This window comes from Seriola aureovittata, chromosome 18, assembly GCF_021018895.1.
Source record: "Seriola aureovittata isolate HTS-2021-v1 ecotype China chromosome 18, ASM2101889v1, whole genome shotgun sequence".
NCBI lineage: Eukaryota > Metazoa > Chordata > Actinopteri > Carangiformes > Carangidae > Seriola > Seriola aureovittata.
In genome coordinates, this window is record NC_079381.1 from 24,013,425 (window position 1) to 24,077,500 (window position 64,076).

General features: G+C 43.1%; 6 protein-coding genes and 1 long non-coding RNA gene across 8 annotated transcripts in view; 5 read left to right on the forward strand and 2 right to left on the reverse strand.

The window, feature by feature from the left end:
- Positions 1-9,512: 9,512 nt before the first annotated feature.
- On the reverse strand, positions 9,513-14,253 carry LOC130186865 (cytochrome c oxidase subunit 5B, mitochondrial). The gene is made up of 4 exons (XM_056404173.1): positions 14,096-14,253; positions 12,405-12,475; positions 11,050-11,149; positions 9,513-10,043 (listed from the first exon to the last, which is right to left on the reverse strand). The coding sequence occupies exons 1-4, from the start codon at positions 14,199-14,201 to the stop codon at positions 9,931-9,933; spliced, it is 390 nt and encodes a 129-aa protein (XP_056260148.1). The 5' UTR covers positions 14,202-14,253; the 3' UTR covers positions 9,513-9,930.
- An 83-nt stretch (positions 14,254-14,336) lies between these two features.
- LOC130186866 (uncharacterized) lies at positions 14,337-15,832 on the forward strand. The gene is made up of 2 exons (XR_008830354.1): positions 14,337-14,837; positions 15,452-15,832. It is a non-coding gene; the product is annotated as an uncharacterized LOC130186866 (long non-coding RNA).
- A 141-nt stretch (positions 15,833-15,973) lies between these two features.
- Positions 15,974-21,392, reverse strand: dbnla (drebrin-like a). Of its 2 annotated transcripts, none has more exons than XM_056404172.1 (15): positions 21,015-21,392; positions 20,853-20,908; positions 19,965-20,077; positions 19,804-19,878; positions 19,379-19,519; positions 19,211-19,288; positions 18,987-19,138; positions 18,158-18,212; positions 17,939-18,004; positions 17,743-17,854; positions 17,398-17,658; positions 17,108-17,161; positions 16,821-16,912; positions 16,646-16,715; positions 15,974-16,507 (listed from the first exon to the last, which is right to left on the reverse strand). In XM_056404172.1, the coding sequence occupies exons 1-15, from the start codon at positions 21,095-21,097 to the stop codon at positions 16,371-16,373; spliced, it is 1,545 nt and encodes a 514-aa protein (XP_056260147.1). In that variant the 5' UTR covers positions 21,098-21,392; the 3' UTR covers positions 15,974-16,370. The 2 variants fall into 2 exon arrangements, with proteins under 2 accessions (XP_056260147.1, XP_056260146.1); XM_056404171.1 differs by having other exon boundaries at positions 16,821-16,915.
- A 10,111-nt stretch (positions 21,393-31,503) lies between these two features.
- LOC130186841 (transcription factor 7-like 1-B) lies at positions 31,504-47,127 on the forward strand. The gene is made up of 12 exons (XM_056404139.1): positions 31,504-32,398; positions 32,569-32,638; positions 33,985-34,121; positions 42,205-42,282; positions 44,090-44,207; positions 44,324-44,405; positions 44,535-44,591; positions 45,081-45,197; positions 45,302-45,467; positions 45,560-45,667; positions 45,802-45,850; positions 46,193-47,127. The coding sequence occupies exons 1-12, from the start codon at positions 32,222-32,224 to the stop codon at positions 46,795-46,797; spliced, it is 1,764 nt and encodes a 587-aa protein (XP_056260114.1). The 5' UTR covers positions 31,504-32,221; the 3' UTR covers positions 46,798-47,127.
- A 397-nt stretch (positions 47,128-47,524) lies between these two features.
- LOC130186842 (caspase-3-like) lies at positions 47,525-52,905 on the forward strand. Its single transcript, XM_056404140.1, has 4 exons — positions 47,525-48,885; positions 50,783-50,946; positions 51,099-51,228; positions 52,339-52,905. The coding sequence occupies exons 1-4, from the start codon at positions 48,690-48,692 to the stop codon at positions 52,650-52,652; spliced, it is 804 nt and encodes a 267-aa protein (XP_056260115.1). The 5' UTR covers positions 47,525-48,689; the 3' UTR covers positions 52,653-52,905.
- A 1,333-nt stretch (positions 52,906-54,238) lies between these two features.
- dusp11 (dual specificity phosphatase 11 (RNA/RNP complex 1-interacting)) lies at positions 54,239-60,742 on the forward strand. Its single transcript, XM_056404101.1, has 9 exons — positions 54,239-54,551; positions 55,498-55,573; positions 55,668-55,799; positions 55,886-56,009; positions 56,203-56,263; positions 56,343-56,389; positions 56,476-56,551; positions 57,511-57,642; positions 57,796-60,742. The coding sequence occupies exons 1-9, from the start codon at positions 54,514-54,516 to the stop codon at positions 58,190-58,192; spliced, it is 1,083 nt and encodes a 360-aa protein (XP_056260076.1). The 5' UTR covers positions 54,239-54,513; the 3' UTR covers positions 58,193-60,742.
- Positions 60,743-61,214: 472 nt separating this feature from the next.
- Positions 61,215-64,076, forward strand: part of atp6v1b2 (ATPase H+ transporting V1 subunit B2) — a 14,385-nt gene continuing 11,523 nt past the window's right edge. The window contains exons 1-3 of the mRNA XM_056404100.1: positions 61,215-61,485; positions 63,025-63,080; positions 63,913-64,011. Coding sequence (XP_056260075.1) covers positions 61,236-61,485; positions 63,025-63,080; positions 63,913-64,011 — 405 coding nt within the window. The 5' untranslated portion in view covers positions 61,215-61,235. The remainder of the gene's footprint in view (positions 61,486-63,024; positions 63,081-63,912; positions 64,012-64,076) is intronic.

Consider the following 64,076-nt stretch of genomic DNA (forward strand, 5'->3'; position numbering starts at 1 on the left):
AACGTTGGAAAAAATGAAATATTCAAAGAGAAACCAACCAGTTTGAATTCAAGATCCACAGTCTAAGTGCAACAGAGCATTTGAAGTAGTTTGCCTTGTGATCCAGCAGAGAGAGCTCTTAAAATTTACTGGTATGTTGTTAAAAAAAACCCTCATACTACCACAGCAGTAATCCTTACATCTCCATGCTTTACACACAGCATGTGAGCTAAAGGGAAGTAAAGCCAACTTGACTTCCTGTCGTTCACTGTCAAATATCATAAACCAGGCAGCAGACGCTGCTTCTGGTGACATTAAATTATATATATATATATATATATATATGTATATATACATATATTCATTGGTAAAATAAGTGATGCAGCCTGTGAGAGAACAAATAACTTCTTCTTTTGTATTATAACTTTTTAAACTCACGGCTGCAGCTCCTTCCCTGAATGTCTTTACGTCTGAACAAAGCCATAAGGAATATTAGTGTGACAGTCGGCAATGATACATATGCATTTCTGGAAAGGACTTTATAATCCTCTATGTGTCTGTTTCCCCTCCGTCTGTGTCCTCTCCTGCAGTAGAGGATGATTTGTATGTAAATTATAGGTTTCTTCCTGCTCTAGGTTTCCTTATAATCTGCCTGCTCTGTGTTGGTTGAATGGCAGTCAGGGATATTTACCTCTTGACCTTATAGAAATTTTATTGAGAGAACAGATTGTCCTTGACTCAAGTCCCACGACTTTATTTTAACAGGGTCTTTCACAGCGATTGGTTTTAAAGACCAAATCCAGAGTTTCACCTTGTTAATGTCCAGATGATGTTTTTATATAATACAGACACATGATGATGAAATAATCATCAACTCCATGTTTCCACCTTGAACTGCAGTGAACCAGTGACAGTCTCATAAACACAGATTCAGGGTTTTATACATCACAGACCTCAGGAACCAATCCTGTCAACTTGTAGGGACGGGGGGCGGGGCTAAATACACCTGAAACCTTGTCAGTACAGAGAGAAAGAGTTAGCATTAGTACAGATGCTAACACTGTGTCAGCCAGTTACAAGCTAACAAAAACATAAACAAATAAAAGATGCTAACTACAAAAGACTCACGTAGCCATAAAAACCATAAAATGTCGGTATTAGTGTCAAACGTCATTGTAAAGCTATATGTAAGTTTTGCTATTGCTACATAGCTAACATTAGCATTAGCAGCTGTTGACTTACCAGTCTCGAGGAAACGCTGTGAGTTCAGCATCAAACTTCATTCTTTTACTCGCCAACATCTGTCTCCTGAGGTGGAAACAAACATTAATGTTAACTCTTGTCTTGCTTGTATTTCTATCACTTTTTTTCTTCTACTGAAGTTAGCATGCTAACCAGCTAGTACTGTCTCATCACTTTCTGATACCGAGTCACCGTAGCGTCCAGTCTGCCCTGAGGACGTGTTATAACGACTTATTGAAAACTGAAGCTGTTGCTAAGACTGGTTGGTACAACAGTTGTTGTTGATGCTAATGTTAGCTGTGTAGCAATAACAACACTTAATTACCTCCTGAAGCAACCACTTGAAGGAGACACCATACGTGTTAAACCTGTGAAATGATTAAATTCACACGCTCTCCTTGTAATGGGACACGAACACAGAGGAAGTCGACATGTGCTGAACACCTCTGACAGCAGGGTGACGGAGGGGGCAGCCACGCCAGCCCCCGGAGCGCCGCGGTGCCACGACCCAGAAGAGACTCCGTCTGACCGGTCGGGCTCGATGGCAGCGTCTCCAGACGGCGACTCACAGTCAGCTGTCCCCGCCTGGAGGCACGAGAGCTCACACTCCATTAAAGAGACAAGAGAGAGACAGGAGTAAAGGCTGATGGGAGACGAGGGGAGCAAGAGTCAAGAGGTGGAGCTGGTTAAAGATTTAGTTTGTGTAACGCCTCTGCCTTCATGTGTCATCCGTCTCTTTGCTGCTGTTTAAAGAAGAAATATCTGAGTGTTTTAGTTTGAAACATTCGGCGACGTGAGACTCATTAAAGAGAAACTGGAGCTGCTCATTATCTCCAGCCCAGAGACAAGAAAACACTTGGCCCCCTCCCCCACTCTCAGCACACACCGGTCTTATCTGTTGCTCAGGGTTCACAGGGACTGAAAAACGAATTGCACTTTATGCTTCTCTTATTAAATGTTCAGAGCGGTGGGTGTGAGGAAGCGTCAGAGCTTCACGGTGAGGCCTGCAGCTCGGCGCCGCCTCGGACGCCGTAATTACGTCTTTAAATGAGCGGGACTTTACCCCAGCTCCAGGTCAGCTGCGCTAGTGAGAACACACTCCGGATATTTACTAATGAGAAAAAGTTTCATTTCTCTCAAAGGTGCAAAGAGCAGTTTCTGATTGGTCGGGGAGAAACACGAGACGAACGGCGCATGTGAAGAAATGAAGTCAGAGGGTTTTTTTATTTCTCTTTGATAAACTCGGGGGTGCAGTCTGCCAAGGCCTCTGTTAATCCTGCTCTCTGTGATGAATGTTGGTACCTTGGTCTGACAGCAGCGTAAATTGGGTGTAACAGGAGGCTGTGGAGCTCCTCAGGGCCGTCAGCGGGGGGGGGGGGGGGGGGGGGGGGGGGGGGCTGTCTGTGTGGGCTCTAATGTTAACTGACCTGCACTGATTTGAAACAACTCAAAAGAAGGTAAAGCCAGCGTGTTGTAGGTGTCTTATCTCTACAGCACCATATTTTCCTTGGGCTCATCACACTGATGCTGGTGAATTGTGAATTAGTTTCTCCTCCTCTCTGCAAGCAGCCGCACACATCAATTACTCAGTTCGCTATCGGCATCCAGGAGCAGCAGTTTGGTTGTGGGGTGGTTTGAATATAAAACTGAACCAGAGTGACGGACAGTGAATAAACACTGACGCACATGAAGCTTAAAAGGAGGAAAACTTCAGATGTGTGAGGAGCGATGAGGATGAGGCCGGAACCTTCCTCACATTCATACATGAAATGACATCATGTTTCCCGCCATATTAAAGCTACCGCTAACACACTGTGAAAAGACCTAAAAGTAAAAGTTCTCATTACACGGTAAAATGAAATGAATGAAAGTGTTGAACCTCAGAGAGTGTAAAACGTCTGGAGAGAAACTGTGATATAAAAGCAGGATTTCACGTTGGTGGTTGGTTGAGGTGGAACTGTTTCATTCATCGTCTGATTATTCTCTCCATTAGTTAATTGATTGTTTGGTTTGTTAACGTATCGGGAAATTTCTCTTTCTGTCACAATCATCCATTAAATGAAATAACACACGTTACACGTCATGTCACATTCCAGAAGCTGGAACCTTGAAACGTTTGAAAAATTACAGTTTCTCAACTGATTTACTGTCAATCGAAGTATTGATTAATCAATGAATAGTTTCTTCTCTAATTGTAAAGACGTGAGGTTTTGATGTGTGCCGGTTTGGATCACTCTTCGTAAAAGAAACGGCGGGATGGAGACGGATTCACACTTCCTGTCTCTAAGTCACTTGTCGATAAACTAACCAATCAGAGGCGAGGAGGACTTAGACTAAAGTCACTAAATCTGTAGAAGTTGTAAAGTAACACACTTCAAATATATTATTAGTAAATTAATTCAAAGGTACAGTATGAATTAACACCTAAACTTAAGCTTTTCATATGTTTTGTGTGTGAAATCTTAATTTGTAAAGTCGTAACGTTTCTCTGAACGTGGCATGAAAAGAAAATACTCAGGAACAATTATAAAGCATGCAGGTGTTCACAGCTACAGGTGAGTGTGCAGTTACTGCTGATGCTTTAACATGAAGCTGATGATACCTGCGAGGACGTCTTCCACCTGCGGAGACGAGCAGGTGAAGAAGCGTCGTCCTGTGTGGATGGTGCTTGCAGGAAGGAGCCTGAATTGAAACTCGAGGCTTTTACTGAGACGACGGATCTTCAGCCTCTTCACTGTAGCATCTCTAACGACTTCCTGTGACCCAGCGATGAGCTGCTGGAACTTAAAAGCTTTCTGAAACACTATAATCCCTTGTCAGACAGTGTTTCTATGACGACCAAAAGGACAGTGATGCTCAATTACCCGTGTCACCCACACCTCCCCCCCCTGCTCCCCACCCCCCCTACGCACGAGTCTCAGTGTCTTATCGTTTTCTTGTGAAAGCACATGTTATGTTTAACTACCCAGAATGCCTCGTCTGGTTCAGTGTGTTACAGCTCATCCCCCGTCCATTAACGAAGCGAGGGACGGAGACGAGAGCAAAGAGGAGGCGGACGGAAAAGGTTAAAAGGAGCTGGAGCTTCTGGAGGAAGTTCACATCAGCACGTCGCACGCCGCCTCCTGCACATACTGTCAGTGCAGCGACCATCAGCTTTAACTCTCTGCACGTCTTCACCCGAGATATCCTGTTGAAAAATGAACTGCTCTGCACTTACGCATCACTTCTCTCGTCTTACACACCATTCAGAGCGCTTCACAATACCTGCCACAGTCACCCATTCACTCCGTCGCTCACTGAGACAGCAGCAGCGTCTTGTCCAAGGACACGTGGACACGCAGAGCCACCGACCTGCTTTGTCTGGTAGAAGAAAAGTCTTTAGAAGTGTTTCTATTTGAGTGTTTTCAGAATGAGTTTTAGTTTCAGATGCTGCAGAGACTCTGGTGACCGTTACTTTCAAAAACACATGGTCTACTCAAACACAATGGACTTCTAATATCACAGTAACGTGATGGTGAAAACATCTTCTGATTGGAAACTGTGTCACTGTGATTAATCTGATGATTTATATTGTTGTACGTTTGTTAAAATGACTTTGTCTTACTGTATAACTATAATCCACTGACCAACTTCAGCTGGTTCATGTTATTAAATGTTTCCTGACTTTAAAAAGAATGAAGTAGTCACATGTTGAAGGAACAAGGACGGTGCCTGGATGCGTTTGGTTCCACGTGTTTGTTCCTTTTATAATGAATTATATTTCATAATTTAATAAAGCTGCTTGTCGTGTCTTGGCAGCTCAGAGTCTCTGTGTCCTTCACACGTCCAGGTGTCCAGGTGTCCAGGTGTCCAGGTGAGCCTGCTGTTCTCTCAGTCTCTCAGTGACGTTTCAAGGTCACGGCTCATTCGTCTCATTCACTGTCTGCAGGAGCAACAGCTGATTTTCACACGTCATGTGACTGTTTTCATCATTTACCAACTCGCACCATTTGATTTAAACAGACACCTGACCGATAATCCAGCTCATGAATAAATATTTCCAGTGGCAGCAGTAGTTGACAAACAGCGGCCTGTGGACCAAATGTGGCCCCCCGGCAAAAATATTCGGCCCCTGACAAAACTATCTGTTTTTGGATTAGCTGGGAGTTGGGGGCGGAGTCAGATACTGCCAAGATGGTGACGGTGGAGCAGCTCACTCTGAGCTTCAAAACTGCTCTTCAGAAACATGTGTGTGACGTCACAGAGGCGACGTCCACGTCAAAACGCCTCTGTAGCCAACCAGGAGAGAGCGGACGTAAACACTGGCCTTAATACTCCCCACCCACACCGTGTCTCTCACCAATCCACAGCTGTGTCCTCATGCTGCACAGCTGTCACAGCTGTAACACAGTGATCCGCAGTGAAGAGGCTTTGACTGACAGCGGAGATGACAGCGCCGCTGCAGAGGAAACAGAAGAAGAAGAAGACGCGCAGTGTGAGGTGGGACGAGCACAGCCCATTAGATGAAGCGAAAGAGGCTGAGAGTCAGTTTAATAAGTCAAGTGACTCTAATGAGAAGCTGCAGAGGTGAGTGACAGAGAGAATCAGTCACTGTCACCGCAGACGCTGCTCTCACACAGTCATCAATTACACTGTTACTGAATCTAAATGTCACCGACGCCTAATATTAATGTTGACATCTTGTTCCCAGAGAGCAGCCATGTTCCTCAGCCAGGTTCCATGTATATATCTGACTCTGAAAACGTTGCCTTCACTTAACCCAAGGATTTCGTTTACAACATTTAACAGTCACATTTTGACTCACGTTAAAGGACAAAGAGAAGAGGAAGAGTTAACTTCATAAATGTGCTTCGTGTGCAAACATCCTTTATACACCTGGCCCCAGGTGAGTGAAAGTAAAGTAAATTTATGAGCCATCGCTACAGAAATTGCCCCCAACTTCTTCTTCTTTTTTTAATTGGCAGAAGGCAAACGATGAATTAGCACATTACCTCCACCGGCTGGTCTGGACTGTGGCTTGCGTAACGTTCTGCTCTCAAACTTGTCTAAATGCAGGACGGGTTTCTCAGGAGACACCGAGTCAGAACTGGCTCCTCACTGGTCCCGAGGGAGAAGACACATCAGTGAGTCCTTCAGACACAGGTCAGGTTCTCACTGAAAGTTTATTTTAAGAAGCAAAAAGAAAACTTAACGCTGAGGGTCCATTTAGGGTCAACGTTAACTGACAAGGTGCAATTAGCCTGTTTCATTATGCAGCTGAAGACAAAGACCTGACAGAGAGTGTCTGCTCCAGCATCCAGGATCAGCCCAGAACCCAGACTGTGAGGACAGAAAGTTTCTTTACTGAGCATCCGGACAGGAAAGAGGGAGTGGAAACTGGTTAGTTTTGTGTTGAAAAGCTGAAGAAAATGAACATTTAAACCGTTTTATTATTGTTAATACTTTGTGAATCGTGGCCATTTAAACTGAGCAGATATCAAAGGATTATGGGTATTTCTGAAGTGAGTGGATTACCTGTGTCCACTGTCCATGAGGGTGTTGACACAGAACAATGAGCTGCTGCTGTTCACGTCAGTCAGTGTGTGAAGGTCACAGGGATCAGTGGTCTGAGGTCAGTGTTGTTGTTCCCTCCAGACTCCACAGATCTTCACACTGATCTGAGGTCTGTCTGTGTACGGCAGCACATAGCAGCAATAATCTTTCAGCTGTGGATACATATTTATCCTTATTATTGGACATTAACTTGAAAAATCCCAGGAGCCACTTGAAAATTCAAAATGGCCGCCATTTCTGGCACAGGACCCATATTTTATTAACACATATTTTACCACAGAATTAATAGAGTTTACATTTGAATCCTACGTTTCAGGCTATGCATAAAACACAATGTAATTGGAAACCATTTATTATGAATGATGAAGCAAAAGTTCTGTAAGAGTCGCTGTCTACTTGTTTACTTGCCTTAACGTTAGCTCGCTAGGCTAACTCGCTAGCACTAGTCTAGTTAGCATTTTTTTTTGCTGAAATATACTTTCTTTTTTTCTTTTTTACAGTGTGCTAGTATTTTGACTTCTACATTGTTAAAATGCTTAATTTGACAACCAGATTATTCATATGAGAAAAACAGTGGATGAAAAAATAACGTTTACTCACCAGAAATGGCGGCCATCTTAAATCTTCATGTTTTGTCAAAAGAATAATACCCAAGGAGCAAGTTTAGCGCTTCTATCCACATTGGAAAGATTTCCTTGAGATGATTCGTTATCTGCTGCACTAATGAGGCGTGATCGGTACATGGCTCTGGGGACGGTGACGTTGGTCCGCCCACCACTCTGGTAAAGACTGGATGGTGGTTGGGCCCCTGTTTCTCCAGACACCCAGAACTACTATCACTCGGTCCTCTGAGCAGAGATTAGTTCATTAATTGATTAGTTCACGGACAGAAAATGAATTGGCAACAATTAATTATGTTAATTATTGTTTGTCAGAAGATAAGTGGTCAGACAGTCTGTTGGAATTAAAGAGATAAAAAGACAAAGAGTCCTGCTCGAGGGTTTTCCACAACCTGGAAACACAAAAGTTGTTGTTGTTATTAATTAAATAATCTATAAAGCATCAGTAAATTATTCATTAACCATCAATAAAACCATTCATTATAAAAACTTTATAAAAGGTTCTGTCAAAACTGACCTCTATGGGGGAATGTGTAAACTCCACACACAGAAGGACTGAAAATCAAACACACCTTGTAGCTGTAGGTTGACTCTTAACCATTAAGCTGCTGCCGCTCAGATCACGTCACCTCGTCAATACCTGCTCCACCAGGGTCGTTTAAATGAACCGTGTTGATGAACTGACGTTGGGAGCTTCAACATCATGAGCAGAAAGTGTTTGTGACTGGCGCCCTCTGCTGGTCAGCTGTCACACACTGGTTCACACATGAAGCCAAAGACGCCTGTCACATGAACTCAGTGGTGAAACGTACCTAAGAACATTTAACATGTACTGTGCTTATGTACAAACTGTAGGTACTTGTACTGTCAGTATTTTCTTTTAATGCTACTTTATACATTTCGGTTTCAGAGGAAAATATTTTTCCTCGACTACATTTATCTGACAGCTTTAGTTACTCAACAAAACATATGAATTGCTTATAAAATTAGACGCTGTATAATAAATCAAACACTCTCCAGGATATAGAGCAGAAACCAGTGACTGACAACTACTCATTTGACTTTTCCAGCTTCTTCAATGTTTACACATTTGCTGCTATTATTTTTAAATAATAATAAATCTGTGGTTTGGATGTCTCACTGGCTGTTGATTAATCCGCCGCTGAAAATAGTCCCCAACAAACACGACATTTCCTCGTGTTTGTTGGATTAAAAACTACAATGAGCAGCTGAGTATTTCTGAAAAATCTAACGATATATTTGTGAGGTCATTTAAAAGATTGACGTCTTCAGTAGGAACCAATGAGCTCACAGCTGAGAACAGCAGACAGAGGAGGAATTATTGATACGGACCAATACACTGATTTATTGATAATAATAAACATATAGACTAATACAGACTCAGGGTTCCCACAACCTTTTAAACATCATGTTCAAGGACTTATCAAGCCCAAAGGAGCCATTACGGCAGTTTGAGATACAGATCGAGGTTAATTAACTGCTGTTAGAAGTATTGATTTCTTATCGATACGCTTTGTATGAGATCATTTTTTTTAATTGTATTATTCCATCTCATTTTACATTAATGGTTTTAATGTTGTCATCAGTGTTTTTAACATGTTTCATGTTCATTTTGTCTTTTAATGTGAAGCACTTGGTGCCACATAAATAAAGTTTATTATTGGTATTACTCATTAATGTTACAACACTAAGAATTTTTATAATGAGCTGATGAACTAGCAGCTTTAGAGAAGCTCAGACAACTTGAATTTGTGATCACTTCTCAACTGTGTTGTTAGTGATGCGGACTGTGTGGTCTCTGCAGACAGCAGCACGGCACGTATTACTAATGTTAAGGGAAAAAAATATTTAAAAAAACCTCCCATTTTTGCACAAAATATATAAATTCAAGCACTTTCAAAGATCTATTTACATCTATTTTCAAATGCCATGCAGGCCCTCTTTTCCCCTAAAATTTAGAAACTTTCGAGAATATCAAGCAGACCCTGCAGACAGCAGCTCAGTGTGCTGATCACTGATCTGAGGTCAGCCATGTTCTTCACTTCAATCTTCTCCAATCAGAAAAATGCGAACAACAAACTCCAATTGAGAGCAGGATAATTTAAGTTCAAGACTTTATTGGTTCAATAAAAGGAGTAAGTGGACCGAGTGTAACATACAGTACATATGTTAATGTAAACTGCAGCTGAATGGAAATGTTTGCAAAGAAACTGTTGTGTCCCAAACCACATCTGATCCCTGTGTAAAGGTCACATGTAAAAGCAAAGACTGATGAGGTTAGAAAGTGGATCAAGTACTGAGACAGAACGAGCTGAAGACCAATCAGAACAGGACACGTACGCTAAGACCAGGAAGTAGACAGAGCCACGAATGTTCCTGGAGATTGAAGTAGGGAATCGTCTCCGTCTGATTCTTCTTCGCCTCGTTCTGAAGGAATATTTCACAGAGAAGCTAACGAGGCTGCGCACATACAGCTGTGATAAACACGCCTATAATAACAGAGCTCTGGTATAAGTTAGTGGGGGAGGTCGTAGTGGACCAGTTTGTAGTAGGAGCCGCAGGATGGGCAGCGCTGGGCCTCGCCCTCATGGATCCAGAACCAGACCACAGCTGTGTTGTCTTCTTCACCTGCAAACAGGAAGTGGGACGACGTCAGAGACACAAACAGGAAGTAAAAGTCATTGAACATTTAACATTTGATTTGAATGGAACCAAGATGATGAACACTAACCCCCAACCTTCTGGGACATGGGCTGATACAGACTGATGCATTATGGGAGCATTAAAACTACTTCTTGACAGATTAGTTTCCATTTTAGAGTGAATTATTTTCCTGTTGATTTTATCACCATTATTTTGTTTCGGATTTATGATTTATTTATGATTATGTTGATTATATAAACTTTTCAATTACAGTTATAGTGGATTTTATAACACAGGACAAAACACATTTTAATTTCTTCATCTGTGCACATGAAGGGCGCCATATTTCCATTTCTAAAACAGGATATGGGGGCATAGCAAAGAAATAATATGACTGCATCACTTCTTTAATATTTCACCTTCAGTACACACAACACAACAAAACACAGGATGTAGTTGAGACCACAAACTGCACAGGTTCTGCTGATGTGTTGTTGTGTGGTAAAATGTTTTATTCTGTGTGTGAAACTGCACAACATGAGACTTGACACGAGTCTTTGTAATAATCCCTGTTTGGTAATTTCATCAAATCCTGTCTGGTCTCAGACCTCCATCTGTGTCCACATCTCCATCTCTCTGAAACTCCATGTTCAAAATCAATACTGACAAGATTAAAATTATTATTAAGTCAAATATTCAGTTGAAATAGAGACAGACACTGGTTTTATTGTCAGTCTAATGCTGCAAACCTGCAGCTCCAACCTGGTAAGAAACCATGATGTCTGCTGAGTTTACTGTTGTTTGTGATCAAAACACTGGAGGTTCTGATTGAGAGCTACAACACTGATCATCCTAAAACACTGATGTTATTAATGAAAGTTTAACTGAGAAATTCTACTGAAACTGACGTGATCAGAGACTCAGACTCTTGGTTTGTTAAAGTGTCACTGATCTAAACCAGATATAATGGTCAAGACTTAAAGAAACTTACAGACACATCCCACAATCCTCTTGTTTGTGATGGAGGGAACGATGTTGGGGTCGTCCTTGGTGCCGCTGTAGGCCTTTGGCTTCATCATGTTGTAGGGATCCTGAAACAGACGGAGAGATCACAATCAGCTCAATCTGAAAATCTGTGTGTGACCAGGATCAATTACTGTGATTAATTAAACGCTGCACTTAAAGAAAGGTCCAGACTCCACACACTGAACAATGTGACATCACTCCCTGAGCTCCAGACACCCCAGCAGAGAAAACACTGACAACAAGTAAAATCGCTCACGTCTGAGATAAGTGAACTTCATGTCCCAGACTGTCCCGTCACACAGCTGCTGGTCTCAGATAACTCGCTACAGACTCACGATTAACAAGCTTATTTCTTATCTCCTAAAAGACTAATTATTTAAAACTGGAGCAGCTTGTTTGAAGTGTCTCAGCTGCAGGATAAGAGATTCTGATCGATACGCCGCCTCCGCAGGCGACTGTGTGGACGACCTCATATCCATTCTCTGCAGCTTATCCAGGTCGAGGCTGTGGACGTATTGATTAGTCCACCTGCTGTCATCTTTATCCTCCAATGAGCTCTCACTGTTTACAGCTGAACTCAGACTCTTTATCTGTTTGTGTGTTCACCATGAAAAGGGTGAAAATCCAAATCACAGAAGTTCATCTGATCACCTCATTAATATTCAAACAGCTAATGATCTGAAGTGTAAAGGGTGTTTTCTGGCTGTATCGTCACTGATGACTAAACCTGAATTTTAATTAGAATGTTTTATCGCCATTATTTTCTTCAATCATTTATTTTACAACTAAAACAATTAGTCACTTAATCAATCAACAGAATAATATCAGCTATTGTAATAATGATCCTTCGAGTCATTTTCTCCAGCGAAACTGCTGAAACATTTGTTGTTTCAGTCTCACACATGTAAAGTTTTATCTCAGTGTGACCTGAAGCTCTTTGGGTTCTGGACCGTTGGTTTAATAACATGAGATTTCTGAAGACGTCATCTTGGACTCTGAGAAAGTGACGGCCATTTTAAAGTTTAAATGATTAATCGATTAATATAGAAAATAACTGGCAAGTTAATTGATAAGAGTAATCAGCTTTTATTTATTTTATTTATGTTTTACAGCGTTTTTATTTCCTCTATTTTATTTTTTATTGTCATTTGTCTCTTTTACTGTTAATATATTCAATTTTATTGGTTTTTATTTTTCTTTGTCTTCCCCGTTTACTTGTTCTGTCTTATTATCACTATGAATGGCATTAATCTGTACGACAGGTGCAACACTAATAGAGCTTGTTTAACTGACAGACAGAAACCAGACCCGTGATCTTACCTTTCCCTCCTTCATGTTCTCCATGATGATCCTCTCCAGTCCAGTGGCCTGCTCCTCATCAGTGGGAATCCCTGCAAATAAATGAAAACATGTCTGAGGAATAGGCGAAGGCGACAGGTGAGACGTCATATTCAATAACCGCCCTTTCACATACAGTGTTATTTTTATCCCGCTAAATTGTTTGAGCTAACAAGCAGATGACAAGACAGCCTTGGTGAGGGTGAAACATGTCGGTGGGTTTCCAACAAATAGCAGAGTTAGCAGCAGAATCCGGCTGATGATCTGTTGACTTTTTCTTGATTTTAGAAGGTAAAAGACGTGAATTCAATCCCTGCAGCAAGCAGCCATTAAAATGGACTTTTCTTCAAATGTTATTGAACTGTTACTTCTTATTTCATCAACTTAAAACACGATAAATGTGCAAAATTTCGACACCCTACTTGTTCTGTAGCAGCTATGGCCCCTTTCAGACCTCAGGTGATCTGATCAAACGTGTCCTGGGCCACACTGACAGACCGACTACTCTAGTGACGTCCTCTGCCCTCTGTCACAGTCTGATTAGTCCTGACAGTTTCATGATGACTAAAAAATAGTTTTTACACTTGTGACTGATGCATTTTCAGCCTCTTCCTGCAGATCACTTCAGGCTCTGAGATATATTTCAGTCTGCCCTGCTCACACAGCAGATTTAACTACCACCCAGTGATGTTCAGGTCAGGGGAGGGAGGAGGGGTGCTGTGGGCGCCAGTCCAAAAGCTTCAGCTTAGTTCATGGTGGATTTTGAGGTCTGCTTTGGATCATGGTCCTGTTGAGGGAAGCAGCCTCATCTTACTTTCTTTTTCCTGACTGACTGCAGGACATCTGCCTCCAGAATCTGCTGAGATTTAGTGGAATTTATTCTTCCCTCTATCTGTGTATGTTACTGGCTGTAACACGACCTCAAAGTAACACTGTTCACCAGCTAGCAAACAAGGTGTTAATAAGTACTGATTAAACAACACATGCTGCAATTACAGATTACATAGTTCTGTATTTTAAGTTGTTGAAATAAAAAGTAACAGCGCATTAACATTCAGAAATAATGCTCATTTTAATCCGTTTGCTGCAGGAGTTGGGTTCACGTCTTTTACCTTCAAAAATATGAAACGTTAGCAGACAACTTTTAATCCTACTTCTTCCATTATTTTGTTCCTTTCAGAACCTTTGTGTCCTGTGAATTTACAGTACAGTTAATGACCTTGTTGTCTGAAGGTCCTTTACAATTACACCGGTATGATCTAACTTGATTTAGTCCATAAACCTAATAAACAGAAACCTTAACAGCTTCACTTTCTATATCTGAAGTCACGTTATCTTCTTTAACACCATGGTTAGCACGGTTTAGCTAACGTTAGCTGAGCGGGTTTTCGTTAATATAAATAAAGTTAACGCTGTTTTGGACCCGGTAAACATCCGACCACAAAAACAAAACACATTTGAATGTTTGTAGAAGCCGCTGAATCTGTTATTAAAAGGTATTTGTTAAATAAATCACGTTTGACCTTTTCGCTAAGGCTGCTGACGTTGCTAATGCTAGCCGGCCAGCGGGCGGATGTCTTCCGCCTCTACTCGCCGCGGACAAACCGCTGTTTTAAAGTCAGATTTCACCGCTCTTTCATGTTTCGGTGTCTCGGTGCCGGTTTCGTCCTCACCTCCAGTCGCCATACTGCGGGTCAGGGCGGGGGCCGGGGCAGCCCGGGCAACCCGGCAGGCTGTAGCAGCTCTGAAAGTCGAGCGGAGCAGTAACCTTGCAGCCATTTTTCCTTCTTCACTGACAGTACACTCTTGTCGCCCTGTGATGACGTATGGAATTTATTTCACCGTCGCTTGGTTCAGACGTCATACTTAACGCTGATAACGGGTCTAAACATTACTGGGTAAATACTAATATTAGTCCGTGCATGAAGTATAATTTTTGTGCAGTTGTATGTTGTTGTATGTTGTACGCTGTTAACTCTTTGTGTGTGATAATGTCCCATTAAATGAAGACGTGCAATTCAATTAAGCGCATCAAAGCATGAGTTTGTTCCATTATCCAACTTGTACCATAAAAATTGAACAAGGATGTCGAGAACCGGAAACAGAAACAGCTCGCCTTCAAAGCATATACTATATATAAAAATGGAGGTCGACTCTGGGTCTGGAAAATAAAGCCAACGCGGAAGTGCTAATATTCTATAGAAGCAGAGTGTTTTTTGGGCGTGGCTACTGCGTGATTGATAGATAACACAGGGGGACCTGCCTGTTAATCCGGATATGACGTCAGAGCGATGTGTTGTTGTGTTTTCAGTTGATCAAAGTTAGCTCCAACATGTTGTTTACCTGAAAATGTCTTGTTCAGCGTTCAGTTGTTGTCAAAGAAACTCAGAGGAGTCGAAGGTTCATATTTTTCCAGTAAGTACATTTTGTTTAAAGTCTATTTTTTAAGTTAGCATCCCTATATCACAGTATCACAGTTCAGCTGAAGATGCACCTTGCTAAGCAAGCTAGCCAGCTAGTGCTAGCGTTAGCTGATAACCTGTGTCAACCTGGGTTAGCCCGTGGAGGTGTTCAGTCAAAGCCCAATAAAAAGGTGAATTTAATCGACGTTAATCTAACAACTTTTGGTTTGTGTTTCTCCACGTGACCCAGTTTAATTGATCTGCGTTAGTGTAATGCGCAGTGTTAATGTTGGTTAATACATTGTCCATCAAGACGTCGTGATAGTTCAAGTTAAGATAAAGTGACGTTTACAAAATGTGTAGAGAAAATATTTGTCATATAGAAGATTGTTCATTTAATACTCAAACCAGTCCTCAACTGAAGCAGACATTCATGCACACATAGTCACACTGTGACTATTGGTGGAAAGACTGTGGAGGAGTGGAGGGAAAACGTTTTCTATCTTCATTTATAACTTTTAATTGACGTTATTTATAATTATTATATTTGATGTGTTGCAGTCGGAGTGGTGTTTGTGTCAGCTGATGTCTCATGATGATGTCAGTCCAGTGTTCCCTCTCTTTTAGCTCTGTGTTTGGTCTCCACCAGCTCCTGAGGGAAATCTGTGTCTTTAGCTTCTTAATGCTGCACTATGTTCAGCAGCTGCTCTCGGACCGAGTCTCTGCTGTTTGCTGCTGAGGAGGTCGAGGACAGAGGCTACGGCCCAAGAAGTTTATATATTCAAAGATGACAAAGACTTTTACTGAACTGTTCTTTTTTCTTTTCTGTTAATTTTATTCTTAAATTGCATTCACCATGTCCTTAAGAAGGTCTGAAAAGCTCTTCAACACCAAGAGAGAGAGTTAAAATGAGCGCAGTGCAAAGACTGGACACTGACTGTTTTAATGTGTTTTATTAAGAGTTGCTGTATATTGGGTAAACTTTAAATAAAGGGCTGATTTGTTTTAGCATTTGTAAGTGTCCTTGATTTTTAGTTTTAATTCATCTATGTGTATCAGCTGAACCTGGATGAAACTGATGCAGTATAATGGAACAGGCCTGCAGTAAATCCTCCTCATATATAATGTTCAGTATTTACTGAATCTGTTTGAGAGGTGTTCCTAATATTTTGTCAAATCTAATTCCTATAAATGGGATGGACAAAATATTAGGAACACCTCTCAGTACAGAGTTAGTTTATACACAGTGGTGTCAAAGTGTGAGACACTTTCCCATGAAGCCTCACATGTTGCTCCACAGCAGCTGTAGTGTCGCTCAGTTTCATTTACACAGGAAAATAAATAATGGATTTAATAATGTGTGGTACAAACACACTTATACTATAAGAACAGCTTTTATTGTGAGTCTGAATCCAGTGATGTTTGAACAGAGACTTCGCAAACGAGTTTATTTCGTCACTTCCTGTCTGTCAGCTGATTGGTTCTCAGCTTCATACCAATGTTTGCACCTGAACTTTGTGATTTACATGAAGGACGGTGAAGAAAGTCAGAGAAGCTCCACGTAATTGGCGGGAAACATGCCGTAGTGTCCGTCAGGTCCGTAACCCCTCCACCAGCCCTCGTCCAACATCTCTATCCCGGTGATGATGTCATCGGGGTCAAAGGTGATCTCAGTGTCGTCCGCTGTGGAAGACAGAAAAGAACAATGAATATTTACAGTAACAGTAAAATATACATCAGCTTAAGGAGCTGTGTGTGTGTGTGTGTGTGTGTGTGTGTGTGTGTGTACGTGCGTGCGTGCGTGCGTGCGTGTGTACATACCAGCCTGGTAGTCATATATCGCTCTGGCACAGATGTTCTCTCCGTTGGTTTCTGCCTCCTGTTCTTCAGCCTGATGTTTAAGACAAGTTCAAATGTTTCAGATCATTCTTATAATAATTGATTATTGATAATTGAAGCATTAAATCAGGTGACGGTGAAGAGAACTCAGACTCACTGTGTCCTGTTGCTCGTGGACGTTTTCATACAGGTCGTCCTCTGCTGCCGCCGGCTGCTCCGCTCTGTACAGATCCCCGTGAGAGCGATACTCTGCTGTGGAGGAAGAGCAGGTGAGTTACTGACGTCAGTGACCCTGAATCTGTGAGACGTTTGTCTTTTATCAGTTATAAAATCAGCACCTCACATTTATAATCGGGTTCAGTACTTGATTAAATAACTTCATTACTGTTGGGGTTAGTTACGTGAGGTCATTGATATCATTCTCTGACGGATCAGGTGTCGTACCTGTCGTCACTTCCTCTGCGTCGTCATCAAACTCATCAGACCACTCGTCCTCGTCTGTGGAAGTCACACACAAGTCACTGTTAAGATCTACCTGTCATTCTCAAATCAAAGCCAGTTCTTGATTCAGTAAAAAGAAAAGGAGTCTGAGTGTCAGGTTCAGGTGAGTGTGAAATATGGAACAGGTGAGTAGGTTCAGAACATTTAAACCCAAAAGGAACTTTAACTCATGAATGTGTTCATCATCCCAAACAGGCGGCGCAGAGCGAGAGAGGATTTGTGGTGTGTCTGACCTGCAGGCTGAACAGGTGAGCCTGTGGTCTCTGGGGGGGGCACAGCTGCAGCAGGTGAGCGAGACAGCACAGGTGAGACAGGTGTGACAGGAGATGGGAAGGTCACAGCTGCAGCAGGTGAGCGAGACAGCACAGGTGAGACAGGTGTGACAGGTGTGACAGGAGATGGGGGGGTCACAGCTGCAGCAGGTGGATGCTGAGGCTGCACCGGGGTTTCTCTGTCGAAGGCATTCTGAGATACAAACGGACTCCGCAGCCTCCCTGAGGGACACCGTGAAAACATCAGAAAGGTTAATCACTGCCTGTTTCACCAGGTGTTATTTACACCAGGTGGTTGTTGTTTACCTGGTCTGGGCGCAGCAGGAGACGCTCTGCCGCCGGCCTCAAAGCTCTGCTCCCTCTGCTTGAAGATGTCTCTGGGGTTAAACGATCTCTGAGAGATCAGTGATCTGGCTTCCTGTCAACGACACACACATTCAAACCAGGAAGCGACATGACTCTTCTCTCACAGGTAAACGTTTGCTGCTCTGTTTGTCCTCACGTTAGCTTTCTGCACCGACGCTGCAGAGTTGATGCCCGACTTCCTGGTTTCTTTTTCCGGCTGGTTCTAAAACACACACATGATGTTTGTATTAAACAGCCTGAAGGATTCACGCTGTTACAGATTTGTTGAAGCAGGAGGAGTTAGGACATTTGTTGGGGACTATTTTCAGTGGCGGATTAATCCACATTTCATTCTGTCTTGATAAATTTTTCTCACCCGTCTCTGCTGCTCCCTCTCTCGTTCTTCTTCTTCTCTCTGCTTCTGATGAATCCTGACACACACACACACACACATACACACACACACACACACACACACCACACACACACACACACACACACACACACACACACACACACACACACACACACACACACACACACACACACACACACACACACACACACACACACACACATTAACCTCCTGAGGGCTGAGAGGCTCCAGAGCAGAAACTTGTTGCTAGGCTACAGTTGACCCCCATTATACAGTTCATCATTTTCCCCAAGTGATGAACATTTTCTCTAGAGCTTAAATGAGGGAATGAATTGATCAGTGGAGTGACAGAAAGTTGATTGGCAACAGCTTTGATGACTAATTAATTGTTTAAGTCGTTTTTTTTTTTTTTTTTTATAAAAATGCAGAAAAATCAAAATAATTCACAGAAAGCAGCTTCTGAAATCTGAACATTTGCTAGTTTTCATCATTATAAACATTAACACAGGCTTCAGAGAGTGATGAGCTCTTCCTACAATCAGGTGATGATTACAGGAAGTAACTGTCTGATGATAATGATGATGATGATGATGATGATGATGGAGTAAAACAGCCTGACTGTTGGTTGTTGTGTTGAACACAAACAGAAGCTATTTGACGAAACATTTCCCAACAAATGAGCAACAAATATAAAATAAAAAACAATGAAAGTCTGGAGTCAGAGAGCAGGACCAGCAGATGGAGGATGAGGAGGCGTCAGAGCTGATTTTCTCTGTTGGGGATGAAAACATGTTCGTGGGGCGTTTGAGGCCCCAGGTGTCAGACTCACCTCTCCTGTTCCATCTGCTGCGCTCTCTCCCTCTCCTTCCTCTCCCTCTCCTTCCTCTGCCTCTCGTCCAGCTCCCTCCTCTCCCCCTCCAGCCTCTGTCTCTCCCGCTCTGCTCGCGTCTGCTCCTCCTGTCGACGAAGCCGTTCGTCCCTCTGACGAGGAAAAGTCCTGTTATTGAACTACAGACGCTCAGCGCTTCGCATGTGATGAATATGAAGAGAAACCTGAGTTTGGTCCCAGAAGTCGTCCTTCCTGGTTTGCTGAATCTCCTCCACAGCGTTGACTTTGCGATAAACTGAACCCTGAGGAAGCAGCAGAGGATGAGAGGGGAAATTATCAGTCTTACTTAATTAAACAGGGTTGTGCTGCACAGGACGCTGATGTCTCCTCACCACGGGTCCTCGCGGGGCGTCTCTGTGATCTGTCTCTTTGTAGAAATTAAAGTTTGCTCCAGACGCTTTGGACACTTTGGTCAGGATGGTCTCCGGCTCCACGTCCTCCTCCCCCCGGGCGTTTATGGTCACATGGGCTCCCTGCGGTCACACACACGGTGGATGGAGCCACAAATGGGCATTTTGGGGGAATGTTAATACATTTAAACAGGAATTAAAGATGATAATTTAAAAATAACAAAAATAAAAGGCAACATTTTTGGACTAAGATATTATTTGGTTCACTGAAGTTTTTTAATTCAGGCTGCAGGAAACAAAACCTTTATTTTCTTAAATGTGAATCAATAAAAAGATAACTGACTGCTTTTATATCATAAATATAGAATAATATATTTAATAATTATAAAGAATAAAGTCAGACTGACCTTCAGGAAACTGGCCATGGAGCTCACATGGTTCGCACACATTCCTTTACGAGAGTCCTTCACTCCCTCACCCGTCTGATGAGCACATGTATGATCACACACAGGAAGGACACACTGTTTATGTGTGTGTGTGTGTGTGTGTGTGTGTGTGTGTGTCTCACCCAGTTTATGAGGACAAATTTGGACAGACCAGAGTTGGGGTCCGGGACACGACAGAAAGCGTACATCACCTTCCCACTGCTGAGCTCCTCCACCATCTCCTCCAATCCACCATCTACACACACAGACACACACACACACACACACAGACACACACACACACACACTTTCATTTCGGACATACTTGTACTTGGATATTGTTTTATACTTCTACTCAAAGGTAAACATTTAAACTTGAACATTTTAAATAAACAGGTTATGAAATACAATGCAGTGGTAAAAATGAAAGTAGTGTTTTGATCTGTGACGTCTTTGTGACGTCAGTGTGAAGTCGTGTCTCCTCGTGTTTCAGAGCTCGTTGCACCAGAGAAACGTTTCCCTCTGAGCTGAAACTCACACTTTGTATCTGAACTTAGTTTCTTCTTCTTTCCTCTCCCATGAATCATGTGACGAGCCCTCAGATTTACCTGGTGACCCTGCGGAGGGGCCCGACCCCTAGGTTTGGAACCAGCGGACTAAGCTCTCGTTGGTTTTTAGAGTAAATGATGTATGAAGCTTCACCTGCAGCAGCTGCGGCAGTAAAACGCTGCAGAAGCACCGATGACTCAGGATCAGTTGTAATGATAATAATAACATATAATCATTTAATGTCAGTGTTTCTACATGTCTCTCCGTTGATTGGTCGTCTCTCTGAACTCCACTTCCTGCACCAGTCTGCACTGATCCTGGTCTGAATGTGGCTGCAGGTAAAACAGCTGTGAACCAGACTCTGACTGTCACACTGTGATTCAATCAACACGATTAAAAGTCCAATGACTCGCAGAAGTGAGCTTCTTTAACTTTGAGTGAAGTGACAGGAGTGAAAGTGGAAAGTGAGTTGAAGGTCTTACCTCCTTTCTCTGCCAGACGGATGTCGTTACTGTTCCCTTCATAAGTGAACAGCACCCTGGAAACAGTCACAGGACAGACACATGATCCCAGGGTTCAGTCAACCAGGAAGTGAAGTCTGTTTCTGACCCGTCTGTTGTTTTCTCTAAAAGATTTAAACTCACCAGTTTGTGTCCGACTTGCCGTCCACCACCTCTTTGTAGGCGGCCATGAGCGCAGGGCCGTTCTTACTCAGGTTCACGGCCATGTTAGTCCGGGTTTCCTCACTCACAGTCCACACACACACACACACACACACACACAGGAGAGAGAACCCTGAGCAGAAAAAGAGAAGAAAGTGCAGGTGGGTCTGTCAGAGGAGAGTCCTCGTCTCAGAGCAGAGGCACCGCGCTTCGCTCTGAAGAGTCGAACCAGTCGAGGAAGAAAATCAAAACCTGATCGACCACATTCTCACAGAAGTTACTCCCTTCAGTCACAGTCTCCCTCCATCAGAAAACACACTTTATTCCTGATTCCTGGGCGTGTTCCCTCCTGTGTGTGTGTGTGTGTGTGTGTGTGTGTGTGTGATTCATTATTTGTGATTGTTGCGCACAGAGGAAGAAGAAAAGAAGAAGAAGAGAAGGAGCAGGAAGCATCTACCGATACATTATGTTGTGTTTTAGTGCCGTGCGTCTCAAACTGTTTCACATCAAACGTGTGACGCTGTCAGTAAAATAACAGACCGCTAAATAACTTTATGCATCTTTAGTTATAATCATCAGAATCACAGAACAGTTTCAGGTTGTAGAAACATATTGTTTCATGTTTTTAAAACAAAAACGGCAGAAAATGGAAGAAATGAAGCTGTAAAGTTACAGTCTGTTCAGACCTACATCTGAAGTGATTTTATTCTTTAACTTTCCTTAAAATCCTAGAAATCTAACTGAAAATATTAATTTTAAACTCACTGTTTTAATAAATGTTGTGTATAAGATCATCGTGAAAAGCTCCATGTCAGCGTCTCTACAGGACCGTATGAATACAGTGATGTTCATGTGAATAAAACAACAATAGACAGAGTCCAGAGGGTTGAAACTATCTTTAATTAAAGGAGTGAACTGAATTCAGCGTCACTTCTCACTGGGAAACATCCATGTGGAAACTGTGACGGCTGCAATCACAAAGAAACTGTGGAACATGAGAGGAACTTTTTAAAGTCTCAGGTGGAACAAAAAGGGATCAAACGTATAGATTTTACAAATAATTATAATTATTTTCATTCACCTTGACGACACGGGATTAATAACATGAATAAGAACTCTACATGTCAGCAGCAGGTGGAGATAATAAGCCGCCATAAAAACGAAGCTGAAGAAGAAGAAGAAGAAGAAACTGTGTTCGTGTCAGGACGGGTGAAAACTGGGAGTGTGTGGTGTGTTCGTCTGGACAGAGATCAATTTCATTTGAAAACGGCGTTTTAAAAATGCTAAGCTAGGCTAACACACAGGCACGAGACTGGCAGCAGTCCTCCCAGCTGACGCTCAGAGAGAAAGGTCAACCTTTTCCTTTAAACGTGACGTGTGCAGGCGGAGGGAGGGAAAAAGAAACTGACTCCAGGTGGACAGGCTTCCCTCCACAGACACGTACCCCGCCTCTGACACAGTGCATGCTGGGATTGGCTCCAGGCTCCGCACGACCCTCAAGGACCCTCCAGCACATTCCCATATATGATCCAACCCACACACACCTACACACTACAGCATGTGCGTATTGTGTGTATTGAGTGTGTATTGTCTAAAGCCACACATCAGCAGTGTGTTGAGGTGAAGCCAGTACACACCTTCTACCACTAGGGGGGGTTTTAACACAGGAAATAATTCACCCACCAGGGACAACAGCCTGGAGCGTCACTGCGTCTCCCGACACTGACTGACCTCTGAAGTTTGATATCTTTGACTTTAAGCTCAGAATTATGAGATTCTTTAAAACAACGTGTTTTATTTCACATTCAGCTGATGATCTATATGAAGGTTATTGTGTATTTTATGACCAAAGCTTGAAACTTTCTCCATGTTTCTATAAACCAGGAAGTTTATTTTCACACGTCGAGACATCTCACATGTGACCTCTGGGGGGGGGGGCGAGCCTCCAGCAGTAATGAGCGTGCTCCAAACCAAAGTAGCATGTTAGCTTCTGATGAGAATGATTGCTAATGTGCTAGCTAGTCATGCTAACTCCATAGCACACACAGCAGAATGTTCTTATCTTTATTTATTCATGTCATCTCTGACTGGATATTGATAACGTTGTGTGTGGAGAAGTGCTAGTTGTCCTTCCCTTTATTCTACTCACCAAAACAAAAATGATGTACAGGAAATTAATGAATAAGATGTGATAAAACAATAAATACTTCATGGTGGAGTCACGATAAACGAACCTGTATTGTGCATTATGACGTTTTCTTTACTGTAAGAGACGAGCTGGTCCGTGGAGGAAATGGACCGAATGATTTCAATAAACTCTGACAGCAGTTCTCTCTCTACAGGGGGGGGGGGGGGGGGCGGGGGGTGTGGCTATTTTGGTGATATTATGATGGTGCGGGTGTGTGTCTCAGTGTGAGTGTGTGTCTCAGAGTCAGTGTGATGGATGAGTGTGTTTCTGTGTCTGTGACTGATGTGAAACAGCAGCAGCCGTCCACTGGTACAATGACAGGAACAGAGATCACCCACTGTCTGAAGGGTCAGTGAAGCAGCGCCTGCAGCACTGAGTGTGTGTGTGTGAGTGTGTGTGTGTGTGTGTGTGTGTGTGTGTGTGTGTGTGTGAGTGTGTGTGTGTGAGTGTGTGTGTGTGTGGGTGTGTGTGTGTGTGTGTGTGTCTGTGTTTGTCTGTGTGTGTGTGTGTGTGTGGGTGTGTGGATGTGTGTGTGTGTCTGTGTGTGAGTGTGTGTGTGTGTGTGTGTGTGTGTGTGTGTGTGTGTCTGTGTGTGAGTGTGTGAGTGTGTGTGTGTGTGTGTCTGTGTGTGTGTCTGTGTGTGAGTGTGTGAGTGTGTGTGTGTGTGTCTGTGTGTGTGTGTGGGTGTGAGTGTGTGTGTGTGTGTCTGTGTGTGTGTGTGGGTGTGAGTGTGTGTGTGTGTGTGTGTGTCTGCGTGTGTGTGTATGGGTGTGTGTCTGTGTGTGTGTGTGTGTGTGTGTAAGATTGTGGGTTCTGATAAGCTTCTTCCTCATGTCTCACCCTGGTCTCTGAGTCTCTGAGTCTCTGAGTCTCTGAGTCTCTGAGTCTCTGAGTCTGAGTCTGAGTCTCTGAGTCTCTGCCTGCATCTCTGGATCTCTGGTTCAATACAGAAGAATAAAAAATAAACGAAAACAAAATGTCAGTTTGTCAGATTATCATCACGACTCCCACGACACGTCTCAGGTGTGTCGAGTGTTCGTTTGTGAGTGAGATATATTTCCTTATAATCAGATCACACTGCATTAACCTTTTTCTGTCCTCACAGTTCTTCAGATCCAGATCCAGATCCAGATCCAGATCCAGATCCAGATCCAGACTCCAGGTTCCAGGTTCCTGAACCATGTGGTCATCCGGCTGATTCTGGGTTTAACTCAAGTTTACTTCCTGTTTTACTTTAAACCAGGTTAGATCACCTCCAAACCTGTGCTGATCTGAACCAGGTTAACCTCAGACCATATGAATTTCCATATATGAAATATATGCACATATGAAGTAAAATCATATATGTACTTACATTTGTATACAGCCTATGTATATATAAATTACATGTTGTTACTGTTAGAAATGTCATTTATTGACCTATATGTCTCCCAAAGCTCATCAGTATATGTTGATATTATGTAAATATAAAAGATAGACATGTACGTTTAGAATAAATAAGAAAATCATTTAAACATATATAATTTTAATAAGTATGTTGTTTTGATAAACTTCTGTTATAATGTTATATCTTCATACGTCCAGAGGATGTTTACATGTGATACTAATGCATCCTATAGGTGACATACAGTAACATCTGTGTTGGTGTATAGGATCATATATGTCATATATTACATTTCTGCATGAGGAGGATCGGAGGAAAACCTGCCCGACGACTGACCAATCAGATCACTGGAAACACAGAGTTTACATTAAATGTAATAAAGTAATAAAGGATCAATAAATGTATTTGTAGATCAGTGGATTCACTCTGATGGTTTCAGCTTCTAACAAACTGATTATGGGACATTCGAATTTTGACATAAATAAAAAAATTAATTTGACAAAATAAAACCTGAAGTGAAAAAGGAAAAAGCGTAAAAAAAAAAATAAAACATAAAAAAAATCTGAAGATTCAAAAACATCACACTAGAAGAAAAACCTACAATCTTATTATGTTATATTAAATAACATAATAAGATTGTAGGTTTTTTTTTAATGGCTGTGTTTTATTTTTCAGCTCTAATATTTCAGTCAGTGCCAGTAAAACTTTTTCCATTACAAAGCTGTTGTTTCCTTTTCAGACTGTTTCTGTTTCTTTTGTTGTTTTTTTCCTTGTTTCACTCTTCGCTGAATTTTTCAAAGTAAAACGTCCGTTTGTTGAATTCTTCCTAAAGACAAACAGGTTCTGCGGAGGGTGAACGGAGGTGAGTGGCTGGACGTGGTTCCTCTTTTGGCCATTTTGTTTTCAATATTTATATATATTTTTTTAAAAAGTCTTAATTTACCCAGAATTCATTGCTCCACAGTCCGGGTTAGAGATAGTGAAGAAGTAAACTGCTTTGTGCAACAGATGGATTCAGGCTCAGTCTGTCTGTCAAAATGTTACCTTCACTGTTCCAGCCCCGTAACTGATAAATACAGATGTAATGACAATCAACAGCTGTGTTTTGATTCTGTGTAAGTTCCTGTCTCCGTGTTATGGAAAAGAAATTAACCCCCCACTTTAATTCTATGTGGGAAACAAGCTCTCACAAGTGTTAATCCAATTTTTCCAGTGTTACACTACTTGTTGACATTAATTCAATTACACAGTGTTTTCTTTCTCACACACACACACACACACACACACACACACACACACACACACACACACTGGCAGACGATCCTGTTAGTAAATGAATGGGTGATTGATGGACTGAAGCTCATGGGCAAATTGCCCCCTGGGGCTATAAGCTCCCTCCCCCCATTCACCCCTCTTGTCAATTCTTTAGCAAAAACCCCCCACCCCCGGCCATTCCCTCCCACCCCCACCAAAAGTTTTATCCACACAGCCCCCCCCCCCCCGCCTGCTCCTCCCTCCTTATCTGCTCTGCTGTCACAGGTAACATTAACATTCTCCTTCACACCTCTGCTGTGTGTGTGTGTGTGTGTGTGTGTGTGTGTGTGTGTGTGTCTCAGTATAATTAGGAGTTCTGTTGGTGGCACTTTATAACACAGCCTCCAATTTACAGTGTAATTTACTGGTGCGAGGCTCCAATAAAAGGCAGCCTGGCTCCTGCTGGGATGTAACTGTCGGTCCAGTGGAGGAAAACAACACAGTGTGGGACTGGAGGAAAGAAACGAAGCTGAAGTTTTGGAGGTAAATTGTTGTTGTTTTTTCTGTGTAATTAAAAGTAAAGCAGACTCTGTGTGATACGTGACGAGCTGACGTCTCTGAGGATGTGAACGCAGAACTCCAGGTGCAGACTGAGCCTCCTCAGGCAGCTGTCTCCCTCCAGCAATAACCTTTCACTCCAGCTGTCAATGACCTCAGTCCTGAACCATCCCACACACTGTACGTGCACGATGTCTAACTCTAAGCTCCACACAGAGGTCAGAACCCCCCCCCACCACACACACACACACACACACACACACACACACACACACAAACTCCTGCAGCTCATTTACAAACTCCCTCCAAAATTAGAAATGTCTCCTTCGTGGTTTTTATATTGTTTCTGTCGGGGTGTGTGTGTGTGTGTGTGTGTGTGTGTGTGTGTGTGTGTGTGTGTGTGTGTGTTTAACACAGTGAGAGTTTGGCTTTTACAGTGTCTCATTTCCTCTCTGTTTCTGGGCTGTAATGAGCTGTGTAAACACACACACACACACACACGCACACACACACACACACACACACACACACACACACACACACACACACACACACACACACACACACACACACACAAGCCAGTACATTGTTCTCCTTACAGCCTGAAGCTGAACATCATCATGTCCCTGCAGAAGTTTCTTCTCTGACATGTCTGTGTGTGGCGTTCAGGCTCTGCAGGGAAACAGCATTTAAAGTAGAGTAACATGTGTGCAGCTGGTAGGAGGCTCCACCTATTAAACGTAACGTGATAGCATGAAAACCAGGACTGGTCGGACCGGATCAGTTTGATATGAGACCGTATCTGCAGAGTCATTTGAATGACGGTCAAGAGTCTGATTTACAAACAGGTTCTTCATTGTTTGTTTTTCATCGACTGCAGATCAGAAACTCTGAGGGGGGGGGGGGCTAACTTTCAAAAACATAATTTATCATTTATTTAATCCTTATCAGATACAAGATCATGTTCAGGCAACAACACACAGTTCAACCTGGATCAGTTTTCCTGGATTACTGTTTATTTCAACCACATTTACGTCCAAGAGAAAACGCACATTAATGTGTTTCCATGAAGAAGTGGGAGATAAACAGCTGGTGGAGCTGAACCTCCAGTCTGCGCCATTACACCACTGAAGAAGAAGAAGGGGACACGGCGGGATGACTGCTGCTTTAAGTCAGATAAGTGTGTAGTGCTGTATGTTATATATGCTGAAAGAGATCTTCACTTCCCTGACCAGAGTTTCTCTTTACATTTGAAACCTTTGACATTTTCACTTCTGTTTTTCAGACTCCTCAAACATGGCCGCCTCCGCCTGAACTCTGACCTCTGATTTCCCAGAAACAATAAAGACAAAACTGAGACGGAGAAGCTGAAGACGGGATGTGTCTAATGTAAAGACATTTATTTATTTATTTATTTATTTATTTATTCTCATTAATCACATTCTTATTTTGAATATTTGCATGACACACACGTCGTCACAACACAGATCATCACCTGAACTGAGGGGGAAATAATCAAAATGAAAGATGAAACAAAGAAATAAATAATCCAGATTACAAATGAATGAAACTACACTTTGATACATGTATACAGTAAGTTGTCTATCTCCACACAATCAAGACAATAATGCCTTAAAAGATGAAACAGATCATCTATAACCTACATTTCCTCACTGTCAACAGATCCAGATCAGGGAAGGGCCCACGTCTGAATACGTGGTCGACCTCCTCCTTTATCACTGATGCTTTAATATTCTTGTACTTTCAGTTAAATAAGATTGTGAAAGGATGATTTATTCTTTTCTTATTGCTTCTTTTACTGAAATAAAGGATCTGAGTTCATCTTCCGTCACCGGTACAGACCCTGGATCTGCCTGTGTGAGACATTAACTGTGCTGAACCTGTAGATACGAGACAGTCAGACTGTGTTTCTTTGTCTCAGCTCCAGAGTCAGAACGAGAGAGAACGTCCACATCTGCTCGGAGGAAAACGCCCAGCTCTCCAGTTTCATTTCCACCATTACGAGCAGGAAAAGAGGCGACGAACCTGAAACCTGCGAGTGTTCACAGTCGACTTCTGTCAGTCGAGGGTTCACTGAGACAAATCCATCACTTCCCCGACAGCCCTCCTCAACGCTGTCAGCGTGATTGAGAGTAACGAAGAATATATACACACACAAACCGTGGCCAGACACTGAAACATTGTACGCTCCACACACACACACACACACACACACACACACACACACACACACACACACACACACACACACACACCAGCAGCTGTGTGTATCAGCAGGAGGGGATTACAGAGAGGGTTCAGTGTTTGGCTCAGGCCCAGACTGTGAGGATCCTCTCCCCCCAGAGCAATGTGGGACCTGGGGGGGGGGGGGGGGGGGGCTGCATACTTCAGTTCAGTTGTAACCCCCAGATCTGCCTCTGACCTCCAGCGTGGAGAACACACATGCGCCTGTACGGGTGTAGTGTACATCTGGGGGCGTGTGTTGAGGTTTCCAGGGCCCGTCGATGGGGGAGGAAATCCCTCTTTTGTTTCCAAGGAAGTCAAGTTTGTGTGTTTAATGGAGGAAGCTCAAATATGGTGGAAGTGGAAGGATGTATATGTGGCTGGGACTGACAGCTGCCGAGTCATGGAGGGAGGCCTCGTGTTGACGCCCCCGTCTCCTGGAGACCACGTTCATGCTTCTGATTTGTTCTGATAAATATGTTTTCAGAGAATCTCGATCGCTGCCTGGATTGTGTTCAGTGGTAAAGTGTGTGTGTGTTTTCATGTGTGTGTGTGTGTGTTTGTGCTGCTGTTTGAAACACGTGCAGTTCGTCAACATGAATCTCTCCACAATTTAAAATTAGAAATTAGAATTTCATGTGAAAACTATTTGCGTCCACATCCATGTTTCCAGCTAACAACACATCTGCATCACAGCCAACATCTGGTACAGAGTCAAACATCTGGCCGATGAAATCACGGCCGGGACGTCGTCTGATGAAAATCAACATAAATCTGTGTGTGTGTGTGTGTGTGTGTGTGTGTGTGTGTGTGTTCAGCTGCAGCAACATTTAAAACAAATGATCACAGAGAAGGTTACTAGAGGTCATCTTCTTAACTCTACTGTCACGGTGGCTCACACACACTGAAACACCAAGCTGGACGTTTTAATGTTTACACAGTCTGGAGCGACGCCGGAGGTTCGGTCTCAACATCGGTGGGGGACAAAACCCCCCCGGACTTTTCACTGTACAGTTACAGATGAAAAGACTAGAAGTAAACTTTACTCATTAATGGAAAAACTAAGGATAATTCTGCATCTAACATTAACGCTGTTATATTCAGCAGGCCTACAGTGGCTGTTGCAGTTTGATACTAGCTCCTGGCTAAACTAGCGCCTTGAGCAGCTCCAGCAGCACGATGCTGCTAATCTCGTGACGCATCAGTACAAAGAATATTAGGGCACAAAGGCCAATGAGTGATTTCATATTGACAGATAAATAACTTAAAATAATAAACGATTCACTTTTTAATGTAAGTAAAAAAATACATGTTTAAAGATGCATCCTGTATCAGACTCTACAAATATGTCAAATATTTCATTTAATAGAATCTATACTACATCTACAGTATCTCCTCTTATCTATGCTCCAGTCAGATGGTCAGATATCGTTAAACGACCCTGAGACCGTCTGAAAACATGTGCCATGACCCCCATTTGGAAACATCACATCTCCCCTGTGGCGTCTTTAAACACAGACCCTGTTAAATTGCTCTGAAGACGACCCTCATTATGCCTGTTCACACTGAAACTAACCGAGCCGCATGAAAAACTTTTCCTCAGTAAATTGATGAAAAGTTCAGTGCGGCGGCGTGAAGTCTCCACGTTCATTAGCAGAATATAAATGTAGGTTTTAGGAGGCAGAGCTGAACAAAGAGAAACAAACACAAAGACTCAGAGGGAGGGGCGCCAGGCAATGGATCCTAATTGCCACCAGGTTGCTCTCCACAGGGAAGTTACTATTGAGTTGCAAGTGTGTGTGTGTGTGTGTGTGTGTGTGAGTGTGTGTGTGTGTGTGTGTGTGTGTGTGTGTGTGTGTGTGTGTGTGTGTGTGTGTGTGTGTGTGTGTGTGTGTTTCTTTGTTCACACGTGGAAATAAATTCATGCATGTTGTTTTTAAAAACAGTTAAAACAGTCTGAGCAATAAGACTCATTCAGCAGTGACTTTCTCCTCATCACAGCCAACTCTCAGCTGATCACATGACTGATCACATGATTGATCACATGACTGATCAGAGAAGAAAGAACCGATCGGTTTATTCAGTGGTTTGTTTTTCTGGAATTTCATATGGAATTATCATTCTTTAAACAGTCAGACAGATGTTCAGACAGATGTTCAGACAGATGTTCAGACAGAAGTTCAGACAGAAGTTCAGACAGATGTTCGGACAGATGTTCAGACAGATGTTCGGACAGATGTTCAGACAGATGTTCGGACAGATGTTCAGACAGAAAATGTTCAGACAGATGTTTGGATGGAAGATGTTCACAGAGAAGATATTCAGACAGATGTTCGGACAGATGTTCTGACAGAAGAAGTTCAGACAGATGTTCAGACAGTGACTGTGAATAAAATCATTGTCAGGTTTATTCTGTTGTTAAACGTCTAAAAGGAAAAATAAAAAGTGACGTCACACACATGTAACAGGATCTTTAAGTCTTAAGGAGTTTGATAAACAGTTTTTATTCTCATGTTTAACCTGGATGAGCTGTAACTTTGTGTTTCACTCATCAGTCTGATGAACTGATTCGTTTCCTCCTCGGGTCAGAAAAGTGTCTAACTGCTCCTTTAAGCTCCGAGCTCTCCCTCCTTCTCTCCATCTAACTCCTCCCTCCCTCCTCTTTGTGCCGCCTCAGCAAACAAATGGGATCAACCTGTTGTTGCCTGGTCAGGGATCAGTTCATACGGAGGCTGCCCCTCGGAGAAGAGTTGGCTGAACTGATCCTGGGTCTGTAAAGATTCCCGCCCCCGCCCCCCCCCCCCCCCACACCCCCCCCCCCCCCCCCGTGCTCTGACGGTCTTTTCCTTCCAGTCCACTTCAGCAGCACCACAGCAGCCCGTCTGTTTCCCACGCCTCCACCAGCAGCCTCCAGAAAACCTCTTGAATCAGCAAACACTGTGATATGCGGAAACGGACACTTTAAAACAGCCCTGTTTTCTGGGGGGGGGATTATGCACGTTTCAAACTGGACTAACGATGTAGGGATTAAACCGAAAAGCGGCCTCGACTTTTTCCTCTGGACAAACTGCACTGAGGAGGACGTAAACTTTTCGGTCGGAGCGGACGGACGCGGCGCTCGGTTTCCCCAATGTCACCAGCACCGAGCGGGTTATGAGTGATTTTTATGCCCGTTTTCTAGCCGCTTGGACCTTTTCCTGTCACCGCACTAAATTTCACGGACTGTTGTTTTGGTGGAAACGAGCCGAAGGGAGGATTTCCACACCTCAGGAATTTCGACGCCAGAAACTGAAGCGTCCGTGAACGCAGCAGGTAGCTAGCTAGCTCGTTAGCTAGTTAGTGTTTGTTTTTAGACGTTTAAAAAAAAAGACAAAAAAACGTCGCTGAACTTGACGTTAACGCTGGTTGTTATGTGTTCAACGCTCGGCTAACGTTAGCTTAAGGTTTTCTGAGAGGTTTCCGGGTGTTGTGGGCGGTTTTTATTTTTTTTAAACAAACTGTAAGTTTAGGTTTTTAACAACTCAGCCTGTGAACGTTAGCTGCTGAAGCTAACGTCCAAACATGCCGCAGCTAAACGGCGGAGACGGAGACGACCTGGGAGCTAACGATGAACTGATCGCCTTCAAAGACGAAGGGGAGCAGGAGGAGAAGAGGAATGTGTCCGCGGAGAGAGACCTGGACGACGTCAAGTCCTCCCTGGTCAACGAGTCAGAGACCAACAGCAGCTCGGACTCGGAGGTGAGTTTCTAGTGACCCGGGGACCAGAAATCAACTTTTCTCCAGAGTCTAGTTAGTGGATCTTCGGTGCAGCTTTCTCCACAATGCTAGTCTGGCTTTGTTTACATTTGTGTGTGTGTGTGTGTGTGTGTGTGTTTATGTGTGTGTGTGTGTGTGGGGTTTACATGCAGGCAGACAGACGCCCCAAGCCCAATCCAGATTTGGAGAGCAGGGCCAGGCACAGTCAGCTGTTTGAAGAAGGTATGTACTCTCTGTCTGTCACCTTTCCTCCTCAAGTCACGTCTCATTCATGCCTCACCTTCACTGCACAGGTAGAGTCAACATGCTGTGGTGCTCTTTAGTCAATATAAATCCAGTTTTGTACTGGGGGGGGGGGGGGGGGTTAGTGTCAGTCCTGCTGGTGTGTTTGTTTTCCTGCAGAAGTTTTTAATTGTTGAAGGTAGAAGAAGTGAATCCACCTCCTGCAGCGGACACACATTAAACTGAGCATTTCTTCAGGCTTTAACGCTCTGTTACTTTTTATTTCACGACTTTAAAAAAAAAAAAAAAACAGTAAAAAAAAGTAAACAGTAATTGCCAGCTGTTAAGCGTGGGGGGGGGGGGTAAGTATTCTGGGGGTGTGGCAAACAGTAGCACAGGAAATGCTGCACAGACTGAGGGAATAATGGATTCCACTGAATTTCAGCAGATTCAGGAAAGTGAAAGTGGGAAGAGGACAAGGCAATGATCCAAAGCAGACCTCGAAATCCACTATGAACCGCTTCCATGCCACACACACACACACACACACACACACACACCTAAACTTATACACATTGTGTTTTAAGTTTAATATATTTAAGTATCAGTTACTTAACATTTGAAGAAAGGATCATTTTTAATGTCTGTTGACTGCAGGAGTTGGATTCATGTGTTTTACCTTCAAAAATCAATAAAATATGATGAAAGTTTCCCCAAACTTTTGCATGAAACTGCAGCTGTAGATAATTATATCACCTCTGATATAATCAATAAAGTAATAACCATCTCCCAACAACAAATAAAGGATGTACAGCTCAGAGATCAGTGTCACATCTTAAATCCAGGACTCTGGCTCCATTTCTTGTCATAAATAAAATCTTAACATTTATTATCGTGTGTTTCACCACTTTCTAATCTCAGAAACGAATCCCAGGTCGAAAAACGATGAATATAAAGCAGCGGAGACCGACATGTTCTCACTTTTAAACCTTCGTGTGACTCAAGCTTCAAAGATGCTTCGTCCCACCTTTCCCTTCAGAGCTGCAACAGTTAGTCAGATTAATCTGCAACTGTCTTAATAATTGATTAAGTGTTATCTCACACAGTCATAACTCAAGCAAAGTATGACTCATTTTGACATTTCAAAGGCTAAAGAGAAGATTAATTGATAATGATGAACAGCTCAGCAACCCTCTGTTCCTGGTTCACAGCCACAGTCTGAAGCTCAGGATTAAAAAAAAACCCTGATGATGATATCAGAGTTATTTTCTCAGAGCTGATCTTTATGTGTAAAATCAGTGGGACTGATTTAAATGTGACACTCTGATGTCGGACTTGTCTCTCAGCGCTGAGGCGGCAGCAGGACGGCGCTCTGTTCCAGCCCTCGCCGTATGTCGGATATCCTTTCTTCATGATCCCAGACCTCGGGAACCTCTGTAGTCCCTACCTCACCAACGGAGCCCTCACACCAAGTGCCCGCACGGTAAGACAGCACACACACACATGCACACACACACACACACACATGCACACACACACACACGCACATTAGCAGAGCATCACGGAGGACAAGTGATCTGGTTGCACTCAGGTTTGTTGGCCTTGTGGTTGCATCTACCTTGATGTTATTCATCACTCCTGATTGCACCACCCGGGGAGGAGGCTCAGTGACACAAATGAAGCACACTCATCCGGCTGGTGTATCTACAGTTTACCGGGACGTTGCCTTCCTGTCAGCAATAAAGTGACAGAAAATAGAACTGAAGAATCAAACTGATGAGGTGATGGAAAGGAAATTAATCAGCAACTATTTTAATGATCATTCTGTGATTTCAGTTTCTCTGTTTTTTTTTTATAGTCAAATGAATATTTTTGGCTTTTCCCAACTGCTGGTTGGACAAGTTGAAAACATCACATCTGAGTCTGAGAATCAGGGACATATTCAACCATTTTATGACAATTTATAGACTAAACGACTAATTTATTAATCTAGAAAACAATCAGATCAATGGATGATGACAATAATTGTTAGTTGCAGCTTTAAATAAAGACGGCACCTGGAGGAAAAGGTCATTAGTGTCTGTGAAGATGAGGCGGCAGAGTGAAGCTTCAGTCTGATTTACAGGCAGCGGTCGGTGAGAAATAAGTACAGAAAAATAAAGGCAGCGCTCAAAACTTGCAGGTTAATGTCGGAGTCAAAGTTGTAACCATCACAAAAAGCAGAAAGAAGAGGCAGGAAACTGAAGACCACTCGTAACATCCACATGTACCTGTAAGTGTCACCTGTGAGGAGGTAAAACAGTTCAGGACCTGAGGAGGGAAAACGATTTGGAAAGTTTATCACTGTTTGACCCCTTGACTGAGAATTTCGCTTTGATGAGCACCATCCTCATTTTCAACATTTGAAAAACTCTAATGAATGATGGGTATTTGCGGCGTCCTGCTGCCTGTACAGGGTTTGTCTGTTCGACGTCACGTGGACGAATCACTTCACAGGCGTAACTCGAGCCTGACTCACCCGGCAGACGGCAACAGGTTCGAGCTGCTTCACATTGTCAAGATATTATTGTTTTTCACACTGAGACCTGGATCCCTCTGGCTCATCATTGTCTTGAAAGCTGCCTTTGTGTGTGTGTGTGTGTGTGTGTGTGTGTGTGTGTGTGTGTGTGTGTGTGTGTGTGTGTGTGTGTGTGTGTGTGTGTGTGTGTGTGTGTGGGCTGCCAGCGGCCTGTTATGATAAGGCGGTGTGTGATGGGACAGGGTGAGACAGGCCTGGACACAGTCTGTCTCCTGCAGCAGGAATGAGCTCGCATCATGGCCGCCGCCGCCGCTGCTGTGCGGTAGATTAGCTGCTTTAGCTGGAAGTTGCACAGCGGGGATCGACAGTGTGTTGCCCAATTTCCCCGTCCCCACAGCTTTATGGAAGCTCAGCGTGGATTATGGGGATACTGGGTGATGGTTTAATACAGCAACACTCATGGCTGCTAATCTAAAAAATTGCTGTGTTGGCAGAGAGAGGAATGTAAGAGAAGACCAGGCAAAAATATTATTGCGAAGCACGTTTGAGGATGTTTAGCCTCAGGCGTGATGTTGTGCTGAGGTTGTTAGCGTTAGCTCGTTGTTAGCTGATTGTTCTGGCTCAAGTCTGTCTCAGATTTTCATTCCTGTCAACATAGAATTTATTAAGTTTATATTCAAGAGCTAACAACAGAAATAGATGTGAAAAATAGATTTAAGGTTCTTCTTTTTTTAGTTTCTGCTCAGATATTGCTGACCATGGTGGGGGCTGTGTGTGTCGGGGGTGTTTGTGATGTCAGTATTTTTTAAATCCTCTAAACGCCACTGGCTGGTCGTGTGCATGTAGTGCTACAGCCGGACTCACCATCCTGCTGGTTCTCAGTCTTATTTCAAACTTTGCTCTTTGCTTTGTGAAACTGGTTTTAAATTAAATCCTGTTTAATATTAAGGTCTTGAAAGTCTTACATTTGGGTGGAATTGTTTGACTTCTTTAGTTTATTTGCCTGGTGAATGATTAATCAGTTATCAAATTATTCGCTCTCTGAACATTGACTGATTGATTTTGCTCTAAATTAGTGGAACAGCACAGATACAGTGAACTCAGTGAACATATTTTATATTATTCCAGCTGTGTTTTGCTATATTATCGCTCATTATCTGTTTATACAGCAGCCCCCAGAGATGGGTTTCCACAGGAGGAGTGCAAATACATTAATAAACACTTACATCACAGTGTTATTTAGCATTTATTAAATGTTTTCATGCTGGTTGTGCAGCTCGGCTCAGGTTCACAGGTTTCTAACATCGAGATCGACAGTGACACAGATTTGTGATTTCTTCACCATCTCTCTCTCGTTTGTTTTGAAAGTCTTTCCTCTGCGGATTTAGGCCAGACGCACATGTCGGCTAAACACACAGCCAAACCCACTCACACAAACACCTGCATTCCTCAGCTTTGTAATGCCCCCCCCCCCTCCCCTGTGTTTGTGGGTCATTGTTGTCATTAGCAGGGTCTGAATGGTCCTAATGCATGGCTCTACAGGGGGGTCGTTACATCTCATTATACCTAACAAACCGCCTGTGGCTCCTCCAGTCACACACACACACACACTGTGTCTGACTGACTGATTGTTTGTGCTCAGGCTGCCTGTTGCCTTGAGACAACTCGGTTATTCCTGCGCTCCTCCCTCACATTTCTCCTGACACAGTGGAGACCTTGTGTCCTGCTCGCTGGGAGTGTGAGGTGTGTTTATAGGAGGGAGGGCAGGAGGAGATGAGCCTGCCAGTCCGAAGGCAACTGAAGGTAAACAAGCTAACGCTAGCTGGACGCTACCTGAACCATAATACAGGCTGTTTACTGTACTCATGTACCTCAGGCAGGAAGCAGAGGGCAGCGTGCAGAGACAACCTGTCTGCTCGCTCCTCTCCCACCCCCACCCCCCTCACCCCCCCCACCTCTCACTCCCCTTTAAAAGCTGCACTGCACAGACTGCTGTTCACATCAGTCATGATGAAACTTTCATGTGTCCGTTCTTGCGCAGTTGACAACAAATGCGCAACATAAACCGATGCAACCAAATTCAGACAACGCAACAAGACAACGCAGCCGAACTGAGACAAGACAACGCAGCCGAACAGAGACAACGCAACAAGACAACGCAACAAGACAACGCAGCCGAACAGAGACAAGACAACTTAACCGAACTGAGACAACGCAACCGAACAGAGACAAGACAACGCAACCAAACTGAGACAACGCAACAAGACAACGCGACCGAACAGAGACAAGACAACGCAACCGAACAGAGACAAGACAACGCAACCGAACAGAGGCAACGCAACAAGACAACGCAACGGAACAGAGACAACGCAACGCAACCGAACAGAGACAAGACAACACAACCGAACTGAGACAACGCAACAAGACAACGCAACCGAACAGAGACAACGCAACGCAACCGAACAGAGACAAGACAACGCAACCGAACTGAGACAACACAACACAACCGAACTGAGAGAACACAACAAGACAACGCAACCGAACAGAGACAACGCAACGCAACGGAACAGAGACAACGCAACCGAACAGAGACAACGCAACACAAACAAACTGAGACAAGACAACGCAACCGAACTGAGACAAGACAACGCAACCGAACAGAGACAACGCAACGCAACAAGACAACGCAACCAAACTGAGACAACGCAACAAGACAACGCAACCGAACTGAGACAAGACAACGCAACAAGACAACGCAACCAAATCTTGTTCATGGTTGAGCAGTTTACAGTAACACCTTTGAGTCACCTTTACTCAACCACTCAGGTGTAACTGTGTCTACTACAGGTGTAAACATTTCCACTAAAAGTGAGAAGGAAGAAGTCGTCCTCGTTGGCTTGGAGGATTGCTGCCTTTTTAAATCAGTCATACACACACACACACACACACACACACACACACACACACACACACACACATACCAACCAACCTTAATTCCAGTGTTACACCTGAGCAGCAGTGAATGGCAGGTTGATCTGAGGACAGATAAGCTAACTGTTGATCAGACCTCTGGCTTTATTTTAACTCCGTGTTAAAAAGGTTTGTGTTGACAAAGTTGACTGTGTGTGTGTGTGTGTGTGTGTGTGTGTGTGTGTGTGTGTTAATGTGGCGGCGCTTGTTTAGGTGAAGTTGGTTCCTTTCAGCAGGCTGGACAATCCCAGAATTCCTCTGTTTACTCGACATTGTCTCGAAAGTCTTAAAATACCAGGAGGATGACCCGTCTGAAACAACAACCTCCTACACACACTCATATATACATGCTAACACACACACACACACACACACACACACACATTAACACTGAGGCTCTACAGCATAACAAAGCCCCAGCACCTCAGTCCATATGTTTGTGTGTGAGCAGGATATCTAAAATAACTGTAAATGGTTTTGTTTAAATGTTGCACAGCTGTACATGGTGTGTGTTAGACACGACAGTTGTTTCCTGCTTCCTCTAATTTAAACTTTAAAATCCAACACGTGACATTAAGCTGCTAAACATTGATCAGATGAGTCATTTTATAGTGATTGTCTTTAATGTCTCCAACATGATCGTTCAGTCACACTTTTCAATTATTTAGAGGCAGCTGTGGTTTCATGAGAACAAAGAAATAAGGAAGTCTTTGTTGGAACAGGAAATGGCCATAATTCAATTTATGTGGTTTCAATAGTTTTAATTAACAGTAAAATATTAAATTTATCTGCACGAAGAATTTAGATTCTGTCGAGTCAAAGCCTCAGTTTATTGTTTTGTGCAAGTTTTTTTTTTCACATCTGTTACCATGTAGAGGCCTGATCCTCAGTCCTTTGTTTTGTGTGTGTGTGTGTGTGTGTGTGTGTGTGTGTGTGTCTGTGTGTGTGTGTGTGTGTGTGTGTGTGTGTCTAGTGTTTCATAAACAGCAGTAAGCCTAATAACTTCTGCCTCTAGTCACACAGTGATTTTATGCTTCCCCCTGTAATAGAGTGATTGTGCAGGAGTGTGTGTGTGTGTGTGTGTGTGTGTGTGTGTGTGTGTGTGTGTACATTGATTTTCCTGGTATTTCCAACAGCTGGATCCAGTTAGCACTCTCAGCCAGAGCTTCCTCGGGCCTCTGAATGGGGGACGGGATGAGGCTGCGTTGTGGAGTTGCTGTATTTGTGTTTCAAGAGAACAGGATTTTTTTTGTGTGTGTGTGTGTGTGTGTGTGTGTGTGTGTGTTGTGTGTGTGTGTGTGTGTGTGTGTCTTTGGACAGTGCTGTGCTTGTGTGTACGTCCCGGCAGGGTCCACAAATGTCACGGGGTTTTACGCAGCAGGGGGAGGTGTGGTGTGTGTGCGCGTCTGAGGCGGAGTAAGATGAGCTGGAGATAAGAGGCAGAAATTTAATTAGTTTCACATTCAACATGGTGGCTGCTCAGTTAGTTGTAGTGCTGACTGAGGACATTTATTATTGCCCTGTTGAGCAATCAGTGCATATACACAGCGTTCACGAAGTCTTCAGACCCCTTCAGTTTTGTTCTGTTGCAGATGATAAAATAACATGATAAAATCTAAACAATCATGTTTCCCTCGTCAGTCTTCTCTCATTTCCACATAATGACAAATTTGATATTTATTTTTATATATATATATATATATATAAGTAAAAACTGAAATATCACATTGACATAAGTATTCAGACACTCTCTCGATCACCTCTGAGATGTGTCTCTACCTTGATTGGAGTCCACCTGTGGTAAACTCAGCTGATTGGACATGATGTGGGAAAACACACCTTTCTATATAATGCGACGTCCACACGACCCCAAAGTTTTCGAGCACCTAAAACAGAGACTTTCAGAAACGCTGCTGGACCAGTTTATTTTGAAAACTCTGGGGTTGTGTTTTATTTTGAAAACTCTGGGGTTGTGTTGTATCTGGAAGGACAGAAACATGATGAGGTCACACCCACGGTCTCTCCTGATTGGCTCTCATCAGCCTGGACTACCAGTGGTGAATACAACATGATAATGAATGACAGTGTTACTGACCTTGTGTCTTTGCTGTTCCTCCTTTAGAGGAGACCATCTACTTCCTGTTTACACCGGCTCACACATGCTCAGTGTAGGTGATTGATGTGTATGCGTTTTCAGTTTGGACGGTGATCATTTTTGTTTTAAAATGAAACCATATTAAAAACTAAGACGTGAGGAGGAAGGAGTTGCGTTTGACCTCCATCGCTCTTACATGAAGAAGTATGGACCAACCAGGACTCTTCGAGAGCCGGACCTGGACTAACTGAGACATCAGGGAGAAGAGAGGAGACCTGAGACCCCGTAGGTCACTGTGGCGAGATAACCCTGATGACATCACTCTGAAGTCACCAGGGTTATTTTAAGAGTCACACTCGGCTCCGTGAGTAAACCGAACCTCCGAACGTCTTTTTATTATGATAATATGACTCATTAAATAGGAGGAGATTATAATAGAGTTCATGAAAAGACTCATTCAGGAGGAGGTCGTGGAGTCGCTCCTGTTGTTTGGGGTCAGAGGTCACAGTTGTGAGTCTGTTGACGTCACTCACAGTCGAATGAGCAGCAAAGGCCTGTTTTTTTTTTTTCCTTCTTCTTCTTCTGTGGGATCTGTGTTTCTGAGAGAGGAGGGGGTTCCCTGTTTTCACACAGCTTGCTCAGCAGTGGGACCCTGGTGGTCTTGGGGGTGGGGGTTGGGGTGGGGGTGTACATGTGCGGGGGATGGGGGGCAGGGCGAAGGCAAACTTTCTGGACTCCCTTTTCTTTGTCCGACTCCAGATCCAGAGCTTCAGCAGAGACACAGAACAAACTCCATCTGTTTCTCTGCTGCTGATTTCTTCATCTGACCTTCAGCGTCTCTTTATCTTTTATCCATGACTTTCTTTTCTCCTGTTGAAGTGTGTGTGTGTGTGTGTGTGTGTGTGTGTGTGTGTGTGTGTGTGTGTGTGTGTGTGTGTGTGTGTGTGTGTGTGTGTGTGTGTGTGTGTGTGTGTGTGTGTGACTGCCGCCTTTCAGTCCAAGCAGCAGAAGGAATGTAAACATGTGGGAGATGAACAGCAGTGAACTGTGTTATCTCACCTGGTATCAGATCAGCATCAGCACTAACCGCAACATCCTGCTCACTCGGATGTTTCCAGGTCCTCAGTTTGCTGCTGACGTAGATTTGAGCGAGGGGGGAGGGGGATACGATCCTGCTTCGGGGGGAGATTAACAATTTCTATCGATTTTTCTTTCTTTTTTTTGTTGTTGAGCATAATCAAGAAAATACAGGTTGTTACACACATCTATGAAGTATTAGATGCTTCGAATAAGACGTCCAGCTTAATAATCAGTTGTAGCGAAGATGGAGTAGATTGAATTCTTCTGTCAGTGTTTCCTCACACCAGGTGGTTTCTGCAGGTCACAGGTACAGTCGCTTCTCGTTACGACAAACACCAACGAGAGTTCAGAGTCCCGTCTGTAAAATTCACTACGAGACGATCTGGATTCACGATGCTGCAGCTAAACGTGACCATTCAGCGCTCAGTGTGATTAATCAAACTGCATCTGTATATCGGCCAGGATGTTTGTACTGATGCAAGATGTTTGAGGCTGATATTTAAGAGTTTAAAAACTGTGATTACAGTATGTTGACCCACAGTAACAGTGTTGAAGGTGGGAATGTTTACGCTCTGTGTTCTCAAAGTTTCACATTTGTTCTGCAGTTTGTTTTCATTCATCAGATACTGATGTAGTGTATCTGCAATAAGCCAATGTTGGCTCATTTATTATTACGGCACAGCCAGATAAACATATACTTTATATATATATATATATTACATTTAATAAGACGCTGTATTTGTTCTGTAAAATATTAAAAATTTAAGTTTCATTTGTTTAATTTTTTATTCAGAAAGAATCTGTATCAGTTTGGTTAGTGACACAAGCTGAGAAACATGAAGACGTCTGTTTAATACTGAGTGTGAAGAGCGGCTCGTTCACCTTCTCCCTCTCTCTCCACAGTATCTGCCGTTTCAATGGCCTCTGCTCGACGTCCCTGGAAGATCAGGCATCAGAGACTCTGCTACTCCTACACACCTGGTAAGACCTGACACACACACACACACACACACACACACACACACACACACACACACCTCCCCCAAATGTTCCCACAGTGTTACCAGCTGATTACCAGCTGATTAAAAATCACATTGTTGGACTTTAAGGGAGTCTAAATTCTCCGACCAGTTTCACAATTAAATAAAAAATATCTTTCCACTCGTCATGAAACTATAAACGAGTCTCACGTTGTGTTTGAGCTGCTGCTTCACTTCAGTGACACAACATCAACTTTATTCTCTGATTGTTTTATAACATTATAAAGGGATTAACTCTGATAAATCAGTGATAGATTCAGATGCTCTGGACTTTCACTTTCAGTCTCATTCAGTAGATTTAACTCAAACATCAGAGTCAGACCAGGACGATTGTTCATACAACAATGGGTCTAATGTGGACGAGCTACATGCTTCTTCACATGTGGTGGAAACAGGAAACGACAACAGGGACTTTTAGTTCCTAGAAAAGTTCCTGAAAACGGTTCCTCTGGTTCCAACAAACCTTTTAGTGATGAGAGGTCAGAACCAGCCAGAGCTCCGTCTCCAAGGGTCACACGCCGACACAGCTGGGAGGCTCTGAACTCACATCTGTTGGGTTTAAAGGATCCTTTACTGTTCATTTTTGCAGCAGCAGCTTGAAAATGAGTCGTATTTAAGGACATAGAGAAACCAGTTCAGATGCCTCTCCTTTGTCTGTAACTAATACACAACTTCTTCCTGCTACGAAGACGAGAAGAAGCTCAGAACAGCAGCTTTCCAGTTGAACTCAGGTTCACCTTATCAGTGACATCATGTGATAAGACCAAACCTGCACGACCAAGTTTGAATAATGTGATTATTTGTTCTGATGTTTGAAGCCTCAGTGAAACGTTGTGGGACAGATCGGGTTCAGAACCAGCTCATCTGTGATCAACCAGCAGCTAAAACCTGCAGTGGAAAGGTGGAAGTTTTTCTGAACGAATTTCTCCTTTATCTACTTTATGTGGACACTTTCCCCTGATGTACGTTTCCCACCTGAGTAACAGGTGTGTGGGAACTTTCTCTCCCCTGACCTTCAACATTAAAACAGTAGAAATGTCACACGATGAGCTGAAGCCTGATTCTCCACCAGCAGAGAAGTGAACTGTTATTCACCTGTAGTCTGATAACTGGTACAGACAGGTAGATTCACTGTGAATGGATCTGCTGATAAACTGACGCCTGGTTTCATCGTCGTCAGCCATGTTGACACCTGTGTGGTGGGCGTGGTCGAGTGGACGTAACGACACGTAGATCAGACGACCTAAACATTCACACACGTCACAGTTTATTTAAATTCACTTTTTATTATTTTTTCCTCACGTTGTATTTATTTAATATCGGATTAAAATTTTTATTTTATTTTTTTAAATTCATTTTATTACTTTTATTTTCTTTTACAAACACAGTGTCACTGTCAGGGAGGAGGGGCTTGTTGTTGTTGTTGTTGTTGTTGTTGTTGTTGTTGTTGTTGTTGTTGTTGTTGTTGGTGTCCCTGCTGTCCTTTCTGTCTGATATAAATGTCAAAATCCAGTACATGATAAATAACTGCAGGCCTTTTTGTCCCTTCTGGTTTTCCGTCCGCTCCGACTGAAACAGGAAGTTAATTTAATTTCATGTGGTGTCGAAGAGTCTTTAAAAGTCGTGGCTTTAGTTGGTGAATCCTGACACCTGGTGGCCAGATGACAGCACTGCAGCTGAAGTAACCACCTGTTCTGTGTGTGTGTGTGTGTGTGTGTGTGTGTGTGTGTGTGTGTGTGTGTGTCCAGTCTAACAGTGTGCCCGTAGTGCAGCACTCCCACATGACCCACCTCCACCCGCTGCTGTCCTACAGCCCGGAGGCCTTCTCCCCTCAGAGGGCCTCACCTGGCTTCTCTCCTGACACAGGTAAGAGGACCGGTCTCACCTGTCGTCCAATCAAATCCTCACAACACTCATTACACCTGGGAACACACACAGATGATAATCGTGTCTGAACCTCACCTGTGCTGTCTGTGGAGCAGGTATGTCGAGGACGCCTCACGCTGCCTGTTACCCCGTCTCACCTGGAGGCATGGCTCAGATCCCACACCCTCTCGGATGGCTGTGAGTACAACAGACACACACACACACACACACACACACACACACACACACACACACACACACACACACACACATACACCAGAACCAGTCAGGACGTGAGACTGAGTCTGTTTGTCTTCCTGTCTTTAGGCAGGGACAGTCCATGTATCCCATCGCAGGGGGGTTCTCACCTGCTGCTCTGTCCAGGTGAGTGTGTGTTTTGCTTTTTATTCCTCCACGCCGGCGACTGTCAGAGCCGCCATTTTGTCATTCTCCTGGACGCGATATCTCAGTAAAACTTTGATGGAACTCTTTTAAATTTGGCACAAACATCCAACAGGACTCAAGGGTGAAGTCATCAGACTTTGGTGGTCATGGGTCAAAGGTCAAAGGTCAATGTGACCTCACAAAACACAGTTTTGGTCTTCTGAACATGAAATCTCGAGTCATAAACCTGCGATTTTTCCTCTTTGATCTCATAGTTAATATTTTATTGTTACATTGTTTTTTAATTTTATACTTTATTTAAATCACTTAGTAACTTCGTTAAGAAAAGTTCTGTTCAAATATGATTCACTGTTTTTATTCATCATGTTCTACAGGTTTGGAAAAAATGTATTTTACTGTGACGGGCGTCTGATCGGCAGTATTAAATTAAACTGTGTGTGTGTGTGTGTGTGTGTGTTGTGTTGGCAGTCTGGTGTCGAGTGGTTTCTCTTCACGCTTGGTGCCGACCCCCCAGTCGTCCATCCCCCACCCGGCCATCGTCCCCACAGGAGTGAAGCAGGAGCCTGGGTGCAGCAGCCAGCCGGGGTAACGACATCAACACGACTTACAATGAGCCTCAAACGCATCGGATCACATGACCTCTAACTGCAAGTGTGTGTGTGTGTGTGTGTGTGTGTGTGTTCCCGCAGGAAGTCGATGGGCGACGCTCAGCAGGAGAAAGAAGACGAGAAGAAGCCTCACATTAAAAAACCACTGAACGCCTTCATGCTGTACATGAGGGAGGAGAGGCCCAAAGTGGTGGCTCAGTGCAAAGTGAAGGAGAGCGCCACCATCAACCAGATACTGGGACAGAGGGTGAGGGTGTGTGTGTGTGTGTGTGTGTGTGTGTGTGTGAGAGAGAGAGTGAGTGAAGCTAACTGACAGTGTGTGTTGTCTTGTGTCCACAGTGGCACTCTCTGTCCAAAGAGGAACAGGCCAAATATTATGAACTGGCTCGTAAAGAGAGACTCCTGCACTCCAAGCTTTACCCGGGCTGGTCGGCCAGAGACAACTATGTGAGTCCATCCTGCTCTCACACACACACACACACACACACACACACACACACACACACACTACCATCATCATTTACATCATGACGACGTGTGTGTGTGAAGAGAGAAGAATGAACGTGTTTGTGTTTGTTCAGGGTAAGAAGAAGAAGAGGAAGAGGACGAAGAGTGAAACTCAACTTGAAGGTGAGACGATGTTCAGATTCTGTGACACGGTCCACTTCCTCCTGACGCGCCTTGTAAAGGATTTATAAATGCTTTATAACTAGTTTATACATTAGCTTGTTATCACTTCCTGTTCAGCCTCATGTCCCATCAGCATCTGCAGCTGCTGCCTCATCATGTTTGTTCAGTTACTAATTAACCAGCAGCAGCTTTCAGGCAGATCACATGATCATCATCATAATCATCATCATCTTACTGTAAAGAGTAAAGTCCATCATCATGTATTAATGTGTGTGTGTGTGTGTGTGTGTGTGTGTGTGTGTGTGTGTGTGTGTGTGTGTGTGTGTGTGTGTGTGTGTTCAGCGCCTACAGCAGAGGATTTCTCCCCGCAGCTGAAGAGACCTCGCGGGACGCCCGGCCCTGAGGAGACGCCCCACACACACACTCTGCTGACACAGCCCCACCCACAGACTGCACACACACACACACACCCCCGCCCTCACCTGACACAGCCACACACCATGTCCCACCTGACACACACGCACCTGTCCCAGGCGAGCCCCGCCTCCTCCCTGGACTCCCCGGCGACGCCCACCACGGCACTGGCCTCGCCCGCCGCCCCGGCACCGACGCACACCGAGCACACACACTCCTCCTACAGCGGACACACGTCGCCGTACGCCGAGCAGCTGCAGCCGCTGTCCCTCACCACCAAACCCCACCGGACCCCCCACCCCCTGAGCCGCAACACCGTCACCCCGGGACCCTCCACGCCGTCCTCCTCCTCCGACACCCCCACCTCCTCACCCCTCACCGCCTCCTCCAGGAGCTCGCCCCTCCCTCCCCCTCTGCTCTCTCAGCCTTTCCTCGTCCCGCCTCCTACCTCCGCTCACCAATCAGCAGCGAGCTCTCACGGTGCCTTAACGCAGCCGCAGCCGTTCTCCCTAAGAAGAACCAATCAGCTGTGAGCAATCAAACACAAACACACTCTCCAGTGATCTGTACCTCTTTTTTAAAGCTGTAAATTCGCCTCGTTTTTTAAACTTTTTTATAGATGTATCACATTTTATATTAGTATGAAAATTGGTCAATATTTGACTGTATCTCTTCATCAAACGCTGTTTATTTTTTTGTCACTTTTTCTAATAACTTTTTATGAACGATCAACTTGTTGTAATTGAAGCGAGGTGTGGCACAGGGGTCTGTTTGTTTCACCATGCTTTTCTCACTTGGTAGTAATGAGTGTCTGTTTCCTGGTTCCTCCTCTGTGTTAATAAATATTCACTGAGTTCTGACGAGCTGCGTCTCTGCTGCTGAAACCTGAAGGTCGTCGGTGAAATGACGTCTGTGACGCGGGAAGTGACGAGGTCGTTTAAAGCTCTCAACACACAGACGCGACACCTCATCATTCAGGTGTGACCTGCTGTCGTTGTCTCTGACGACCTTCCTGAACAAACCTCCGTCAGTTCACTGAGAGTAGAAAAAACTTTATTGAAATTTGTCTTTGGCCACGAGGCAGCACAGTCAAAACACACAAATATAAAACACACACAGATGCACTTTTAGCAGCAATGCATATGGACTGTGTGTGTGTGTGTGTGTGTGTGTGTGTGTGTGTGTGTGTGTGTGTGTGTGTGTGTGTGTTGTGTTGTGTTGTGTTGCACAGTGTGTGTGTTGCAGTGTGTATGTGTGTGTTGTGTTGCAGTGTGTGTGTTGTGTTGCAGAGTGTGTGTGTTGCTGCGTGTGTGTGTGCGGGTTAGGGTTGGGTGTGATTTTGGTACCATTTTTCTAGGCAAGTGGGACCTGGAGTCTCTACCAGATGTCAACAGCTGGAATGATGAGTGAACGGGGGGGTTCAGGTTGTTCAGGTGTTGAAGTTGTAGCTGCTCGTTCTTGGAACAGAAAAGCATTTCTAAATCTCTGCAGATCTTCATTCACAAAAGTTGTGAAGTTTCCCTCAGTGATCCAGTGACAGGAAGTGATCACAGCTGATTCAGCTGCTTTTAACGGGAAGAATCTGACTAAGAGTGAACATCATTCTTCGGTCTTCACTAGGCCCACGCTCTGAAACACGCCTGAATCATTGAATGACTGCATGAGGCCGGACAGGTGAGTTTCTGTTGGAGAAGTTTACAGCTTCACAGGAAGAAGAACAAAGATCACAGTGAAACTAAAACAATAAGAAGTTCAAATAAACATGAAAATAAGAAGATAAAACCCCTCCATGATGTGTCCTGCTTCTGCTTTACATGTTCCTATCACAGCGTTTCTCTTTGCATGTCACATAAATACCTGGTAATATGGTATAAAGGTCTTTTTATACTAACTTTTATATTCTCTTATTATTGATCTGCATTCTTATAAATGATCTCAGTAACTTGTCATTATAATATTAAATAGTGTCGTTCTTAGGATGACACCTGTATTAATGTGCACTGTCCCAATAAATGAAATTTAAACTGATCAATAAATAAAGTAAGAAATAAATTACAATTGAAATAGAGAAGTAAAAAGGAAGGTCTCGGCTTCTGTACCTGGACCAGGTGTTCCTTCTGTGCAGATCAACATATTCCTGTTAGCTGTTACTTTCATTGTAACTCCCTCCTGCTCGTGAACAAGCGTCGACTCACCTGTCAAATACCTGAGGGAAACATGCGTTTCCCAGCACGAGAGAAAAAGCACCAAATTACGTAATTCTGTACGACAGACACGTGACCCGGCGTCCCTTTAACAGCCTTAGAGGAAACTCCATATATGGTGAGAAAGGTGTGGCTGCAACTTTACAGCTGTGCAGGGACAGGTTAGAGGTGGACGCAGAGCAGAGACAGACAGAACAGCAGTGCTGCAGTGGAGAGGACGGATGGATCACAGAGGGGAGTGTAACAGAGCGCTGGTGGTGTCTGTCGCAGAGTTTGACCCCGGGGTGCAGCTGGGGAGGCGGCCGGGCGCCGGGAAGGACGCCAAGAGACTTCACCGCACCCTCAGCAAACTGGGCTTCAAGGTGGACATCCACACTGACCTGAGGAGCGAGGAGATCTACCAGCTGTTTCAGAGAGGTAACACACCACACACACTGCAACACAACACACACACTGCAACACAACACACACACACACTGCAACACACAACACACACTGCAGCACACACACTCTGCAGCACAACACACACACACACACATACTGCAACACACGCACACTGCAATACAACACACACACACTGCAACACAACACACACACACTGCAACACAACACACACACACACACTGCAACACACACACACATACTGCAACACACACACACTGCAACACAACACACACACTGCAACACACACACAGTAGAAACCACATAGACTAATCCAGGACTGTGCAGAGAACGTTATTATTATTATTATTATTATTATTATTATTATTATTGTAAATAGAGCGTCTGGTGATGTGATGTTCCACCATGAACCTCCAGAACATCTTGAATGCTCCTCGTCATAGATTCTTCAGCTTCCCTTATTTGGTGTTTTGTTGATGTTGGTGGAGAACGTTCTCTAAAATCTCCCAGAGGTGTTTCACCTAAAGGACCCTAAAATCTCCTGAAGGACTTCTTGGATCTCTCAGGGGACCACGAAACCTCCAGACTCCTCAAACCTTATAAAGAACCTCTACAACCTTCTCTTTGACCGCTAAGACAAACAAAATATATCTAGAACCTTCTCAGTGACCATTAGAAGAAGGACAAGTAGAACCTTCTTAATAACAACTAAAACACCTGAACTACTCTTTAAACCTCTTCAGTAACTACTAGAACCTCTTCAGTGATCTCTAAAAGTTCCTAAAGGAGCTGTACAACCTCTTCAAGGACAACTAAAGCTTCCAAAACACCGTTAGAAACTCCTAGAGAACCTGTAGAACCTCCTCAGTGGCCACTACAAACCCTCTAACATCCCCCTGAACCTTCTAAAGGACCTTTAGAACCACTGACAACTGAAACCTCCTTCTCAATGCCCCTAGAAACTCTGAGAGGAGCTCTAGAACCTCCTCACGGACCACTACAAACTCTTAAAGAACCTCCTTAACCTCCTAAATGACAACTAGAACTTTTGTAATGACTTAAACCACTTAAACCTTCTTAACAACCTAAAGATCACGTAGAACCTTCTAATTAACCATTAAAACATCCTAAACGAGCTCGAGAACCTCCTCGATAACCACTAGAACCTCGTAAAGGACCTCTAGAACTTTGCTCAGGTTCTGTACATAATGTCCTGATGTGATATGATGTCATATGTCACGTCTGACCGAGCTGTTGCCAGAGCGACGCAGACTTTGACTTCTTGTTATTGTGTCTCTGGCGTTCCGTCCTCATCTTTACATAAGACACATTAGAGTTCTCCGCGCTGTCACAAAGATCCTTGACACCATCGATCCTCTGAGTCATTTACTGGCAGGTGATTAAAGGTAAACAAGTCAGTGGTCACATGGTCAGGATCTCATCATCAGCCACCAGGATGTGAAGAGCGCTTGTGTAATCACCGTGAGCCAGATATCAAACCAACGGAAAGGTCAGCTGGAGTTTTACAGCAGCTTATCACTGATAGATAAAACTGTCACATGTGATCATCAACGTTCTGACGGAGGCTCGTCGTTCATCTGGAAAGCTGCTCATGCAAAGTCACGTCTAATGTTTCCACGAGCTGCAGCGAGTCGACGTCACCTGACAGAGAAGCTGCAGGTGTGTTGACGCCCTGATGAGTAAACAGGCTGGAGGCTGAGTGAAGAGAAGAACACGCATTCCTCGTTACTGCATCATGTCATTACATGTTCCCCGTCTGTCTGCATCATGACTAATAAAGAGTGTGAAGTGTGTCATTTACTGAGGGTGTGTGTGTGTGTGTGTGTGTGTGTGTGTGTGTGTGTGTGTGTGTGTGTGTGTGTGTGTGTGTGTGTGTGTGTGTGTTCTGCAGAGAGCAGGCGTCCTGTGAAGGATTGTTTTCTGGCCGTGCTGTCGTCTCACGGGGAGGAGGGCTGCGTGTTCGGCGCTGACGGGGAACTTGTCCGACTGTCTCGTCTCTTCGCGTTCTTCGACAACAGGTGTATGGAGGAGAAGTCCAAACTGTTCCTGGTACAGGTGGGAAGACGTCACCGACACAAACACAATGAGATCGAAGTTCAGTAAATTAATATTAATATCTGTACATACACCTGTATCACCTCGGTGAGAAAGTTCACAAAGACTCGTGTCTTCCTCTGGACCTGTCTCACTTCCTGTTGTCTCTGCAGGCGTGTCGGGGACACGGTCTGGACGACGGCGTGGAGGTGGATTCTGTCGAGGACGCCCCAGAGAGCAGCTTCTTCTCACAGCATCCCGCCGTCCCTGTAGATACAGCTGTGATGTACGCCACAGCGCCAGGTACACACCTGTTCCCTCCAGCTGTTCCCTCCAGCTGTTCCCTCCAGCTGTTCCCTCCACCTGTTCCCTACTCGACTCTCATCTTTCACTTACATATTCCATGTGACTCACAGCCTCTAAAATCTGGTGAAAGTAAAGTGACAGATGCTACGACTCAGTCATATTACAAGATTTAGGCGTTTATTATTCATTTATCTACTATTTCACTCACATTGTTTTCATGAACCTACAGACTTTGGTGAAAAGATTTCATCCACGTCATAAATGTTTGTTTTCACCAGAGATTTGAAGAATGATCTCTTTGACCTCAGAGGGTTAAATTCAGAGGAACGTGTCCTTTACTTCGGTTCAGAGGAAAATGTTGCTCAGTAACTTTCACATGATCCAACATTTCACAAGAAACACAAACGATTAGTGAGAAAATAAAACTTTGTCTCGTCAGAGTTTGTTGCTGCTGTGAACAGAAGAAAACAGCAGCAGACATTTTAACTCTCGTTCAGGTGTCAACTAATTGAACTCAGTGAACTTCATGTTTCAACTGATCGTTAATCATTGATCAAAGAAAAGGAGGAAAAGTACAAGATGGTACAGATGAATAATACAGACGGTGAACTCTGATTATCTGAGGCAGTAATATCCCACGTCACCAAATAATTATTGAATAATGATAATGCTAGTTAAATGATTAACACATAAAAAAGCTACGAGGTCGTATTAGAAGAAGTGTGAAGCTGCAACCAGAAATTATTTTAATCATCAAACATTTTCTTTTAATAATCCCCTTTATAAGGGTTTTGAGTTTCAAACCGGTCAACTACAACTGTTCGTTTTTTGTTTTAGTTATTTGGATTGGTTTCTCTTTGGTATGTTAGATATAAGATATTTACTCATTTATTTTTGTATTTTGTTTAATTTTCTTCTTCTTCTTGATGGATGCCTGTTATTTCATTCACTTCACTGGTCCTAAGTTGTTTCTGATCTATTTTGACTTTTGATTCAACTGAGTCTCATGGAAAAAACTTTTAATAGATCCTGAAGGAATACAATAAATCATCTGATTGTTTAGTGAATAAAATGTCTTGACTTCTGTGTTTAACCCCCCCCCCCCAGGTTACGGAGCTTTCATGCACCCACTGGGATCAGTCTTCCTCCAGACCTTCTGCTCTTTATTAGAGAAAGAAGGAAACCGCAACCTGGAGCTGACTCGCCTCATGACCCGCCTGTCCCACAGCGTGGCCTACACCTTCCAGGCCAAAGGTCGAGCTCTGGGTGGGAAGAAGGAAATGCCGTGCCTGCTGACACGCCTGACCAGGGAGGTGTTCCCGTTCGCAGAGCCGGGGAAGGACGGCGGGTCCGCGGGGCTTTCAGCCACGTCACTGGTTGGCTCCAAAAACACCAGAACACGAACTCCTTCCATCAGTTAGAGAACCAGACTGTAGGTGACCTCAGCCCAGAGTACCAACAAGAATTATCACCAGGAATGGAAATGATCACAAAAACTTTCCTGTTTTTTTCCACACACTGACTTTCTGCAGAAAATCCAAAGAAGAAATCCAAGAAATGTTTTCTAATATTGTACATACCTGTAGTGTAGATTTTCATGTATGTAAATGTCCCATTTTATTGATTTTACTGATGTATTTTAATAAACAATAACTCAACTAACTTTGAATGGAAAAATACCTGCATCACAACAAGTCTTTAACCTGCAGAGCTGCTTTTCCCTGTTTCATTTCAATACTTCTGAGTAAAACCGAAACGCTAGAGCAAATAGTAAAGTACTTATTCTACTGTTTGATAATTCAAACACTAATGATGCATCATATTTTATAAAAAGTTGATCATATTTGTAGGTAAAAGATTCATGCTGCAATCAATCAGGTGTTTTTATTTTTGTTGCCTGATCAGTCTGTTGTCAGGACAGTGTGGGCGTGTCCTACTGTGACTAACTCTTATTGTTCTTATTAGTTCACTGAGTTTGGTGAAATTACATCATTCCCAGCAGAGCTCCTCCCAGTCTACACCTGACCAGCCAGGTGAAATGGAAACAGCTGTGTGGGTGTGCAGAACATTTCATCTGCAGAGTATCTCGTACAGGGATGAGTATTGGGCAACACTCAGGAAGGATACAGTTATTTAACCTGGACAAAAATGAAAGTATCACGGAGGTCACACCTTTTACATGAAAGGGAACTGATACTGAGCCAAAGGTAGACGCAAGCTTTGCCAGAACAAACACATGACCTCCCCATAAAACATGTTCCCACACATTCAGCTGCTGCAGAACAGAATCAAAACGCACTGGAACATTTTGGCAATGATTATCAATAAGTTAGTATTTCAGTCTGATAATGCGTTATGTTCTGGCTCTGCGTTATTTAACATCATACTAGCCTTGTATTCCACTTGTTAGCAGCTAATGCTACTTTCATTTTAACTTACCATAACAATATGAGGACCGAGGTTAACAACTAATGATGGCGACACAGAGCAAGTAACCACAAGTGATTCCAAATGTAGTTGTAAATCAACCTTTGTAAACCCGTCATTGTGCATGTACAGAAGACATTTTGTATTTGTAAAAAGAGACTGATTATTTCAGTATCATTATCATTATTTGACAAAGGCTCCGGTCACTTGCTCTGTTGTTGCTGTCACTGTGTTTCTTCACTTGTGTTGAGTGATTGAATGTTATAGTGATTAAAATGAAACACTCTATACTTATGCAAATATACACAAAGACAAACACATTCCACATTTATTTCCATGTTTTTCCATATCTATATTTCTTGTTTCTATTAAAATCATTGTGAAATTTAATTTAAAAATAAATGAATAAATTAAAAAATACATATTTATATTATTTATAAGTATATATGAATAATTAAATAAATACATTCTTTCTTTCTTTCTTTCTTTCTGATGCATTATGCTCCACAGCCACCAGATGTCGCTGATGTGACGTCATGTGTCAGGTTGCGTGCGTGTCGCTACGTCATCGTCATGCGACTGCAGCTGTTTCTGAGAGGAAAGTCAGAAGAATTAATAAACAATGTGGGAACAGATTCGCGGAGACAGTTCGTAGTACTTTAAAGTATCGGGGACAGTTTCCCGCCTTCACCCGGAGTGTGTGAACTGTGGCACCGGAGCCGGTTGTACAGGAAACCGGTGAACGCCGGTAAACGGGGTCCGTGGCTGCACGTGGTAACGTTCGGGGGTTTTCTGTTTTTAAATAGTTTTAAACGGACAAAGACAAACGAGCTCCGATTGACTGACACGTTGAAAATGTCCCGACACGGTAAGAAGAACGGGATACCGGACAGGTGAGTACCGGAAACACCGTGTAAATGTCGGTAGTGTGTAGCTGACGGTAAACAGACGTGTTGGTTTGACTGAAACGGGTCAATCTGCCTGTTTATACACTATTTATTTAAATCCAGCCGCAGTCAGTGAAGTGTTCACCTCACCTGCTGCAGGACTGTTGTTTACACAGGTAAACAGAGGCTGTACACGTCATGTGTTCACACACTGGAAGTAAACGTCAACATAAACAAACAGCAACGTACAGCTTCTTTACACGAGTCAAACTGTGTAAATGTAAACAAGACAATAATGTAAAGTAACTGTAGAGAGAGTCAGTGACGCTTCTGTTGTTAGTGATTGTTTGTTCTCAGTTTTTTCGGTTTTTAATTTGTAAAATGTCAGAAAAGTAAAAATAAATGTTTGTCACAGTTTCCCAGAGTGGAAGATGATGTGTTCAGGTGTCTGTTTGTTTCTTGTTCCAGAAACTCAAAGTTCACAACACAAACTTAACATTATAACCTTCATGAGGGAGGATTTATTATTATTATTTATTACATGAGACTGACTCAGTGTTTGGTTTAATGTTTAAATCTCAGTAACTTCCTCAAACAGCTGATCGCTGTAGTTTTTATCAAACAGGGAAGTAGTGACTTTGTCTGGGACTATTTTCGGAGGTGGATGAATCCACATTTGGTGCCGTAGAGAGTATTTCACTGCAGCAGGACGGCGTGATTCAAAATAAACTACAGTGTGTGTGTGTGTTCAAGGTGATTAAGGAACATGTCACTCAGTGTGTGTGTTAATAGTTTTCAGATACATCAGACTCTGATTCACACACATGAAGACTTATATAAAATATCACCAGGTTTCTGCTTCTTAAGTGATTAAATCCACAGTTACTATATAAAGTCATCTCCTGATATTAAGATAAATGTCAGTAACAGCTGCAGCTTTTCTCTCCAATAGATGGCTGGATTACAAGGCTGTGGGGAAGAGACTTCACGGGACACGATTCATCGCCTTCAAAGTTCCTCTGAACCAGGTCAGGAGCTGCTCGTCCACTTTGTTCCTCCGCTGCGAGCGGAGATCAACAGTGTGACCGTGACTTCTCATGAAACTCTGTGTGTTGTCTTCAGTATCTGAGCCGTCAGCTCCCGTGTTCGGACGTGTTCGGCCCCTGGGAGCTGCTGGACGCTTTGAGCAAAGAAGAACAAGAGCTGGGTTTGATCATTGACCTGACGTTCACCACACGCTACTACAAGCTGCAGGTGAACAAACGGACACAACCGCTCGAGGCTGATCGTCATTTTAAAGGAGATCTCAGGTGAAATAATCACTGTGTTATTTTGTGTAGGACCTTCCGGAGTCATTGATGTTTATGAAGATCTTCACGGCCGGTCGCGAGGTTCCCAGTGACGGCACCATCCTGAGCTTCAAACGAGCCGTACGCAGGTTCCTGCGAGACAACGCAGACAATGGTGAGAACACACTGCTGCTGCCACAGCTGGAAATTCACTCTGTGAAATGTCAGGATCTCTTATTTTACACTCCCACTGCAGAGCAGGAGGAGGGACAAACAACCAGGTACCTGAGACGAACTCACCTGGTCTAATGTCTCCACCCTGCAGCAGCACTGTTATCACACTGACTTATCTGGCGTCTCCCTCACAGACAAGCTGATCGGCGTCCACTGCACCCACGGCCTGAACCGCACCGGGTACCTGATCTGCAGGTGTGTACAGTCTGAAGTGCGCAGGGTGAGTGCGACCAGGAGGCGTGGCCAGTGTTTAACAGCTGTTTGTGACCCGCAGGTATCTGATAGACGTTGATGGGATGGATCCTAAAGAGGCTGTGGAGCGTGAGTGCTGATGTCACCGTCTCTCACAGTTTGTAGTCCATGTTTGTGACAGGAAGTAAAACCCGTCAAACGTTCTCTGTCCTCAGTGTTCAACTCGTCTCGGGGTCACGACATGGAGAGACAGAACTACCTGGACGACCTGCAGTGTGGACCAAAGAGGAGGTGATGCAGACATAGACATGTTTACTGTAAACACTCACAGCTTTCTTTTATTTACATCAACGTTTTTTAAAGAAAAGGTCACAGGAGTCGAGTCAAAAAGAATGAGCACACATGAAGGAGCCAGTCCACAACACAAAGAAAAGAAAAACCTTTTTCACTCACACGACTAAAAATACACATTTCCATGTGTCAGTTGAGACAGTATGGAAGAGTTAAAGTGCTGAAATCAAAAGGCATTAAAGAGAGAAACACATCATTTCATGGATTTGATGTGTTTATCATGTATCAGCAGGTGTGTGCTGCCCTCTGCTGGACAACCCTGAAATACAACCTCTTCACTTGATGTCATTTAATGTGTCTTTTATATTTGTGTCACAATGAAAAACAATTAATTCAAAGGGGAAAAATTTTCCTTTTATCATGTTTTTAATTTGTTTCTGACACAGTAAATATATATATAAAGATGATATACAATAACAAGGTGTAACCCACTTCCTGTCTGCTCACATGATAATATCATCATCACGTCGACGAGATTCTGCTGCTTCTTTTATAAATTATCACATTTTTCCAAGATCTCCCAGAAGACTGGTTGTCATAGCAACCTCTGATTAAAATAAGTCTGTAAATTTGCATCCAGATGTTCCACAGTTTCTTGTTTTCTAAAATATTTCCAGAACATGTTTCTCACCGTCATCATACAGATCCACACACGTGTTTTATATCGATCTGTCTTTGTTTTACACAGTGAACAACATGTACATTCATCCATCCATCCATCCATTCATCCATTCATTCATTCATCCATTCATCCATCCATCCATTCATCCATTCATTCATTCATTCATTCATCCATTCATCCATTCATCCATTCATTCATTCACTCACTCACTCTCTGTCTCACATGATGCTGCAGTGTGTTGTGACTGCAGGATGTTGACTGACTGTGTTTCTAACAGTAACGAGGGGATGGAGGAGTCGGAGGAGGAGCCGAGGAGAGGTCACGCTGAACGTCGGCCATGTTACACCTCAGTGGACTGGGACAGCAGAGAGGAGAGACGACCTCACTTCAGTGACTCCTGGTACCACAGGTAGGGGGGAGGAGCCTCTCTGACGTCATTTTCAGTTAGATTTAGTTTGTTTGTCGACGTCTTCTTTTAAAACCTTTTGAACTAATAAAGTTTTCTTGATATTGATGAACCTTCACATCTGGATTCTCAACTTTTCCCGCCTTCCTCCTGCAGATCTTCCATCCCTCAACGAGAAATCAACCCCCGCTCACATCATCGCCCCCCACACGACGGCCTTCTCCCCGAGCCGCAGTTCCTCCCTCCGCCTCCTTTCCACCCACCGATGGGAGCGCCCCCTTACCACCCGTACCGATGGACACCCCCTCATCCCGACAGTCAGTGGAGGAGACCCCCCCGCCCAGAGGAGAGCAGGTCCAGATACGACCCCCATGAGTCGAGGTGGAGTCCGGCCCCCGGCCCTCAGGAGGACAGAAGGAGAGGTCCCCCTCCCCCCCCCCGCTACGCCTCACGCTGGACCAACGAGTCCTACGACAGACCTGAGGAGGAGTGGGGGGGTCCCAGAGTCAGACACCGTCACTACAGACACACAAACGGGTTCGACCACTACTAGTCTGATCCACATGAACTGCCTCTGTTTACAGCTGCTTCTCTCCTGAACATCTGTTTCAACATCTGTTTCAACCTCCAGGTCACTCACAGATGTTTCCTGCTGAGAGGACAGGCCCGCTCACACCTGTTCACACCTGTTCACACCTGTTCACACCTGTTCACACCTGCTCACACCTGCTCACACCTGCTCACACCTGTTCACACCTGTTCACACCTGCTCACACCTGCTCACACCTGCTCACACCTGCATTAACATGTTCTTCAGGAGGGGATGCCGCAATGTTTTTTTTTGCCGCCGCCGATACCGATCAATGTTTGTCATATCGTTGCAGATGTCGTACGTTCTATCGTCTCAAACGCTTTGTAAAAGTTCCACGCGCTGACATGTTTTGTTTTGGCGGCCTGTCGGTGGGAGGCGGAGCTACACTACGCCGCACACAGAGCTTCTCTCAGCCGCAGACACCAGAGTAGGAAACACAGCTGATCAGTTTGCAGGTGATCGGTGACTACAAGCATTTATTCCGATCTACCCATCATGTATATTTAATGAAAATCGGTTGATAATGATCAGCGGCCGATCAATCGAGGCGTCCCTAGAGTAGGCGGTCCTTCACAATGTGGCCTCATGTGGTCCAGACCTCTGAATGTGGTCTGAGTGATCGGATCTCTAATGTGTCCTCACTGCTTCTCTTAGAGCTGACCACTGGTGATCAGATCACCTGAGACAGATGTTAATACCAGGTGTGGACAGGTGTGGACAGATGTGGACAGGTGTGGACAGGTCTAAACTCTGTCCTGAAACAAATCTCTCATGTTCACACTGAAGGAGGTTCTGTTGTAATTCTTCCTCCTGTGAAGAGAAGTGATGGAGGACAGAATCCACAGTCCTGCTTCAGTGTGAAGGTGTCGGGGTCTCCTGATCTTGTTCTCTTTAGGTGCACAGGTGCAGCGGTGCACAGGTGCACAGGTGGGAGGGGTCAGTTTTATTCAGCGTGACTTGTTTGTATTTTGGTGGAAATGTGGTTCAGATTTTTACACTGAACCTCGTGTTTTCTGTCACTTCACTGCTGTTCTGGTGATTTTATCAATAAGAGCTAAAGAACAAAATTCTTGAATAATGTCGCTTCAGTGTTTAAAATGAAAATAATTTATTACTCTCCAACCAGCAGATGCTTTTAAATTGGAATTAGAAAATAATGTTTATGGTGGAAGTGAAGCAGCAGGACACCTGTTGATGAATCTGCAGCCTCTGATTTGGTGCCTTCACTGACCTCAGGTCAGTCGAATGTTGATCAGTCAGTCGAGAATAAATGTCGACGTGTTTGATGAAGGTTTTATTTTTGTTTTTTAATTTATGTGTGAACTTTATTTTTCCACTTTTTTTTCCCAGTGTTTACTCTTCACCTGCCATTAAGGCTGAAACGCACAATTACCTTCATTATCGCTTATTTTATTATTTTATTGTTTTATTATTTTATTTTTTTATTTTTTTATTATTTTATTATTACAAATGGTAGAAAACATTAAACATGAGCAGCACAGTTCACCAGAGCCTGAAGTAACGTCTTCATGTCTCTGTTTCTTTCTCTTATAAAGTCTCAGCAAATATTCACATCAGGAAGCTGAACATCGTGTGGAATTTTAGCTTTTAAATGAACCTTTAACTGATCATTCTGCCAATCAACTAATCGATTAGTCGACCAGTCGTTTCAACTCTACAGACAAACCAGCCAGAGCTGAAACGATCAGTCGATTAATCATTAGTCAATCTGTAGAAAAGTGAATTGAGTGTATTGATGATCGGTTGTTGTCAGGTGACGTCTCTTCACTGAAGACCTCTGTCAGAGAGGAATAAAAAATGTCAGTGTGAAATAAAAACTTTGTTAAGAATTTTGAAAAGGGAAATTTTAAAATAAAATTTTACCTAACAAAATATTATTGCAATATTGTTATTATTTTAATTATTATTATTATTATTATATAAATTAATGATGGAATAACATTTGAAAATAATGGGTTGAGTTTGTTTCACATATTTTTCACTATTTATTGTTTATCTCAATATCTTTAATTATTTAATATCAAACAATTTGCACATGAGAAGGTAGACAAATTATATTGATAACAAAATTAACCAATAAAAAAAGAAATCTAGATAATAAAGAAATAAACATCACATGTTTGAATTAGTCCCGAAGCATACTGAAAGTCCACAGTTATTTATTTATTTATTTATTTATTTATTTTATATATTGATAGTTTAATATTTTTATTAATTAAATTAAATTAATTAATTACTACATTCAGTAATGAATGGTTCAACATTTTGGTGAGTTTTAGAAATTGTGGACTTATGAATATGAAATTCATTTAAATACATATCTTTTCAGTCCATCGCTGGCTTTTATTTTCATAAAATAAAATCAAATTTAATATGGCAAAATGTTCCTGTAATTTTTACTCTTGTAAAGTGACAGAACATAACTAAATGTTTAATTGTGTATTCTTGATGTACAGATCTTGATATCATTAATATATATATTATGAATAATTTTGTATTGTCCGTCTCAGTTCGTTGAGGTAAAAGTATGAGTATGAGACATGAGTGTGGAGGAATCCTTTTTTACATTTTTTTTCATAATTTCTTTCTTTATTTATTTTTTTGAATGTGGATGAATCCTTTTTTATTTATTTTTTAAAAATGTATTATTATTATTATAAAAATAATTAACAATATTAATTATTATTATTTATCATTTTTTATTTTTTTATTTTTTTGAATGTGGATGAATCCTTTTTTATTTTTTTTTAAAAATGTATTATCATTATTATAAAAATAATTAACAGTATTAATTATTATTATTTATCATTTTTTATTTTTTTTTTTTTTGAATGTGGATGAATCCTTTTTTATTTTTTTTTAAATTTATTATTATTATAAAAGTGATTAACAATAATAATAATTATTATTTATCATTTTTTATTTTTTATTTTTTATTTTATTTGTGAGTGTGGAGGAATTCGTGTGTTTCTCAGCCTCCCTCATGCTCATGATGCAACTGGTGTGGTTCCCGCGCATGCGCCGAGGCTGTCACGACTCGGACGCCGCTGCGGCTGCTGCAGGTGGAAACATGGCGATGAAGGCGCTCAGAGGGATGGTGAACGGGGCCATGAGCGAGCTCTCCTCGGCCGTCAGCGGGAACAGACCGACGGCCGCCGCCCCGGCCTCCACCGCCGCCTCCCGGGAGCATGTGATGGCCGTGAGCCGGGACTATATCTCCCAACCCCGCCTCAGTGAGTCCCTCTATGTCTGAGTAACAGCATCAGCGCAGGTAGGAGCCACACGGCAGAACAAACATCAACCTGGAGATTTCTCAGGAGGGGGTCAGTGTTAAAGACATGAAACCGTGAGGGTCACAGAGTAATGACATCATCACCCGTCACACCTGGTGAACACGCGATTTCATTCACCAATCAATTAATCATCAGGGATCAAAAACACTGGTGGGAAGTAACTAAGTACATTTACTCAACTACTTTCAATAACTGCAGTCTTGAGGTACTATTACTTTACATGAGTATTTGTACTCTGCTGCTTTTTACACTGAATATTGTACTTTTAACCTCATTACATTCAGTTACTTTTCTGTTTAAAGCTCCATATCTTCTTCTTCTTCTGTGTTTTATTTGAAGTGTTGCTCCATCAGAAGATATAAAAACCATCTCAGTGTAGTTTTACATCTCCTCTCTCATGCTTCTCTCTGCAGCTCTAGTAACAACAGGTCTGTGAGCCAATCAGAAGAGAGGAGGCTCTGAATCTTTATGGGACCTTAAAGATTTTACATAAAACACGACAGCAGATTAAAACAAGTGGTTCTCCTCCTCTTTAGCTTTCATTAAGGTAAAACTGCAATATCTGAAAAATGACCCTTTTAATCACTAAACAGGTGATTTTACGTTATGATTATGTTAACTACTGTACTTTTACTTCAGTAGGAATTTAAATGCAGTATTTTTACATTGTTGTATTAATGTACTTTTACTTCTTCCACCACTGGGTAAAACAAGAAGCTCAGTATAGGTCCATATAAAGGTAGATGTCCATGTGTTTGATTATAAAGCAGGTCTACATTCTATATTAATATAGTTCTATATTAACATATATATTTTATAAATATATATGTTTCTATATTAGTATATACTATCCACAGAGAAATGCACACAGCCTGTATTCAGAAACTGAGCCTTAAAACCAGCCGTCAGGACTTCTGGAACTTTGTGATGTCACAACAAAGCAGTCACCAAGCCCCGCCCACCTGGACCCACCATCCAAACCTTGCAGGATTTGGTTTCTCTGACTGTTTTTACCTGAAATCTGCTTTATTTTTATTGGATCACTCAGAAAACAGTCAGCCAATCAGAAGAGAGGCTCAGAGCCAAGAGGTAACCAGTGATGTCATGAAGTGAAATGATTATTGATGAATGATTTTCTCCCTCCATGATAGTTATAATGTTGTTTCTCTTCTCACTGATATAAATGAGGTGGCCAGAATAATAGAAACACCTGTGAGTGTCACTCAAATGATCGTCCTGTTTCTAATAAACTGGCCGCTGATGTAATTCCTCACATTCTTTATTTTGCTCATTCAACTGTGAAAAACATGAAGATGTTCAGCAGCAGAAACCGACAGCGAGCAGCTGCAGCCGAGCAACGTTCGGCTTCGAGTGTGTTTCCACCCACCTGCTGTATTTTTAAACCAGCAGAGCAGAAACGTGTGTCAGTAAACGCTGCGTTCGCACCTCTGTCAACACAAACTGTTTCCTCTCTCGCAGCCTATAAAACAGTGTCTGGAGTCAACGGGCCGCTGGTGATTCTGGACCAGGTGAAGGTGAGGACCAGACCACACCTCAGGTCACATCTCTCAGCTTCTCTCTGACTCACGGCCGAACGTTAAAACACTCACTTCAAAGTTTGTTGTTCCAGGAATTAGGACGAATTCAGAAACTGAACAATAACAACTAAGAGCAGATGTTCCACATGTTTTTAAATGCAGCGGGAACAGAACTCCAGATGTTCATATAGAAAACATTAAGCTATAATGATAATTGGTTTATATTTAATTCAGTTTTCCCCTGACTTTATTATAGAGAGAAACCAATGGAGGGAAAAACTCCCTTGAATACAAATAGAAATACGTTATTGATTATGAAGAGATAGTGCGCTCTGATTGGACCTGAACAGCACCTAAATATTTATAATAATATTGATCTGTCTCCTGATCGACACGATTCACCACAACTCACACAAAGGATCAAAAAAGAAGCTTCTTACAACTGCAGTTGTTGTTCATAAGTATCAGAGGTGATCCAGGTGATCCAGGTGATCCAGGTGATCCAGGTGATCCAGGTGAGCCAGGTGATCCAGGTGATCCAGGTGAGCCAGGTGATCCAGGTGAGCCAGGTGCTCCATCCATTTACTACAGATGTAAACAAAACGGCAGCAGAGTAAATAAACAATATTAATTTGATATTTAACAAAGATTCATCCTCAACAGCCTTTGATCAGTTTTCATATATTTACAGTTTAGTTCAAATTAAAGCTTCACTGATGATTATTGATCATGTCCAATGTCTCACACTCTGTCCACCTGCGCCTTCAGCAGTTCCTCTCCCTTCACACTGTATTATATTTACCTGCCTCTGATGTTTGTGCTGCACCAGTTCCCCAGGTACGCCGAGATCGTCCACCTCACGCTGCCCGACGGCACCAAGAGGAGCGGACAGGTGCTGGAGGTCACCGGCTCCAAAGCTGTGGTGCAGGTGTGTGTGAGAGTGTGTGTGAGAGTGTGTGTGTGTGTGTGTGTGTGTGTGTGTGTGTGTGTGTG

What these genes read in the sequence shown, in the direction of transcription:
- LOC130186865 (XM_056404173.1), bottom strand. Translation starts at nt 14,201, where the DNA reads ATGGCTGCAAGGTTACTGCTCCGCTCGACTTTCAGAGCTGCTACAGCC. An exon ending in CCGCAGTATGGCGACTGGAG is followed by an intron (nt 12,476 to 14,095) that starts GTGAGGACGAAA and finishes ATTTATTTGCAG; the next exon opens with GGATTCCCACTGATGAGGAG. An exon ending in GAGGATTGTGGGATGTGTCT is followed by an intron (nt 10,044 to 11,049) that starts GTAAGTTTCTTT and finishes TCCTGTTTGCAG; the next exon opens with GTGAAGAAGACAACACAGCT.
- dbnla (XM_056404171.1), bottom strand. Translation starts at nt 21,097, where the DNA reads ATGGCCGTGAACCTGAGTAAGAACGGCCCTGCGCTCATGGCCGCCTAC. An exon ending in AGAGGGAGCAGCAGAGACGG is followed by an intron (nt 18,005 to 18,157) that starts GTGAGAAAAATT and finishes TGTGTGTTTTAG; the next exon opens with AACCAGCCGGAAAAAGAAAC. An exon ending in GATATATGACTACCAGGCTG is followed by an intron (nt 16,508 to 16,645) that starts GTATGTACACAC and finishes TGTCTTCCACAG; the next exon opens with CGGACGACACTGAGATCACC.
- LOC130186841 (XM_056404139.1), top strand. Translation starts at nt 32,222, where the DNA reads ATGCCGCAGCTAAACGGCGGAGACGGAGACGACCTGGGAGCTAACGAT. An exon ending in CAGTCAGCTGTTTGAAGAAG is followed by an intron (nt 32,639 to 33,984) that starts GTATGTACTCTC and finishes CTTGTCTCTCAG; the next exon opens with CGCTGAGGCGGCAGCAGGAC. An exon ending in TGGCTTCTCTCCTGACACAG is followed by an intron (nt 44,208 to 44,323) that starts GTAAGAGGACCG and finishes TCTGTGGAGCAG; the next exon opens with GTATGTCGAGGACGCCTCAC.
- LOC130186842 (XM_056404140.1), top strand. Translation starts at nt 48,690, where the DNA reads ATGGATCACAGAGGGGAGTGTAACAGAGCGCTGGTGGTGTCTGTCGCA. An exon ending in CTACCAGCTGTTTCAGAGAG is followed by an intron (nt 48,886 to 50,782) that starts GTAACACACCAC and finishes TGTGTTCTGCAG; the next exon opens with AGAGCAGGCGTCCTGTGAAG. An exon ending in GATGTACGCCACAGCGCCAG is followed by an intron (nt 51,229 to 52,338) that starts GTACACACCTGT and finishes CCCCCCCCCCAG; the next exon opens with GTTACGGAGCTTTCATGCAC.
- dusp11 (XM_056404101.1), top strand. Translation starts at nt 54,514, where the DNA reads ATGTCCCGACACGGTAAGAAGAACGGGATACCGGACAG. An exon ending in GCGAGACAACGCAGACAATG is followed by an intron (nt 56,010 to 56,202) that starts GTGAGAACACAC and finishes TCTCCCTCACAG; the next exon opens with ACAAGCTGATCGGCGTCCAC. An exon ending in AGTGACTCCTGGTACCACAG is followed by an intron (nt 57,643 to 57,795) that starts GTAGGGGGGAGG and finishes TTCCTCCTGCAG; the next exon opens with ATCTTCCATCCCTCAACGAG.